Source organism: Python bivittatus, unplaced genomic scaffold, assembly GCF_059951505.1.
Source record: "Python bivittatus isolate LINGU-HERP-01145 unplaced genomic scaffold, Pbiv_v1 ctg000980_np1212, whole genome shotgun sequence".
Lineage (NCBI taxonomy): Eukaryota > Metazoa > Chordata > Lepidosauria > Squamata > Pythonidae > Python > Python bivittatus.
Window position 1 is genome coordinate 26,354,185 of NW_028277125.1, and position 60,948 is coordinate 26,415,132.

Below are 60,948 nucleotides of genomic sequence, written 5' to 3' on the forward strand. Positions count from 1 at the left end.
AATCTAGTTTCTCTCCAAACCATGCTTTTCTCTCTTGAATCCAATATTATTTTCTTGACCTGCCTTTCTCTCATTGAAACAAATGAGCTACTCTCTGTATTCCTTGCTTTGCTCTTCTTGAATTGAACAAAATACTCTTATTTGTCTAGGTTAGTATTAAATAGTATTTGTGCTACATTCTCAGCTGCTTATTATTTGATTGTCCTTATAGTAAACAAATTGTTTGGTTATTAATCATAGTTTCACTTTTGGATATATAGAATGCATAGGCCTGTTTAATAATCTATACTATACAGGGCCAGGCAGAATTAGTTGCAGTTCATAATAACTTATATGAAATGGATTTTTAAATAACATTATGAGGTCTAGTCACTTTTTGCACCAACTGACAAACCAGAGCAAGAAAATTCTGGTTACAGTGGATTTTTCCCATATGTTATCACGCATTTAATTGCATCTGGAAAGAAATTACATTTTACCCCCAAGGACTTGGTCATTGTTATAGCCTGGATTGCAAAAGAAATAGTTAAATATTTGAAGATTATTCCATTCCACTCTAAATAAGTTATATTCCTCTCATGAAATGCAACAGGTTGCAAGAATACAGACAACTGGTTATAGGGATCATTCCCTTCTGCCCCATCCATTATAAATGATTGAAATTTCCTTTGGAAGTGAATGAAAGTGTGATTACATCAACCTGCAGAAGGCACTGGCCTCCTATTGCAAGGCATTCTCCTTCAAGAAGTATGGAAGCTCAGTGCCAGACTGTCTGGTACCTTTGCTTTTGCGTAAGAATTGCTTCAAAAAGTTTCCCACAAGATTTCCTGGATCACCATTGTCAATTTACAAATTAGCAATAATACTATTTCTCTGTTGTGTTGCAAGTCAGAATTACACAAAGTATTACACACTGAGGATGATGCATGTGCACACATGTAGAGAAACGCAGCCTTTAGCATTAAAAAAGTGCTACAAAACCAGATTATGTATTTATGTAAAAAAGTAATATACATTTCCCCTTAAAAATATCAGTAAAATTCTACCATGAAACTCAAATGAATTTCCCAGAAGGAATGTGGTATTGAGTATAATTATTCAAATATGTAGGGAAGAAATTAGATTTTTCTAATTCTGCAATTGAAAACCACTTCCCTGCATAGAGAAAATATATGGTGCATTCCCACTGCAAGAAGACACACAATTTAAGAAGAGAACAATAAAAAGAAAGCATAAGCCACTTTTCCTGGTTAGGGGAACAGTCTCCTGAAAGTGCTTGTTGTAGTCAGGATTAAAGTTATTTTCATTTTGCGAAGTATTGGGCCATTCAATTTAATATTTAATAATCATCCCATTATCAATTATATTATCAATTACAATAATCCAACTGGGCATTAATGACCATCTGAAGGGCTTCCCAATCCAGGAACAGGTACAACTGGCACACCAGACAGAGCTGTGCGGAGACCTTCTTGGCCACAACTGGCATATGCTCTTTGAGCCAGAGCTGTGAGTCCAGGACAACCTCCAGATTTTTCAGTAGCACCTTGAGTGCTACTTGACCTGAGGAGCCTATCCATTTTATATTTTCCATTCATGTGGTTTTCTTAGTTAAAAAGGCAGGACTGGTTTACCATTGCCTTCTCCTGTGCAGTATGAATTGACCATTGTCATTAAAGTGATCATCTGCCTCCAGCATCTTCCTGTATTCCTGCTGTCCAATATAGGTGTCTGTTTGCTTTAGCTGGGCAGCTGGGATGACCTTCATCCTTGGGTGACGCTGCTGGGAATATATACTCCCAAGGTTCTTCACTCATCCCTCCCAGGAACAGCCTACCAACACCACCATGGGGTGGCACAGAAGGACTTGGGGCATGGGGAAATCCGTATTACTTGAGCCATTCAAATGTTCTAATAATAAGTAATAGTTTATTAAATGCATATGCCACCCAACTCCCAGTGATACTGTGTGGTTCTGAAATACACTAGGGTTGTAATCAAACTTCCAATCCTACTAATGTCTGCTGCAGTAAATTCCAGTGAGCTCTGTGAATGATCTTTAGCCCCCAAATAGTCTGCACAGGCTAGTTCTGAAAGCTTCTTGTCAGTTTCCAGATCATAATACAATGTTATATTCTCACTGAAACGGAAAGCTGTTAAGATCCATTAGAAAAGAAGATCTAATAGAGGTGAATATGTATAGCTCAGGGTTGAACTGTGAAGTCCTTGGGGCTCTCTGAGCTTGGTTCTTTTCTTGCAAACGTTTCATTACCCAGCTAGGTAACATCTTCAGTGCTAAAATGGGATGGGGTTTGCTCTCTATTTATATGCTGTGGCCTGCCTTGCCAATGCTGGTAAGGGTGGGGGTTTTGTTTTGCTCCTCTGGTAGTTCCTTGATTAGGATCTGTTTACTGCTTGATTGTGTGCCTGGTGGTAACCTTTGCTTATCTGGGTGATGATTGCTGGTGATTGATTGCTGATGAGGTGATCTTCTGGTCTTTTGTCTCTTTCGAATAGTACAATAGTACGGAGATGCTGTTTATCTCTATGTGTCTGTTAAAAGAGAAGATCCATAAGGGCTATTCTTTGTTCTTATTTCCACTACATTAGCTGGTATTAATTTGGCTATGTCTGTTTTAAATCAAGAAAGTCTACAATCCTAAAGAAATTTATAGAAATGGAATTTCAAAATTACAGGTAGTCCTTGACTTATAACCATTTGCTTAACAATGGTCTGAAGTTACCACAGCACTGAAAAAAGTGACTTACAACCAGTCCTCACACTTATGATCATCGCAGTGTCCCCATGGTCACATGATCAAAATTTGTGCACTTGTCAACCAGCATGAATTTACAACGGTTGCAGCATCCTAGGGTCATATGATCATCATTTGCAACCTTCCCAGGGGGCTTCCAACAAGCTATGTCAATGGGAGAAGTCCAATTTGCTTAACAACTGCTGTGATTCGCTTAACAAGCATGGCAAGAAAGGTCATAAAATCAGGCATGACTCACTCAACAGCTGCATCATTTAGCAATGGAAGTTCCAGTCCCAATTGTGGTCATAAGTCAAGGACTACCTGTAGTTGTGTATTTTTCCATATGTAAATTACTGTGGGCAGACGTGGAAACTTGCCAATGTTTTCAGTAAAAACCAGGAGATCTTTAGATATGTGTGCTTCCTCTACTTGTTTTTGAAACATGGTGATATCACAAAACCACAGATACATTCTTTTTAACAATACAACACTTTGTCACAGAAATCAGCACCTAAAAATCATAGTTCAGTGCCATGTTTTGTGTCAAAATGGAGGGATGAGTTTCAAGTTTGTTATTTTAATGTTCAGGTTTCCCTGGTGCTGCTCCTGCTCCTCAAAGGATGGTTTTGCCTAACAACATAAATAACCCCAGGCACAAAGTCAAGGACTTACCTAGCTTCCCCCAAATTTTCCAATAAATCAGAACCTTAGGATTTCCCACTCTGTAGCCCTCAACATCTATTAAAAAAATGTTTTTCATTGTTTGGGGTTCCTTTTTCTTCAAAAATTGGGGCCCAATGATGGTTGAATAAACAGTTGGCAATTTCTCCTCAGTGCTGTGTTCTGTTCTTCGGAAGTTTCCATGACAGTTATTTCCTCATCTCTATGTAAGTAAATAATTTATTGTTGTAACCATTGGTCATAACATATGGAATGCCATAAAATACAGTAAAATAGTGAAATTATAAAATAAAGTAATAAAAGAAATATTAGATGTGATTTCTGTAATTTCCTCATCTGTATGACATCTGTGCAATAGTGGCACAGTAAATCACTGACTTCATATTTTACCTGCATCTACATGTATGGATCTGTTATCACCTTGAGTTAATCCCTGCATAAATGTAGAGGGATCCAGTTCCATATTTCCTATGGCCTAGATCCATATTTTCCATGATAGTGTCTTCATGAAACACAGGTTCGGTGACTTTATGATTTATTCAGTGATTTTAGATTGGGAATAATACATTGTCAATTGCTCTGAATCATACATAAGCACTAGAAAGACACAGTTAAATAAAAAATACTTGTGTGGATGCTTGAGAATCTATGCAAAGCATCTATATTTTTGGCTTGTGATTATTCCATGAAGTACAGAATGCAATGTTTGTCAGTTTCATTTGTAACCGTGGATTTACAGATTCATTTGGATCTGTGGGTGAGAATTCATGCCACAGATCCATAATTCCATCTGTTGGTTTTGCATTACTGTATATTAGCGCCAATATTTAATAAATCTATGATTTTTATCTCTACCCAGGTTTGACCATGTTTCATGACCAGGTAAAAATCATCCTTGATTATCTGTATCCCAAATCTAAGTTCTTTGTACTATGGTGATGCCAAAAATCCTCATATCTGTGATTATGATGGCTGGCTCAAGGCTAGTATCTGTATTTTTGTAGTGGCTGCAGCTGGATCTCATGCACAAATCAAGCAGATACCTGAAGATTTTTGCCTTGAATTCAAACTTTTGTGGGATCAGAAATGGTTGAATCTAGCCGAACAATGCTCACAGCATGCAGATAAATGTGTTCCATGATATAACAATCATTTCATATAGATCCATTAAAACAAATTTTGATCTGCAGAGGATATGACCTCAAATCATGTTTTTGCATCATAAATGGTTGAATATGTGACTGTAATAGATCATTTCATGTAAGCAAATATGTACTCTGATTTGACAATAGTTTGAAGCACAAGTGACAAGGCTCAAATAATCGTACACATTATGTGAAGACCTATCTTTCTAGAAAAGGCTTTAATGTTGGGAAAGGTAGAAGGAAAGGAAAGAAGAGGATGACCAGCAGAAAGGTGATGGGCTCAGTTACAGTGGTGATGAGTGCACTTTTGAAAGACCTGAAAGACCAAGTTAGGGACAGATCATTATGGAGAAAATCTAGCTATGTAGTTGCTAAGAATCAACACTGACTTGCTGGCACATAATCAATCAATCAATCAAAAATGATAAAGATCCCATACAACAGTTGCATGAAATCAAGAGGATACAACCTTGGATTCAAATTTTTGCACTGGGGAGGGGGGGAAATATCAGACCTGTGATTGCAATGTGCCATGGCATGTAGACAAATGTGTTTTGTGATTTGTTGTTGGCTGGATAAAACTATACAAATCAAGAATATTTGTGTCTTAATCCCCCCCCCCGCCTTTTTTTCCATTATGACAGAGCCAAAATGGTAAGATCTGTAATTGTTAGAGTGTACTCAGTGCTGACAGACATTGTCTGTTATTTGATGGTTTCATATGGATACCATGTAAAAGTCATGAAGTCAGGATGATACATACTTGATCTCAAGGCTCTAACTTTCATCCTTTTCCACTGAAAAATGAAATATTTTAAACTGAAAGGATGTGGTGACTATATACCTTAATGCATCTCATTTTTATTTCTGAAACAGACTGCCTCTAAGTCAATTGGTTTCTATCGTTGCCAATATCTTAACAGGAACTTCCAGAATGTGTAACAAAAAAGTGAGAATATGACTCACGTTTCATTAAGCAAAACTCAATCCTGGACGCTATGGGCAACTAGGTACTCTCATGCATGAAGAAATCAGGGTGTGACAGGAGCATATGCAACCTTCCTTGAATGACAAGTGCCGTGGTCTCAGAATGCCCATGCCCTAATTTTAGACCTAAAGCATTTCCGTCTGTGCAGGGGCACTGGAAGTAGAAGAAAAGGAGGAGCCTCTGCAGGGCACGAAGTTAACCATCCACAGGCGGGCAACGTGCGCGATCGCTCCCCTTCCTGCCTCAGCCGGACCCCAGCGTTTTGTCCTGTTTTTCCTTTCCCTCCCTCTCAGACTCGGTTTGCTGGTCTCGTCCCTTCTTCTGCCCCTCCTTTTCCTTCTTCCGGAAAGACAAAGGCGGACCCAGTCTTTCGGTATAGCGTTTTAAGCTGTAAAGGAGCGAAGCGAAAGCCCAGGCGGAATCACGAAGGTAGGGCAGTGGAGGAAGTGGGTAGAGGCTGGCACTACCTTGCCCTGTGGATCTTTACTCACTTTCGGAGCAATGATAAGATTTCCTCTTTCCTTCTGACTTCCCTGGCATACATCGTCGTTAGCACGTCGAAAGGAAACGGGAAAGTCACTTTCCTGAGCTCGCAGGTCCGGCTTTAGTTAAGCCGGTTTCTTCCTCTAAGATGCGGGTTTGGTTGGGCTGCTCCAGGCGCGGCCGCTTCTTCGGCTCCAGAATGAGGAGACAGAGATAGCGGTTAGTGGTCGTCGTGTTTCCTGCTTTTAGTTCTGTCTAGTAAAACTTTTATTTTCGTTCCCGGAGGCAGGGCCTCTGAAATCAGTGCACTGAAGCGGCCCATCCAGGCACTTTTTCTCCCACCCCGTGTCACAAAAGCGACACGACCGTGTCTTACTCCAGCGATGACGAACAGATAGCCTGTGTTCCTCCAGAGGTGTTAGGGTGGCAGCGTCCGTCAGCCTCAGCGAGTGTCATTGGACGAGGATGATGAGAATTGAACGCAACAGCGCCTGAGAATCGTTGGCTCTTTGACCCTAAGGCTTGGGGGAGTGGGTTCCTATTGGAGTGTGTGCTGTTTTGAGAAGAGAAAGGTTAAACCTGATAATGAATTTCGTGAAGGAAAAAAGAATTGGTCTGTATTTGCACTATTCAGCCTCAGCTCCACCCTTTGCAGTTATCATAAATGCATTAGGGAGTAGATTCTGTTTCTTCGGGGTGGGAGAATGTCCTTTTATGCATCTCAGATTAGTGCAATTCATGGCATAAATTCATCACAAAGTTTTCCCTTGCATTTTTTCTAATGGCATGTGCAGACTAATAGGCTACCCAAATAAGTGACTTCACATTTTGTTTGCTTTATACATGGCACTGGATTATTAGTCTCTATCTTGATTTTCCTTAGAGTTAGAAGTTCTGACTAGGAGATTAAACTGGAGGGGTACCTAGTGCCTTCTGGATGTCTTGGATTACAATTCCTGGAAACCCCAAATCAAGATGAGCCAATGCTCATCTGCCTGGAATTGTAGTGCAAAATATTCAGAAGGTCTTTCTTTTCCCCCAAAAAGTTAAGTGCAGTCCATGATCACCAAAACTTTACTCAACCTTGTACTATTAGAGTAGCTGCTGTAGACTGGAAACCTTTTCACTGTTGTTTTGTTGACTCAGAAGGGAAGTCTTTAAGGAATGTTTCTGCCCTGCTGCTCTGAGTAGCATCTAGTTGCTGGATGGCACTGCCTTTTTAATTTCTCACCATGCCTCTTGTTGTCATAATGTGCTTGTGTATGGTTAGCCAAACCTTGGTTTATTGAATTAACCCAGTTGAACAATGCACTGAACCTCTTACTAGCTGGGCTTATATGATACCTCAGCTGCAAACTAGCTAGCCACATTTAAGCCTTATATGTTCTGCACACCCGCTGTATGAGTTGTTACGGGGAACTTGGTTCATTTCTAACTTGGCTGGGGGTGATAATTCTCGTGCTTCTAGAAGCCTGGGAAAGGAATCTCTGGGAAATCTCTGAGAAATTCTATTAGCAGATGCCTCCTACTTTTTGGAGAATTACTACTCATTCATGACCCATTTGGGGCCCACCAACAGCTTTGTGCCCAAAGTCTATCAGAACTGCCCTTTAATGCTAGACTTATCAGGCAGCAATTCAATTAGTGCTTTAACTCTTACTGGCTTAGTGCAAAGCTTAAATTGAGCATGAAACTGAGCAAACTCAGGGAGGTAGTGAAGGACAGGAAGGCCTGGTGCAATATGGTTCATGGGGTCACAAAGAGTCGGACACGACTTAACGACTGAACAGCAACAACAACAAAAGCTTAAATGGTGAAACTGAGGAGTGGTATGAAAAGGAAATTGGGTAAAAGTGAAACAGAGTTACATTGAAGTGGCAGGATAACCTCTCATTTTCTCTATTGCCTCCTAATGGAGCATGGAGGAGTCTGAGACTGAGCACGTGTTGCTATATAAGGAAAGGAATGGAAATTCTTAAATAATGACACTCCCTTTTTAAAATTTAAAAATAATACTTAACTTGAATTGTGGCAGAATGAGGTCTGAGAGGGCACAAGAAGGAACGTAGAAACATATGTTCAAATCCTGTAGCCGGATACACTCCATTCTTTCTGCAGCATTATGATTAATGGATGTGTTTTCTCCAAGTGGAGAATTCATGCGGAAGTGGCAGAATAGCAAAACTTGGGGAATCAAGGAGTCACTTGGTTTATTACTACATGATGTGCATGCAGACTCAGGATAACACACTTTAGCAGGAGAAGGATCAGCAGTGGAGACACAGTATAATTTTCTGTGGACTCGAGGATACGTGGAGACCACTTGAACTTCCTCGTGATCTTGGGCTATCAGGTGAGCCATACCTGCTGAACTCTATTCTGAACAACCAGTGAAGGTGTTATCTTGCACTGAACTGAGGAAAAATTGAATGCCATTGTGGAATTCAACACAGGACCCAAAAGCAAAATAATCAAGGCTTCACTGCAGTGTTTATTAGACAGTATGTACTGGAGGGGATCCCATCAAGGGATAGTGGGAGACACCCCTGCAGAAAAAAAGAGGTGTTCTGATATTTATACATTTCAGGAAAGAGGAAGGGCAAAGGATGCATATATACATTTTTTATCTATCTATCTATCTATCTATCTATCTATCTATCTATCTATCTATCTATCTATCTATCTATCATATTTATATAGCTGCGCATCTCACACAAGGTAACTCTGGGTGTCGTGCAACAATTAAAAAGAATAAATACATAAAAACAATTACAAATAAAAAAACTGTAAAAACACACAAAATAGGAGAGGATAAAATTAATAAGGGAGTCATTTCAAAATCTCCCTGGTCCCCTGGGAGCCCCAGGCCTGATCACATAGCCAAGTCTTGAGGGACTTGTGGAATGTTCTGAATGCCCTCATGGGGGCACATATAACATCGCTGTTACATGAGCTGCATTGGTTGCCGGTTTGCTTCTGGGTCCAATTCAAGGTGTTATTACCTTTAAAGCCCTTCGTGGCATAGGACCAGGCTATCTGAGGAGCCATCTCGCCCCTGTTATTATCAGCCCACCCCACTCAGTCCAGCAGAAGGGGCATGTTGTGGACCCCACCAGCCAAGGAATTTCAGTTGGTGGGATCTAAGAAGAGGGCCTTTTCTGCAGTGGCCCCAGCTCTGTGGAACAGCCTACCTCCTGAGATGCAGTGTGCCCCCACTCTCATGGCCTTCAGGAAAAGCGTGAAATCCTGGCTATGCCAGAAGGCCTGGCGGCCGGATGGGGGCTTGCATCAATGGAAGTGGCTTGTGGGGTAATTGATTTTGCCCCCCCCCCCCGTCATCTTGAATGTTTTTAGTATTTATGTATAGGGTTTGTTTTACAGTCTGACTTTTGATTGATTAATTAATTTTAATTATTTATGTGGTATTACTTTTAAGTAGCCGCCCAGAGTCCCCTATTGTGGGGGAGATGGGCGGGGAAGAAATCCAATAAATAAATAAAATAAAATAAAATAAATAAATTGTTTTTGGTTTTAAGTGTGAGCTGCCCAGAGTCACCTGTTGGGGGAGATGGGCAGCATACAGATTTAATAAATAAATAAATGTTAAGAGGGATGGAGCTAATCTCACTTCTGGGGCGAAGCATTGAAAATATGTTGATGCAGACATACATAAGTAAGTAATAGATCTCATAAGTAACAGATCTCAAGTTACCTTCTGCCCCTCTGTTATCTGCTATCTACAAGGAAAACAACAGCCTCACTGAGAAGAAGAAACAAATCAGTTCAAGGTGTCAAATGCCAGGAAGAACACCTCCTCCTTCAAGACAGACACCTTGGTTGCTATGGGGATGTGTATGATAAAGTATTTACAACCAGCCTAGTTCTCATCAGATGTGATAAATTCTTTACAACCAGCCTAGTTCACACCAGCTTCAAGGGTGCTGCACATTCTTTTATGTTTCAATTTTATTAAGGCACTCCCATTCATCTGAAGCCTTTAAAAACTTACTTTCTTCACCCAAAGATGTATTTTCCTCATTTTTTTTTTTTAATCTGCGCTCAGTCATTGCTGACCCTGCAGTGACTGCTTGGACGAGTCCTTGCAGTTTTCAAGGCAATTGTTTCAGAAGTGGTTTGCCAGAGCTTCCTTCCTAGGGCAGAGCCCAGCTGGCGAGCGCAGGAGGCGGGGTTTCCGTTGCTTCGCTGGACCCTAGCGCCTTGCACCCAAGGATTTAGTGAGTGAAAACAGAAAAGCAAGCTTCTTATCTCCATCTCCACACACACATTCAGAGGAATTCTTAAAAAGAGCTTATGGCTTCTGGTTACTGCTTGTTTTCTTAATTACTACTAATTGCACCAAAGGACTGTCATTTGGCTCCTCCTTAGCTCTCATGCTTTTCCCAGCGGCTGTTCTGCCTCATCACAATATAGTTAAACATTTAGTAATTGCACTTTTTGGTTTTTATTTTCTCCAAGAATACAAGATGAGTTTTGCATATGTTCCAATAGCAAAACAAGGTAAAATATATTAAACAAAATCAGTAAGAACTGTGTTAGTCAACTCAAAGGCCTATCTTTCTGAACCAATATTCCGTGTCTCTCAGAGGCTTTCTTTATCCCATTTTTATTAAGTATTTTGTTCTTTGATGACTATAAACTGAAGGCAGGCATCTCCCCTTCTGACTGGGTTCACACATCACTCTGAATAATGGCTTGTTTAATTAAGTCAACAATGATCTGAGTTCACAGAGTATGCTGAGCCATAAGCCATGCTTTATAAAATGTAAGTTCACCTGATGTACTAAGCCAAAACCACATTATGGCTTAATGTGACATGTAAATTCAGTCTCTGATTTCATATCTCTGTTTTATTACTAGACTTACATGCTGCTTCAGTCATAGTAAGTAGATTACAGACTTACAGCCAGTAACAAGTTTAAAATAGTATACAACATTGTCAACATAAATTTTCCTAACCTGATGGTCAACATCTGGTGCGAGTCCTCTCTTCCAGATCTTAAATGATGGGAGGAGGCAGTCTAATAGATATGTTATATAGAAAGTCATTCAGATTTTATAAACTATTGCTAGTATTGATACAATTCTGATTTGTGAACTAAGAATAGAGGCTTTCCCACCCCAGTTTTTAGTATCATCTAATGATCCACAATTTCTAGTCAAGCAACACTTTTATTAGGAGCAATTGCTTTTTTGTTTTTTTGGTTTTAAATCAAGAATCTTAATAAAGGTTCTGTCTGATCATAGAATTTGGATTTTCTTCTTAAGATCAACACTTTTTTTTGTTTTGTAATTACAACAAAACAATTGCTTTAATTGTGGTCATAGGTAATATATAGAACTTGCATTTAGTCTGTGAAAAAAAACTCAGGAACTTCTTGACTTGTTTTGAACAGTTGGTAGTTTTGTAGTTTCTTACACTGCTGCTAGAGGCATGTTGAAATACTATGTGAGTTTTGGATCTCTACTAGTTAAGGTGTGCATTTGAAAATATGAAAATATGCTTTTGAGAAGCATGAGTTAATTGAAATTCAAGCACAACTCCACCTTGTGCACACTTATTAAGCTCCTACAGAACATTCATATCAGATGGGTTAGGATCAGTTCATCAAAACCTTCTAAAGAAGGATGCAGAATTAATTAGCATTGAATCAACTTTCATACATAATGTACATCTTGTGCTACTTCCTTATCTTACAGCGGTGGTCTTTTATTGTTGGTATTATACTATGGAGACTAAGCTTAGCTGAATTATGATTAATAACTCAAAACAATTTTAGTGACTATGAGATCTGATGCCTAGAAATTTTTAATTCACAATGCAATCTTCAACTCTTCCGATATTTATATAAAGAAACTAGGAATTCAGTGCCTTTCACCAAGGGAACAACATGCCTGTGGAAAATGATCATAGATCTACCAGCAGTATTCCCACTGATCCAAGAGCCCAGTCTAAGATGCCTTCAGATCAGATGCCTTGGTGAGACCAAACTGAAACTCTCATGGTTAAATCCTCCATTAATTTCATTTGAGAAGGATTTGCAAAATTCTAGGGAAATTCTTCTTCATATAAATTAATGCTGGCTTCTCAACTCCATCCCTTTTCAGAAAGGAATGTTACTAAGTAATTTCTTCAAAAATAAGGTCAGGTGACAATTCAAGGAAAGAAAAAATGGCCACTTAAGACCCAAATTGAATATATTGGTTTGGCTTCAAAGTCTTCCCCCTGGAGAACAAGTTAAAGTAATCCAAATGAGTAGTGATCAAAGCATGAGTTACTGTTGCCAAAGCATTCTGCTAAGCCATGATATTTGACTTTTCTTTGGCTATTTCATTGTCTTAGTTGTTGTGCCACTATGGTTTGAAAATCAATGTGCAAATCTATGTGTACAGTTTTAAAAAATGGGAAAATCATAATGTAGCATGATCCACTCTTGTGGTGGGTAGAAGTCAGTGGGGTATACACTTGGGAAAAATCCAGTGCTTCTTATAATGTGGAAAACGAATTGACATTTTGTTTGTAATTTATAGAGTAAGAGCAACAGTTGAATAATAGGACTGTGCACACTTGAAAATGATTTGGAAGAAGTGAGTTGGAACTTGCACAAGCACAGAATTAAAGCAGCTGCATATTTTTTTTCAGAAGCTTTAAAAAAGTGGCTGCTTTAAGGAGTAGCAGAGCAATGCTGTGTTTGTACAAGTTCAGATGTACTTTGTCCCAATAATTTTTTTAAGAGAGCTCAGTACTCTTAAATAAGATAAGGAACCATTCAACTAGAATCAGCCTTCATTACCAAAGCACTTGTCAAATATGGCACTTGCTTTTTTTTGCTAATGGTTCTTGGGAGCAAAACAGATCAGGTAAAACAAGTAATGGGGGGAAAATGTGGTCATCTTGTAAAATTACTATTTTATTTTTTTCAGAAAGAGTTGAACACATAATCAAGAAAAATGCAATGTGAGTAAAATTTATCAACTTTTACATTTTATTGATTGATTGATTGATTGTGAATCATCTATGTATGTGACCTTCACATTTTTCTGTCTTTTTTTGTCCTTAGCATATGCTACTATAGAGCTCTGGAAAAATCTGTGCAGTATGTACTGCTTAGGATATCATTAAAATCAACAAAATCTCCCTAGTTAAGTCTCCTTAGTTAGGCTATGAATTGTTAACCTCTTCTATGTCAGTGTCACAACATGCAAAATCATGCAGTGTCCATGATTTGGACATAATCCTGAACTAATTGAATAGATTACATGTACCCATCTGCTTCTCACCTGCTATCATTTTCAACTAACCAATAAAAACCAGGAAATGCAATTTCATTTACAGTTTGAAGATATAGTCTATATACTACTAAAACTGTCATTGTGTTTTTCTGTTTGTCTGTTTGTACCCACAAGTTACTGTCAAGTTGCTTTAACATGAAGCTGTGCAAAGGCCCTCCTAGCCACGACAGCCACCTGCTCTTCAAGCAGGAGTTGCAAATCTAGGAGGACCAGCACATTGCACACCAGGTCTATCTGGGGCAGTACCACCCCATCCAGCATCAAACATGATATAGTCTAGAACTGTTGTTGTTGTTTAGTCGTTAAGTCGTGTCCGACTCTTCGTGACCCCATGAACCATATTGCGCCAGGCCTTCCTGTCCTTCACTGCCTCCCTGAGTTTGCTCAGTTTCATGCTCAAGTCTAGAACTGGCAGGACCCAAAACCCAAAGCCACTCAGTCTTCCCAGGGTTCAGTTGAAGCCTGTTGGACCCTATCCAGACCCTTATAGCCCCCAGGAATCAGGATAAGGCATTCACAGCATCACTTAATTTGCCATGGGCAGAGACATATAGTTGGGTATCATTAGCATACTGATGATACCCCACCCCGTGGTGATGGATGAGCTCACCCAGTGGCCTCATGTAGATATTAAATAGGAGAGGGGAGTGCACCAAACCCTGAAGCATCCCACAAAGTAGGGGCCAAGGGCAGGACCTCTCCTTCCCAATTATCACCAACTGGAATTGACTCCGGAGAAAGGAGGCAAACCAGCACAGCACCATGCCACCCACCCCCAGTCCCTGTGCCAATCCAGAAGGATACCATGGTTGATGATATCAAAAGCCATCAAGAGGTCAAGAAGGGCAAGGTTGGATACCTAACCTCCATCCTGCCCATGCCAGAGATCATCCAAAAATGCGACCAATGTTGTTTCTGTATCATACCTGGGTCTGAATTTTGACTGAAAAGGATCCAGATAATCTGCTTCATCCAAGGCCCTCTGAAGCTATTGCACATCCTGTCAACCACCTTTCCCAAAAAAGGGAGGTTAGATATTGGACAAAAATTGTCCAATATGGTGGATCCAGTGATGGCTTCTTGAGAAGGGGGCATACCAAGGCCTCTTTAAGAGATAAAGGAACAACCCCTCTCTCAAAGCATAATTAACCACCTCTAGAGCCCATTCACAACAACACCCCCGGGCCCCTTTCACAAGCCAAGAGGGGCATAGATCTAGAGAGCAGGTGGCTGAGCTTACAGTTTGATGGACCTTGTCCACTTCCTCAGGTCTAACAGGTTCAAACTGTTCCCAGATACTGGGCAAGATTCCACTCCAGGTATCTCCCTGAACCTGCAACAAGACCAGCATGAGATGGAGTCAAGGAACTCAAGCAGGGAGGTTGCTTTGCAGTAGGGAGGCTGGTACAACAGCAACAATCCCAATTGATCCTAGAGCCCAACTTAATGAAGAGAGTCTCACATCTGGGGACCTGTGGGGCAGTGCTCCTAAAAGCTGTAAGGGATTCCTGGATGACAATCACCATACTCCCACCCCTGCCCTGGAGTCTTGGCTGATTCCACACCCCAAACCTACTGGGCAGATCTCAGAAATGGCTACCCCCTTTCTGGACCCAGCCAGGTCTTGATAATATATGTCAAGTCAGTATTACACTACATCAGACGGTTCTGTAGAGAATATTCAGTTAGATATTATTTTAGTGTATGTACTACAGTAACTGCAGTTTTTTTCATTTTTATTATTTATGATTTTTTGCCCATGTAGAAAAATGGAAAACATACATATTTATTAAAAATGACTTTGTCTGAATTAAACCCACTTGCTTTATCATACAGGGAGTCCTTGGGTTAAGAATGCCTAGGTTACAGACAATCCATAGTTAGGAATGGAGCCGATTGGAGCAAAATTCGAGTTAAATACACAATGATTTGAGTTAAATACACAATGGTTTATTACACAGTACTCCTTATACAGTATTATACAATAATACTGTTCTGGCATACATACAAAATCGACTTAAGGACAGACTTTGGGAGCGGAACTTGTTCTTAAACTGGGGACTACCTGTATTAGGAAAAATAAGTAAGAAAAATAAAATCTAAGGTTAAATTAGGCTGGCCAGCAAATGACATTAAGCATTCCATCCATCCATCCATCCATCCATCCATCCATCCATCCATCCATCCATCCATCCATTAGCTTAAATACCTTCCTGTTCTTCTAGCAAATCAACCACCACCTGCAGAAGCACCTCCAGGATACCAAGGCCCAGGTTATCCAGGCCCAGGTTATCCAGCTGTCCAGGTCCAAGCTGGAATTCCTCAGTATGTATCTGGATTTCCTCAATATATGCCTCCATCAACTTTTCCAGGTAGGTTGTTGAGGCATTGGTAGGCTTCCTGGTTCAAAAACTTCCCATTAGGCTTTTGTTTTACAGTTGCCTTGTCTCATTCACAAATTTGGCAAGAAGTTTGGGTTCTTGAACACTGAGGTTTTTGAGCGTGGAAATGAGAGTGGTTTGCCGCTCTGAAGCCTCTTGCTTTCATCACTGCCTTTATTTTTTTAATTAAAAAAAAAAACTTCAAAATTATATGACCAAAAATTGGTCATATTGCGGCTGAATTCAGAAATGGGGGTCTGGAGGACTATGTGAGGCTCACAGGCCACCCACCTCTAGGCTAAGATTACAATGTTCTTAATAAGGCAGAAAAACCCAACATTAAAGCCAAATCTAGACTCTTTCTAGGTTTTCGGCGTTTCAGGAGATATTAAGGCTGTAGGTTAGATTGGGATGTTCAAAACACTTCCTGGAAGGAGGCAAAGGCAAACTGCTTTCCATTATTATCAAGAAAACTAATATAAGTGTCGATGAAATCAGTCAGAGTCAAGCTTGACTAGCAAGAGATTTCTTTACCTCTCTCCCCTCAGTTCAATCCTGCCCCACCATAACTCCATGTTAAAAGCAGGGTTTCTGCTTCTTTCTAAGAACAGAACACATGCAACCTCAGAGAGGTCCTGCCTTTTCTTATATTGGTGAAATTACATTTTATGACATTTTATCTAGTTGTTCTTTCAGAGAACTCAAAGCAGTCTTAATGGTATTACATCATCTGTGAACATCAGGCAGACTGAAAATTGACAACTTGCTGAAGCTTGCTAGCCAAAAATAGAATCCACCGTGTTTGCGTGGATGCAGCAGAGCTGGGCTTTGAATTTAGACATCTCAGACTCAAGTAAATTACCAATTCCTCCCCCCCCCAAAAAAAATTAATAGTACATAAAAGCACTGATTTCTTAAAACATTCCAGGAAAGAATGTATTGAAATAGCTTGCAGGGCAGAACAGGAGCAGGCAAAGTAATGTGATTAGAATATTAATATCTGTTTATTTCTTAGGGTTTTGGGGGAGAGAGGCTTCTTTTAACACACTGGGGGTCAGGAGGATTAAGGTGCGGATGGGGTTCTGAAATCAAAATGGTTTTGAAAACATTATTATTATTAGCAGACACAGTTCTTTTCTATGCAAGAATGTTTTATGCCCTTGCATCATGTCATATCTGTTATAAGGAATAAGATTATATTTCTTATCTGACAGACCAATGCAGATTTTTTTTTTCACTGAAGTCTTGCAAACCCTTATCAAATCCTTGGTTAATGTTCAGTTATTCTTCTCATTTTAGAAAAGACTTTGCTCATGATCTCTTTGTTCTTTTGAAATTTGGCAGTTCAACCTAATGCAGGTTCAGTGGCTCATACAGTAGCTTATGGAGCTTTCCCCGTTTCCAGTGCACCTGCTGCAGCTTTACCTGTGGTTTGGATGCCAACCCCACCAACTCCTCCCAAATGCCCGCCTGGATTAGAATATTTAAGTCAGGTATCTCTTTCTTTTTTCCATGTATCTTTTACCTGATCAATATAGTAGTTGCATGAGATTCTAATTCTGCTTTCCCCTACTTAATAACCCCCAGTTATGCTGGACTATATCTTCCTTAGTCCCTGGCCAGCATAGCTGGAGAGTCTTATCTGGGGAAAGCTCCTTTTGTGGATGCCCAGGGATGTTACTCAGTAGCATCTACTCTTAGCTTGTTAGTGGTTTCATAAATTGCCATATGCTAAAGAAGCAACTAACATTTCGGCTTAAAAGGTGCTTCTTTGACAAAGTCTGAGACTTTCAATATCATCAATCTTTATTACAGTCATTAACTAGGACAGATCTAGACATTTCCAAGAAGCCCATATAATGAAGTATTTATTTCTCTTCCATCCATATAGTCTTAGTGGATTGACATGATTCCAATGAAGAGTGATTAAATAGAAGAATGTCTGTTTCATAGTGAATTAAACAGATTTATTATCAATTATATTAATAATAAATTATTTATTTGTTTATATGTATTTATTATTGATTAAATTATTCTTCTATGTAAAAGTACAATATTTTGCATGTTGGGCTATTTTGTGTGTGTTTGAAGAATAAGGGAACTCACAATGGCTTTCCTTAAGAAAAATGCTATTACAGTTTGCATTATGCCACTGGCACCTGAATATGAAATCTATTCAATACAGAGAACAAAAAATAGAAAGCCATCTTTTCATATACATTATGATAAAACTGTGACTTCTGAAAATGGAATAATTATATCCATTTCATTTTTAATATTGTATTTGTTCTTTTTTACCATTACAACAGATTGATCAGTTGTCAGTTGAACAGCAGATTGAGCTTATGGAAAGTATGTATTCTATTAGCTTTTGGGAAACATTACTGGGTGTTTGGAGATTTTTAAACATGTATTTCCATTTCATAAATTTTAGATGCTGTTATATAAGTTGAAATATTAAACATGTGTTTAGTATTGATAAAATTACAAGTAAATTCCACAATACATTGCTCATTTTCAGCCTTATAAATGAGCTACAAGATTTGTTGTTTACATCTGACATTAATGTACCTATATATTTCTTACACATAACTTTTTCTACTGGAACATGATTAATATAATATGAACAGCATGCAATCCCCCCTGCCCTACCCAGCAGTGTTCACAATGGGTTTTGCGGGGGAGGTTAAAAAGGTAATAAACTACATTTCAGCAATCATTAAAAAAAAAAAATAGACGCTTGCAAGGAAATGTAAATTGTAGCCTTAAGAATAAAATTAAAAAGTCCAGTCATCTTCAATCACTACCAAAAGCCATTTGGGAGAGTCTGGAGTAGCCACTTGTAAAACTACATTCAGTTAAATAGATAAATTTGCTTCAAGTGGAAGAATATTCTAAAGTGACAACATAATGACCATAAAGGTGGGATTGTACTCTAACAATATCTGGAAGTCCAGTTTCCTGCTATAAAGGAAACAAGGCTGCCAGATATTGTTGGACTAAAACCTTTAGCCATCTTTGATCTTGGCTAAAATCCAATCTCTGCTTTAGCACTTCATGCCATAAATGTTAGCAGATATAAGAGAGTGCAGAGGACTATTTAGAAAGAGAAGGTCTCAGAGGAAAAGGTGCTCTAGATATATAATTTAATCAAGAGTAACCATGAGATGATTTCAGCTTTTATATTATTTCCATGGGTTGTTTGGAGAATTCCAAGGGAAAGAAATGAAAATAATATTTTCTTCACAGAAATCTCTGGTTTATTTGACTGTCTTTCATGAACAAAAATAGCTCTCCCTTTTGAGGATAAGCCTGTTTGGCTCCAATTTACTATTTTATATAGGTAGAAGATGACTGCAGAAGAAATCAATATAGGACAATAAAACATCACCACATCACTTAAATGAGTCATTTAATTTAGTGAAGAAAATTGACACAATATTGCAAGTTTCACCCTGAGTGAAAACAGTATCTAGAGTGAAAATGACAGCCAGTCACAAACTCTCATTTATCACAAAATAAACTAGGAAGGTTATGGCCCACCAATTCTTCTCATTCTTCAAAAGATGCATTTATCACCCAATCTTACCTTTGTCTTTTTTTTTTCCTAGGGTACATTTTCAAAGAAAGTATGGACTGTTACCACCTAGCATTTTTATTTTCTAAGAATGCTTTTAGGGTATGTGTGTTCCTAGAGGTCTTATTGTAAAGAAAGTTGATGCTAGGGGCTTCAGGATGCCAGCTTCCTGTTTACTGATTTTTAATTAAAATTACTGATTTTTTTTAAAGATCCAGTAGGAAGGCTGGTGAGTATCAGGGAAGGTTTCTGTAGATATGTGGGTACTCCCACTGGCAGCACATTGTTAGAAGCTTCTCCACATTCTTTTACTTATTTCCCTGATTATGATGAAGTTACTTTCATCTTTTATTGCAGTAATTAGTCAGTCATTGGACACTTCACTGAAAATATTGTAAGCTTCTGCACAACTTTATTTCTTCACATAGTATAAGCTGTTTTCACTGACGTTCTTATCAGTGTTCTGATAAGATTTTATTGCTAAAGATTAGAATTTCAATTTGGTAGCTCATAGTATCATAGAGTTGGAAGGTATTCCAGTACAACTCTGCCTGTCCAATCTGACTTGAAAACCTCCAGTGATGGAGCACTCAGAGCTCTAGAAGGCAGGCTGTTCCATTGCTTAATAGCTTTCATGGTCAGGAAATTCCTCCTCCTTTCAAGTTTGAATTTCTTCTATAAAGCTTCCATCCATTGGTGATTTGTCCTGTTCTCAGATACTGTGGATTAGGACTCACAGCCTCTTTCTTCCCTGTGAGAGTCCTTTAAATATTAGAAGACTACTAACTCTTATCATCATCATCATCATCTTGTATGCTGCCCATCTCTCTTCTCTTCTTTAGGAACATAACCAGTTTCTTTAACCATGCTTCATACTGTTTAGCCTCCAATCTGCTCACCATCTTTGTTGCTTTTCTTTGAACTTTTATAGTTCCTCAGTGTACTTCTTGTATTGTACTAGACCCAGTACTCAAGGTGCAGTCTGACAGTAACATAGAACATATCTACTACTTCATGTTATTTTGACACTATACCATGGTTAATGCAGTCCAAATGTCATCATTGCATCATAATAATTGCTTTATTAAGGTACATGATTTATATGACATTATTAGCTTGCATAAGTTTGAAACAGCTATTGCACTTATCAATGTTCCTTTTTTTTCAGTGATAAGTGGCTATGAAACTTGTAATAGGTATGAAGTAAAAAATGCCATGGGGCAGTGGATATATTTTGCGGTGGAAGAAAATGATGACTACAATCTGAACTGTTACGGGCCTTTGAGATCATTTACCATAAAACTCTTTGACAGTAAAAACCAGCCAGTCATACAATTGTCAAGGGCTTTCCAATGCTCCATTTGCTGCTGTCCTTGTATTTGCTGTCTGCAAGAGGTAAACAACTCAACCCCCCTGCCCATTTCAACTGTTTCTGTTCAATAGTTTTTTTTTTCCCCAGAGTATCAAGAAGGCAGCCTCTTGAGGATACCTTCTAATGCAACCTCATAGAAATTAGCTTTCTATTTTTCCTCAAATGATTTTTATTACTACAGTATTTAATTGTAAGGATTCTTCTTAGAAATACTTATGTTCTATATAGGTATTTTGAGTTTCCCTATGGACCTTCTCCACCAACATGGGGAGATTGGGGGAGGGGGTGATGATACCAGAAACAGGTGACACAATAGCAATTAATGTAAGGTAACTTTCCCCAAGTCATTATCTCCCTCTGGACTCCCTCTATAAGAGCCACTGTGGTATAGCAATTAAATGCTGGACTAGATTAGGGAGACCCAGGCTCATATCCACCCTAGAGGCATCAGATACAAGCAGAAAAAAATGCTTATGACCATTAGATGGAAGCAAAGAGATTTAGAAAACTCAAACTCTCTGCTATCATATAGTGGTCATTCAGACTTTTGCAACCAAGATACGCTAGTGTACATACTTAGGTTCACTTGGTGATTTTGAGCCAGTCATCTTCTTGCTGCCTGTTACTTAATACTAACACAAGAAAAAAAAATGAAGAAAATGCAACCACATAAAATCCAAAACCAATGTATTAAAAATCCTTTTTGCCTCCTGCTGTTTGATCCACAATGCCTTGGTTTTTCTTGTGCTTTCAACCCTAACTATAGTAAAAGTCCCTCTTACACGTGACTCACCATGGGACAAAATGCTGCTCTTCATTCTAATTGTGCTGTGTGTTTTTTTTTTCTTGAAGCTTGAGGTTCAAGCACCTCTAGGGACAGTCATTGGATATATTAAACAGAAGTGGCACCCCTGCTTGCCCAAATTTGTGATCCAGAATGAGGCCAGAGAAAGCATTTTGAAACTGCATGGACCTTGTGTACCATGCCGTTTTTATGAGGATATTCATTTTGAGGTAAGCTGACACTAAAACCTCCCTCCCCACCCACCTTTCAGTGTTGGGATATATTCAGTTTGAACATTGATAAGCCTATGACTTTTCCAATTCATAACAGCAGAAGTAGGAATTGCTGCATACAGTACAGTTCTCTCCATTGTTTCCTTATTCTTCTTTGCAGCCAAAGAGCTTCACGTGTCCTATGTGAAGTCTTGAAAGAAACATGATAATAATTTAGAAGTAATACCGGGGGGACGGGGAGGGGCACAGCTTTATTGTTATTTAAATTGACTTGTGTGTCTTGCATTTCTGCCCAGGGGGCACTTGAAAGTAAACTTTTAAAAACTTTTTAAAACTTACAAAATTATCTCACACTCCAGTACTGAATCTGAAAAAAAAAATATATTTTTTAAAATGAGTACATACTGTAAGTGGAAATATCATTTTTGATCAGTGAATGAATCCATCACAATGAGTGAAGCCACACTCAAACTTTTCTGCTAGGGCACAATTTGTATAACATCACATGTAAGATTATTACATCAATTAGCTAGTAATTAATTCATACCTAGTATATTTTAATACATATTTATATTCTCCATAATATGTTCTGCAGATCCCTGGGTGCGGATGCATATACATCTTAAAATCTTCATAGCAAATGTTTTATGTATTAATAGAATTCAAATTCTAATTTCTCACTAAAGGTGACATGTCACATTGCATTTAGGACTATGGTGTGTTGATAGCATTGTGATCCTTACATGAAATAACAAACTACATCTTATATAAGAAAGATATATATAAGGTTATAAAATTCATGGCTGCATATTGAGTCAGTCTTAGCACTAGGCATTACACTTATGGTGATTTCTTTGAATAATTGTTTCTTACTTGTTTACAATCAGGTGAAATCCTTAGATGAAAGATCAACAATTGGAAAAATCTCTAAGAAATGGACAGGATTGGCAAGGGAAGCTGCCACAGATGCCAGCAACTTCATAATCCAATTCCCAGTGGATCTTGAGATTAAAATGAAAGCCCTTTTGCTTGGAGCTTGCTTCCTATTGGTAAATATCTTTGTAATACTTTACTGATGACCAAACTCATAAGAATCACAAGTTGAAACAATTGTTTGCAGAATCCATTGTGGGCTTCTTAATGTGAGGATTGTAGATCTGACCTCCAGAACTTTAAGGCACTACAGGGTGAATTGATGTGTAGCATTAGATTGCCCTTGGGAAGTTAATAAGGTGAAATTTCTATGATGCTCCAATGTATCTCATAAGGGTAAATAGAAAAGAAGGGAATAGCCTTCTTGGAGCACTACAAGCCAGCAAAGGGTTACCTAGCAAAAATCTAAACAGCTCTCACTGCAGCCTTTTGGCCTTGCTTTACTGTACTAGCTTTGTATATCTCATAATAGGATTTTCCCCTTTATAAAGTTTTGCTTCTTAATAAGGACCAGTCTGCACTGGAGTTCATCTAATTCATGCTTTGTTTTGTTTTTAATAGGATTTCATGTTTTTTGAACGTGTTGCATCAAAGCATGAGAACCAGACATAACCAGATGATGTCTACCCTTGTTCCTGACTTCAGAGAAAATTCTATACTGTTGCTTTTGTTGCTTGACCACCAGTTAGTCTATTGCTTATTGCTCATATATTGCTTATATGAGAGATTTTCATGAAAACAACAGATTGCTGAAAACTGTGGTTATGGCCACTGTGCTCTCACATATGCAGGCAACTAGGCTGTGGGCTCTTATGAGGCAGGGGGTGTTACTCTAGAATATGTGATATATAGCAAAACTCAACTGGCCATGGTGCTTCTAGAGGGACTTCAATGATATCCCCAGATGAGAGATCTTGCAGCTGAATAGGAACCATGGAGGGAATCATGTCCTTTTCTTCTGTGGCTTTATATCAGCATTTTCCACAAAGAAAGAAAAAAAGAGACTGTATTCTATATCTGAAAAAAATATAATGCAAATGTAAAAGATCATTTTGGTTTGGGGCAATTCAAGTAAAAACCTAAATAGTGATCTTACTGTAATATATATTGGCTTCAATATATGTTTGTAAGATTTAATAAAATCTTTCAGCACTTTTCTGTAGCCCGTATGGGTGAATAAAATAAACTGAATATTAATATATTAGAGTTTTATCCTGCTTTTGTGTTTTCACTAAATACTCAAAGATGTTAATAGCAACTAAAATACAAAGTGTAAAGGTTCAAGATTAAAACAATTTTTGAAAGATAATAGTTAAAGCCCATATGAAGTAGATGCATATTGGCGGTTCTTCTAAACCAACTCCTAAAAATTGTGTCTGATATGTCCCCTAGGTGGGCCTCTGAAAGCAATGGGATCTTCAGAAGGGCCTCTCTTTCACATTTTAATACCAGACAGGTAATTATATGAGAGGTCATTATATAAGAGGCAATCCTTGAGACAACTCTTCCCATTTATGACAAAAGATGCTGATCAGTAGGCAAAAATAGGAAGGAACATGAAGATGGCTTTACTTACCATCTTTTATGTCCTTTGCCCAAGCAGATTGTCATGAAGCCTGTTAACAGTTTTACTTGCATCCTTCTGATGACCAGTTCCACCACATTAATCTTTATTTATTTGGCATGTCTGTGGGAAAGATGAGTTTTTATGTTATGTTTTTTTGATGTGAACTCCTGAATTCTCCAGAGTTGTCTTTACAGCTCCTGTGATATTGGATTTCCTGAATGGTAATGCTTTGGGTTGTGGCAAAGCAAAAAGACATTCATTTTGCTACATACAAGGGGCAAATTAATTTTGAAAAAAAAAAGGGCTAATAGGGGTTTGGTGAACAGCTGTAGATTAAAAAGGGGAGGACTTAGGAGAGGTTACTTCCATTTTACCCTATCTGATTCAGCTAATTGCTGCAGTGCCAGATGTAGACTTGGTGAGGCCCTAAGCTACATAAAGCTTGGAGGCCCCTTGTTAAAAAGTTACACCAGAAGGTCTCACAAAGGTATGTACCAAAATAAGACCTTGGATCACCACAAAATAAACAAACAAACAAACAAACATATACATATGCCTGCCTTTTAATTATCTAATAGCAAGGTATTTAAAGTGAAAAATACAAATTATTTTCAAATGAATGCATTTACTGATTACGTATTTATCATTTGGCTGGCTTGATCTCTCTCATAGATTATAATATCTCTCATAGATTGCAGTACACATAAAAACTACATCAAATTCTAAAAGCAAAAAAATGAAAAAACCTTAAATTTTGTGAGGACTTGCAGATTGTGAGGCCCTAAGCTGTAGCTTGTTTAGTTTATGCCTAAATCAGGCACTGTTGCTGGTATTCTTAAGTCTCTCTTCCTCCATGAATTTATTTCTAACATCTGATCAGTGTATGAAAGGAAAAATAAGTTTAATGTAAATGCAATTTAATGCAAACTGAAACTAAAGCCTTTAAACTTTGTGTTCCCATAGAGTAGGTGGTTATGTTTCATTAACATGCATCACTGATTATAGTCTTAAGGGTAGACAATTTAACTATGTTGCACTCAGGTTTAAATTTGGAATATTACTATTCCAGAAATAAAACAATCTATCTTGGCCTGCTCCAGTTTGGTATTATCCAAATGTGTTGGGATGACAAATCCAGATGTGTTGGGAAAGCTGAGAGAGATGACATTTCAACAAATGGCTATTCTGAGGGGTGAAAAAAAAAAGTTCTCATACAGAGCATTTGTGTGCATAACCTTCCATCTATTTCTATATATTCTATCTTCTGTTATAATTTTTCCAACACTCCTACAACTTCAGTAACAATGTTTCTGTTTCACAGCTGATAACAGAGCCTGAAAAATGAACTGCCCAACACATTTCAAAAACCGTTGATCATTTTGTTTCATTTTATTTTGCTCTTTCTACATTAAGCAATCCAGTGCTGCAAAGAAAGGTTCTTATTCCATTCCCCCACTTCATCTTCACAACAACCATGGTATGAATTAGGCTAGGGCCAGCAATTTCCACTCAAGTACCCTGCAAACTTCACGGTTTATTAGGGAATTAAATGTATTTTGTATTCTTCTAACCTCTGAGTTGTCAGAGCATCAGTCAATACCTTTCTGAGTACCCATCAGGCTTTCTGGCACACCTGATGTTTTAAGTCAAAATAAATTGAATAAAATAAACAGATTTTTAATTAAGAGGGAAAAATGGGAAGAGACTATGCTACAATAATGCACCTGAAATTGATTGAATTTCAGGCTATACTTCATTGCTTGTTTCAAGATCCACCATCAACAGAAAAGGCACTGGGGGAGGCTAGACCCAACAGGATGGAGCAAATGCACAACAGTTGTTTTGTCATTAAGCCTTGGCAAAGGGCTCCAAGCCCGTGGACTTTGGCATACTGATTTTACAAAGATGAGTGGGATGGGCTTGGTCCTGTGACGTACGCAGGAGGCCTCTCATTCTGTTCGCAAACAGCCGCGGTCCACAACTCTGCCTTATCTCTCCGTCGTTTTAATTGCTGGCAATTAAGCAATGAGCCGCTCCCGTGTGCAATTAACGGGGACAGCTCCAGGCGTGTGTGACTTCCTTAGTCGAGGAATAGCTTCCCTCGAATACTCTCGGCAGCGCGGCCTCCTTCGCCCCTTCCCACATCTTGCTCCGCTTGCACTTCACTGCCTTCCCCGCCCTATCCTCTCCCCTAGTAGGGCCCCTGGAGCTGGGCGAGAGGAAGCCGGAGAGCGCTCGCGCAAAGGCGACTCCAACGCGCGTATTCTAAAGTAACTCTCTTGCAAGGGGCAAAATGTAAGTCTTCCTCTCCTCTCGGAGCTTAGGGGTGAGGGAGAGAGGGGTTTGCCAGGCGCGGGGTTTACTCTGCTTCTTGCTTTGTCTGGAAATGGCAATACTCTTTCAAAGAAACGGAAATAATAGTAAACAGGAAACGCCCACGGACTTGTTGCTGTCTTCTAAGATACTGAGTTCTTCGAGACCGTTAAGCGGGGCGAGGGACAATTTAAGCCACTCTTGAATTTCCACCCTTGGAAAAGTTGATCTTGTTACCTGCCAATTTCTTCTCTTCTACCCAGTTTTCCCAAGCACTGCCCTGTTTCTTTATCAATAACAAGGGGGCAGTCATAAAGTCCGATTTCTAATATCTGCTGTAGAATCAGAAATGGTAACGCATGGTTGGAGACATCTGGTTGAAGGAGGACACTATTAGAGTTGTTTTGTTGTTATTGCTACTATTATTTTGTGTTCCATTTCTATGCTGATTAATTCCTGAAAAACTGTGTTGAGCACTGAAGCTCCCTCTGTGATATTTTATAGAATTGGGGAAGTTCTCTCATTGAAATTACTTAAAATTCTAAATTAAACACACTGAAAGCATTTCTTTACTAGGGTTAGGAAACTCTGGTTGGTTCTGTATACTGCAACAGATGAATCACGTAGACACAATTTTAAAACATAGGGTAGTATAAAAGACAAATGTTAAGCCTTTGATACGTTAAGTACTATATAGCTGTTTTCAATAGGAATCCCAGTGTAACTATTAAATGTAAAGTGTAAAATCACCTAGCTACTCCACTGGCTTGAAAAAAAAAAAAAGAGTTTTTTTTTTCCAGAGCTAAATCGATTGGGAAATCTCTTCTATACAGTTTGAATTCACACGCGTGGGAAAAATAAAGTATCTGTACAAGCTTTAAAATCATTGTAGCATAAACTTTCTTAGGCTAAGATAAATTCATGCAGTAAGAAAGCAGTCTGTATTTCTATTTAGAAGTAAGTTCAGTTTGTCATGCTCCCAGGTACAAGAATACAGGATCACAGCCTTAATTATTGTGTAGCTGTGTTTTGTCCTGCAGTCTCAGACAAGGAGGGAGAGCAGGAGGATTTGTGCTAAGCTGTACAGTACATTGTCCTATTTATGAATTGTAGTTCTGCTATTTATTGTAATGTGTATTGTATGTTCTAATCTAATTTTACAAAGTTGGGATATAGGCTATTCAAAGCTGGCTGCATCTGGAGTGGTTTATAAACCCAGTTAAGGCAGTAAGTTAAATGAGAAAATTGCACAAAAATGCCTAGACAAAAGAATATTTAAGCCTATTCAGTAAATCAAGTGTAAAAATACCATGCCACAGCAAATATAAACCATGCAAAACATACCTGTAGTGCAGCCCTATGCCATAAAGGACTTTGAAGGTGATAATAGTAGCTGAAACTTGTTCAGGCCAACTCCATTCACTATAAATCTCCAGACTTTTTTTACTCTTGCATACCATCCTTGCTTTTACCACATCCATACATTGCTTCATATATCATATTTTATTCTTTAATCTTCTCATCTCTCTCTTTTTGAAAGATCAACTCTGTCCAACCATCAGTTTTCCTCATGACTTAATCACTCTTGCCTTGTATATTTGTTTAGGATTCAATTTCTGACTGACCAAAATACCTCAAAGTACTTCCTTCATATTGGTCACTCACTCTTGTATTCCATCCATTTCAGTAGTATTCATTCTAACTCTATTTTTTTCTTTTTTACAACACACGTTTCTTGCCTGAGATGCCCAATTCTAATTTCCATATAACAAAGTGGGCAGAAGCACAGCTTCTTTCAACAAACATTCATCTTTGCAACAGACCACATATTATCCACTATGTTTCTACAAGCTTTTGCATACTATAAAATTTCTTCATCTCTTTTCCCAACATTCTACTGAAGTATACAAATTAATCTATTCATTCCAATTTTTCACCATTTATGTATAACTTTCAATTGGCATTCAATTTTCCCTGTGAAACACAATTGTATTGTTCTTAGCTATAAATAAGATAATATTTATCTAATATTAATTATTAGATTTATATTCCTTTTGGCATCATACAATCTTATCTAACACTTGCTGAAAAGCATTCAGGTGTCAGCCAACAATAAGCACTGTCTTTATATGAAAATACATGTATCTTCACATCCTAGCCACCACACCTTTTGTCACCACAAGTTCTTATAACATTCAACTACACATTTATGCAAACATTCCATAACGAAACCCTAGTCACTTTCGAAAATAAGTCAAGAGTTATACAATAAACTTTCTCATGTTTGCAGTGAGCTGCTAAAGAGGAAAAACCTTTTTGCACACCCCGTTTTTTGGAATAGGGCCACACTGTACTTCCCAAATTTTGATCATTGCCACTTTCAAAGCATACCATGTAGAATTTTAGCATTTCTCTAGTTATACCATCTATGCTTGCAACCTTTACCATTTTTCAACAACATTTAGGATTGATTGATTTATGTTGTCATTAGTTTGGTCTTCTTTATATTTAATTTTACCCCCATTTTTTTCATTGTGCTCCTTGACTTTTATTACTACAGCTTGCAGATCCTTTGTCTTTTCAGCTATCAGGATCGTGTTGTCATCATAGCACAGGTTATTGATGTTTCTTCTTCCACTTTTAAAATCATGGTCATCTTTTTCCAATTCAGCTTCCCTTAATATATATTTTTTCAACATATAGGTTGAATAAAGAAGGCAAGAGTATGTAGACTTGTCTCACTCCTTTGCCAATCTGGAGCCAGTCTGTTTCACTATGTTCTGTCTGTACAGTGGCTTCCTGACCTGTATATAAGTTTCACACGAGAACAATAAGATTCTGGAATTCCCATTTTTCTGAGCACATTCCATAGTGTGAGGGGAAAATTATTAGTAGCCTTTTTATATGTTTTAATGTAAGTTTTGAGTGCATTTAATAAGGCCAAGATAACTGAAATATGACCTGTGGGGGCATTTACGGGAAATAAGAGGAACTTACAAAGTGAAGGAAATTACAAATTTGGTGATGAGAACAGTAGGGCTAAGGAAAGGGCACCAACAGGTGTTGGCATCTGTTCTGGGAATGATCTGATCGTCATAATGTGGTTTGTGGTTTAACGGAATAAAAAGGATAGCAACCAGGTAAATGGCACCTCTTGAATGAGCTGTCAGTTTGATGGCTCGGGGAAGCAGGTCGGCATTGCAATGTGTAAGTACCTTGTATGTTGTGATTGCATTTTATTTTTATGCTGAATTTTATTTTCAATAAAGTTTTGGTAGAACTTAGAACTTTGAAGTGACTTGTTTTATGGTGTGTCTGCCTCCCGTGTTTAACGTGGTTTTTTCCCTGACAATAGCTTGATGTAATTGACACAAGTCAAAGGCCTTTCTACAATCAATGAAGTACGGAGTGACTTATTTTTGGTATTCTTTCACTTTCTCAATTATCCAGCATGCATCAGCAATAATATTTTATGTTCCTCAGCCTAAAGCCAACTTGAACATCCGGCATCATGTACATGTAGGGCTCTGCTCTTTGTTAGGTGATCCTAAGCATTATTTTGCTAGCATGTGAAATTAAGGCTATTGTATGACAGTTTGAACATTCGGTGAAGTCTCCTTTTTTTGGTTTTGGACTGTAGATTGACCTCTTCCAATCTGTTGGCCACTGTGTTGTTCTCCAGATTTGCTGGTAGAGCTTGGTTAGAACTTCTACTGATTCTTCTGTAATTGCTTGCCATATTTCAATGGGTATTTGTCAGCCTTTTGAGGTAGACCAGACTAGGTAACCAAAGTTATGAATGCTAATACTACTTTTATTATAGGGGTACAGTAACAGAATCTTGCAAGTCTGAATGCGCTTCCCCACTCCCTGCTTTTATTTTTAAGGAAACTAGAGAGGATCAAGTCTGACATTTTTTCAAATTACATTTCTACTTTGGACTCAGATTTCTTTTATCTAACTGTTGTCTTGGTTGAGGCTCTTCCTCCTGTTCCTCAAGGTTATTTTTACATCTCATTACAGTATTCCATCAGCTTTCCAACTTGGTAGTGACCGGAGTGCTGATCTAAGTTCATCTAGTATTAGAGTTTCTTGTAAGTAGGGAAAATCTTCTAAGGTATCTTGGATGTTGATATCTCTACTGTACAGTATTTCAGTATACTTCTTCCATCTTTGATCTCCTTTGAATCAGTGTCCATTGGTGTCCTTTCCCATACCAGTTTGAGGTTAGAACCTAGTTCTGAGTTCAGAGATCTTTTGAAAGACTTTTCTTGTTTTCCTACCTAACAAAATATTCCTTTCCTCCACCATTGCTTTCATCTAAAATGTTGTACATTTTTTCCAGAATTCATATCTGGTTCTCCCATTATCACTATTCACTGGAATGGAGCATGAGTTGCTACTTTCATATCACACACGTTAACCTAGATGAGACTAGTCCATACTTTCTGACATATATTTAGCCCTTTCATTCATAATTAAGCCTACACTTTCTTTTCCATGCATGTATTAATCAATTCTCCATAAATTTAGACCATCTTCATTTAGATGCGTTACATCTTTCCTCCTCCTCTGAGTTTCACAGGCACAGAGCATACCTATTTTTCTTTCATTAATACATTTCATTCATTAATTATTTCTTGATACCACTTACTTTTCTTATATTTTAAGTTGCAAACTTCCAAATACTCTGCTAACCGTTATGGATTTGATCAAATTGGTTATCTTGTGAATCTTTTTAATAAAATGGAGGTTAGATTACGTTATCAATATTAGTAGTATTTGTGGCATATGTGACATTCTCTATTAATGTTAAGGTCAGAACTAATCTGTGCACATTTTGCCCAGTAAGCCTCATATATGACCAGAACATAGTTTTACACCAAGAGTCACCTTGTGTAAGAAGGGCAGCTATATAAATATGATAAATAAATAAATGTTAATGTTCTCTATGCAATCAAAGACTCCTAATCTAGAGAAATCTTGCAAGCCAACATAGCCTGCAGGTATATGAGTGTACTGATACATACTGATACATACATGCCATGCCCACACTGGGAGATATGGGCTAGCTTTGTTAAATTGGCCCTATCCAGTTCAGCAAATTCATGAATTGTAAGTCCAATTACAAAAACAATTTTCTCAATCCCCTGTGATTTCAACAGTGTGTGAATTGCATAACAACACAAAACAGTTCACTGAGAATATTTTTCTTATTGTGCTTTGGTTCATCTTCTACACTTCCAGGAAAGTTTGTGGTTTCCTCTATTGTTTTCTAGATGGAGTTGAGTTACTGATTGCAACATGTCCCTGATATGCTTGATGAGAATAATTCACATCTTAGTTTCTATTCACTCATATTATGCTTCTGCAGCATTTTCCAGTTCCCTATGAATTTTAGTGCATCTCATTTTCCCCAACAGAACATCTGCATGCATATCTTTTTATATTCACCCACTGCTCCACTTCAGACAAAAAGATAAGACTGAACTTTCTATCAAATAGTACGCTGACCTGTCTAGCTAAATACCATCCATAATGGTCCAAAGCATTTTCTATTGCCGTCTCCCATCCTTCCAATCTGGTTATGCCAGAATTGAATTCGACATCTTCTAGTATAGTATATGGTCTGAGACTGTCCAGAGTCATTTTTATTGTAAACTGTCCAGAGTCACTTCCTTGTGAGATGGGTGATATCTAAATTTGAAATATATATAAATAAAATAAATAAAATCTGTAGCCCTTCAGAATAGGGCTACAGATTTTATCAATATCATATTTAGGAATATTAGAAGTCACCTTATATCAGATTGGTGTAACTATCATACTATTTCTTCAACTCTTCGGAGATTCAGAATGGAAGGGTAAAATGTGATTTGAAGTATGCATGGGCACACATCTAGCATTGTTAGGAATAGCTTGAACAGTCATGTCTCTCCCCAGGATCAAGTGGCAGCCTTCTGTGACTGCCATAGGATCTCAGGAGCAGACACATTTAGCTGAAGGTGATAACGCATACTCACAGAGACTCCAAATTACATTTGGCTTTTCAAATCCAGATCTCTGCATGGCCATAGCAACTACCCTCAAGTACCAGGCAATAATCTCCCATACAGCAGATCACCTGATCCCATTAACTGAAGATATAAGAGATTTAATTTGAAAGTCCCTGAACAGGAAAATAATTTGTGCTCTCATTTAGCCAGTGACTCTCCACAAAGTAGCTTAATAACAAGATAAAACAAAGATAAAATGTATCTAGCAGAAAAACAATAGATAAGAATGAAATTACCCCAGTCAAAATGATCCACCAGTGTTCTATCAAAACAAAACATATGTCAACTGTTTGGGCCAGTAGGAATTCAGAAACAGCCTCTTGCTTCCTGCTTTGCAGACTTGGACCACAAGAGGAGATGGGCTGGAACTCCAGACTGAGTATTACTGGTGAATCAACTTACAGAAAGATTTTCAATTTTTTAAAAAAGTAAAAATCCTTGTGGGAATGGGATGGACAGATGTCCATTGGGATAGACATCTGTTCTATATACTTACTAAATACTTAATCAATTACTTAAAAGCTATTATCAGAAAAATCCTCTAAGTTCTCAACAGAGACACCAGAGGATTTCCCCCCCCAACTTTAAATATATTTTGGACATGTAGCCAACATCTTATAGGACAAAGTGAGAAAGCTATTCTCTCTCACCAACATGCTGAAACTGCTTCATCAACAAGGCAGAAACATGTTCCCCTAAAAGCTCCCAGAGCAGTCAGTCAAGATCCAATCAGTGCTCTGAAGCTGAGCGTAAGCAAGACATAAAAGCCTGTGCAGACACCTTTGCATTTACTTGTGTGTAATCTCTTTTGTAGGCCATGTACATGCAACCCACCCACATGAAGTCTAGCTTCCCAGTGACACTCTTTTTTTTTTAGCAGCACTAACTTAGCTACTAGGCAATAGGCAGTGACATGAAACATGAATGGTCTTATTCTGTCTGGTTATAGTCTCTCTTATTGTCCAGGAATTACCCCCATGTGGCTATATGTAGGCTCAGAACCACTGAACGTTATCTGACTTGGCTCAAGAGGAGGCTGGCTTGCTTGGGCCTGATGTAATGGGAAGAAGGAATAACCTTGAGGAACAGGAGGAAGAGCCACAACCAACACAACAGTCAAATAAAAGAGATCTGAGTCCAGGCCAGAACTATAACCTGAGTAAGCATCTTAGACAAGACTCTAATTCTCATGAAGATAAAGGGAATGAGAGGGGAAGCACATTCAGACTTGCAAGATTCTGTTACTGTAACCTTATAATAAAGGTACTACAGTATTAGCATTCATGACTTTAGTTTCCTAATCTGGTCTACCTTGAAGGGCTGACACACATCAAGGAGAATCCCATATTGGGAGAAGACCTCTGGGGATAGAGCAGTGGCTGAACAGCCCAGGCTCCCTGGTCTGCTTTCATCATCAGGGTCTCTTTCTACTGGAGAGAATTATCAGTAGCAATGCTTCCCTTCATCCTTAGGTCACACATGTTGACAAACATGAATGCTTGCTCATTACCTAAGGGCTCCAGTTAGCGCCTGATTCCAATATGAAGCTGGGCTACTGAGCCTTTGCCATTCTCAGAATATACTGTAGCTTCTCCAAGAGTTTAACCAATTAAGAAAAGAACCAAGGGTAGAACCTGGCTCAGCGTTTAACTGTTTTGTGGCAAACAGGAATGGCTCAGGCACAAATTGAGGAGACAAATGTCCAAGTTCCCTTGGTGGGTCACAAGCATCTAGTTGCTACACAATGGATCAGATTTTAGAATAGGCCAAACATGATCATCTGCTACTCTGGCATAGGCTTCACCTTCACACTCCGGTGAAAATAACAGTCTTATTGCACTCTGTAAGAACATAGGCAGCAGCACTGGGTGTCTTTTGGAATGATTTTTGTGTTGGTTTCATCCAGTCCAAGGCCGTTCTGCAGAATTGGTTGTAGAGCTGATGTTGACAAACTGAGCTGATGATGAGCTCCCATGTTTGCCTGACTTGAATGTGGGAAGGTTTTAATTAGAAATCCATCCATCCATCCATCCATCCATCCATCCATCCATCCATCCATCCCTCCCTCCATCCCTCCATCCAGAAAGAAAGAAAGAAAGAAAGAAAGAAAGAAAGAAAGAAAGAAAGAAAGAAAGAAAGAAAGAAAGAAAGAAAGAACATGGCAACAAATATAGAATTTCTAACAAAGTCAATGCAGTCGGTCTGGCTAATCTCATTTATTACTAGGGATATGCAAAATTGAACCATTTGGAAACAAATTTTTCCAGGGCAATCCATCTTGTTTCAAGTATCTCCCACAAATATTGGTTCAGAGTATTCCAGATGTGGGGTTGCAAAACACCTCTTTTGAATGCTTTGCACAACCCTTATAGAATTCTGGAGCTGAGGTCTACACATTTGGAGGACGCCCAGATTTAGGGAGACTTTAATACATAAAAGTTAAGTGATTCTTCATGACTCTTCCAAAAGAATGAAGCGTTGTAAGATAAGACACATATTTATAAGCATACACAGGAAAGAGTGCATTTTTCAAACTTTTGTCCTTAAATATCTTATGTTCTTTGCTTTCTTTTTTAAATGGAATGTGACTCTGCAGACAGTAATGTTCTCTATATCATATTACACTGAGTGAAAGATATGCCTTTTTAAAATTATGAGCCAAATCTTATCTTGGAAATATATCATTTTTAACAAAATAAAAAAAATCTATTTCTATGCAATTTAGAAGGATTTTTTGAAATACAGGACATCTCAAACACGTTTTAAAACAACAGAGGTTCAAAAATGGGCTTTTATGTGAAAGAACCAATAGTACATTATTGTAGTTTTTTGTTATGCTATAAGATAACTAAGTAGAAAAAGTCCAAATTCAGTAAGAAATAAGAGTATATGATTTTGTTAGATTAGATTATTAGTTTTTTCAGGAAAGATAATTTTGAAGCACTAGCAATGTGGTAATATTCAAAGGAACATGGAATAGGCTATTGGATTTTCTGTGGAAATCTAAAATTTGGAGCCCAGAAGATTGTACTGGAAATGGAGTGTGCCTTCAAATATGTATAGAAACATACTTGAAGAGGAGTGAGCCAGCTTTAGAGAAGGCCGATCCATCTTTGATCAGTGCCTAGTATGCTTAGAAATATGTGTCTTAACTTACAACCCTTTGGAAGATTCATGAAGAGTCACTTAATTTTTATGTACTAAAGTCTCCCTAAATCTGGGTGTCCTCCAGATGTGTAGATCTCAGCTCCATAATTCCTAGCTATAAGGGTTGTGCAAAGAATTCAACATCTCATTGAAAATACTCCCCCCACAACACAACCTCCCTTTATGCTGCTTTCATAGACTTCAAAGCAGCTTTTGATTCCATATGCTGAGCTAAACTATGAGAAAATCTGGAGGTCTCCTCAGTTGACTGATGTTTACTTCATTTAATATGTATGCTTCATGAAGAGACCTCACTCAAAGTAACGTAACCCCCAGGGCCATCTCACCAATGCCATTGGTACCGAGAATGGCATCAAGCAAGGTTGCCTATTGGCCCCGCTCTTATCCAATTTCTATATCAGCTCCATGGTGGGCCATGTCAGCACAAACTCTCACTCTCCAAAACTTGCTGGAAGACATATCTCTGTTCTACTCTATGCAAATGAGGCAGCAATGCTGTCAAGAACACCTGTTGGCCTTTAAAAAGCATGAGAGCATTAACACAGTACTGCAAGAAACACAGTACTGCAAGGAATACTAATGCCAAATACTAACCTTTGTGCCCCCCTACACCCATCAAATGCTCCTACCCCTCCTTTTAGATTCCTTTTTATTATTATTATTATTATTATTATTATTATTATTATTATTATTATTATTATTTTCTATGCTTTATAATTGATTATAGCCCACCCTCCTTATTCTGGTCTTTGACCATAATAAAGATCTGATTTGAAATATATATATGCTTGTCATCTATCTAGTTGTGTTCCAATGTAGTCTTATCCAATTTACTAAAAATATATCACAATATTTTCCAAAGTTCATATTTGATTTACAGGATTAACATCTTATTTGAGTCTTTTGAAAGCCTACATGGAGAGGTCAACCACCTCTCTTTATTTTTATGTATGAACCCAAAAAGCAAGCTGAAGAATCTGAAACAATATGTTCACATTATAAAAGGAATATCTTATTTTTCAGAAAAGACTGAATAAAAGATCATGGATCTGCAACGTGAGTAACATACTTGTGTGTATCTATGTGTGTGTGAGAGAATGTTATTGAAAGTTGAAGGGTGCTCAGCTTTACAAGTGAATATGAACAACAGTTTTATTTCTGCAGTAAAAATGGAGATATTTGCAGATGCACTGCACAGTTTTCAGACTGGAAAAGTAATTTTGTTACCTGAGATGGAACAGAATATGGCGTCTTCTTCTGCCATTCAGCGAACAAACAGATTTTGAATTGATTTTCTTAAAAAAAGGTCCATAAAGGGAAAAACAAACCAGCATCCATTTTCATGTGCATTTCTGCTATTGGTTGAGCTTTTGTATATAACCTTTCCCTAATGTATACAATTTTAATGTAAATTCCCTGAGATATTTTAAGCACCAATTTCCTTGAATTTCTTTGTTCAGTCTTCTTAAAATAAATATTGTTATAGATTTTCTCAACGTAAGCTCTCTTTTTTTGTAGAGAAAAAGAAAGAAAACTACCCCTTTTACATATACAACTTGTAGAAATCATTTCTTTGTTTTATGTTTGTAAGACACATTTCTTATAAACAAGTAAAGTTTATAAAAAAGTTCCACGGTGATATCTGTTTTGCTGGATTCTGATTTTCTCTTGCAAATCATCTGCTCCAACTGAAATCCTTTTCAGACCCTTTTTTCATATCTAACAGATTAAATCCAAAGCCAGGCAAGGTTGAGGCAGAAATCCCACAAATATCTCAGTTCATCTCCAATAATAAAAATACAATAACAAAGGAAATCGCTGTACTTTTATTACAACCAAAACCTGTGGGTTTACTCTGCCTAATGGTAATGCCAACCCATATAGATTCAATGCTACAGATAAATCTTAAGAGAGTAAAGACCTTCTCTGATGTGTTTCTTTTCTCTGACTCCTTGGGCTCTTTTTTTCTTTTTTCTTTTCCTTTTTGGGAATGTGGGAAAAGTAAACTCACATGACTGTAAGGCTTTTAAGATTATCCATAAGATGAGGTTTGCTTTATTTAATAAATTGTGGATCTTGATCTGTTCTCTGCCAGTTTTATAATGTGTCGGATTGCTTGCTCTTTAATAAGCACCTGAGTGCCTGCTCGTGCTTCTCCTCAAAGGAAAAGTTTTTGTTTCCTCCAAGTACCAATTGTAGAGGAGGAATGATAGAACATCTGCCTTTCCCACTTGCATGCATTACAGAAGTATATGGCTTGACCTTTGTGAGAAGTAAATTTTGGAATGAAGACCTTGGTCTGCTTTAGTAAGCTACTCTTATATTTATGCTCATAATCTATTCTTATGCTCTCCAATAGAAGAGAATATCTGTAGCTCAGGGTTGAACTGTGGAGTCCTTGGTGCTCTCTGAGCTTGGTTGTTTGTTTGCAGATGTTTCATTACCCATCTAGGTAACATCATCTTACGCTCTTAAATCCGTTACATTCGAAAATAATAAATGAAGTGTTGGATAAAAAAGCATTAAAGATAGAAACATATATCTTATAGCATCTTAGGAAGAATCCAATTTTTTATGGCATCAGATGTTGTGAATCAAGACTCCGTAAGATATATAAAGTTTTCTAAATTGATATTGAATGTGCAAAACTACAAATAGTTACCGGTCTCGTACTTCACCTAGCTGAGATTTTACTGCTTCATTTCATTCTCCCTTTTTGCAATCATGTGCATATATACTTAGCAATTTATAATAACTTTCTGGCATCTGATGTAACAGATATCTGTGAACATTGCTGTCCTAATAAATGGATGAGTCTTCCAAGATCCACTAAGATTCTATGCAGCCTATATAGAATTTTTGCTACAAGAGACCAATACAACTATCCCTTGGGATCTTTTCTAAGTCATAAGCCTTTTCCAAAAAAATTGTGTTTTAATTCTATGACAATTGGGAATTCTATAGCTAAAATATAAAGGGAGTTTATATTTCCCATTGTTTTGTCATTTCCAAATGGAAATGGTAATTTATTATATTGAACAAATGCTGAACAAATTTATACACCATATTAGCAAATAAAAACACAGTCCATTCTATAGGTAGTCCCTGTTGAACGACCACTTGTTCAGTGACCATTGAAAGTTACGACAGCACTGATGATGGGGACTTATGATGAGTCCTCATAGTTATGGCTGTCACAGCATCCCCATGGTTGCATGATTGCAATTTGGGCACCTGGCAACTGGCTCTCAATTATGATGTTGCAGTGTCCCACGGTCACACGATCACCATTTGCAACTTTCACTGGCAGCTTCCAGTTAGTAAAGTCAATGGGGAAGCTGGCAGGAGGTCACAAATGACAATCACGTGGCTGCGGGATGCTGCAACAGCGCAGGATTCTCCTAACAACAGCAACTGGAACTGCCACAACGGCCACTGTAAGTCAATGCAGTCTTGTAACATCATGCTTTATGAGCGCAACACTTAACAATGGACTTGCCAGTTCCCATTACCATTGTTAAGCGAGGACTACCTGTAATATGAATAATGCAATGAATTAGAATGTTTAAAAGAAGCTATTTATATGTAAGATTTTTCACTGATAAACAGTTGCATTTTAATGTAATGTCCTGTAATATATATGTTTTGATTTCATTTCTATATATACAAGAATGGATTCATAAGAAAAAACCCTTAAAACACTGACAGGATTCAGGCTACTACACATGCACATGTAGGAAGGTAGGGCATATATGTAATTTATGTAGGAGATAAATGTAATAGAGCATATTGGTGTGCCTATCTCTTGTTCCAGCAAAGGAAACTAATCCCACACCACCACCTCCAGAATATTCAGGTCCAGTTTATCCACCTCCGCAAGCCCAATATGGATATCCTCAGTATGGACCTGCTGTTCCAGGTAATAGGAATCTTTATTATGGTCACTGGTCAGAATTCGGTGAGTTAACGAAAATAAAATAACAGATCAGAACAGTTTTCTATTTCAAAACAACATAAAATTATAAGATGTCATTAAGGTGATCAGAGTATTGTCCTGATCTTATTTGTCCTATACTGTCTAATTTTACAGAATTTAATCATATTTCAAAGAAACCAAATTGTACTGGTCTGAGCTATTTCAGGAAGGTAGCTGGGGTTGTATGTTGTCTCATTCTGTTGTAACTGATGTGTATAATCAGGGCATACGGAGTGTAGTTTATATAAAATAAATTTACATTCTGTCTTTCTTCCAAGTTTTTCCCGTCACCATTTTACCCTCATTACAAGCCTTTGAGACTGTAGGCTGAGAGATAATTATTGGTCCAAGGGGACCTAGTTGAATGGATGGTTTTCTTGTTTAGCGATGTCTCCCAGTATTATTGCAGGATTGGGACATTTATTTATTTATTTATTTATTTGTCTGTTTATTTATTTATTTATTTAAATTAATCCTGTCTGATTCTGGGCACAATACTCCACACAATATCAAAACAATATAAGAAGCAACAAACAAACCAAACTAGAACAGATAAAAAAGAAAGAACAACAAGATAGTGAACCCATCAGATACCCTAATACATCCCACCAACATCTAACATCCAGGGGAGGGGTGCTCCAGACACCCGAGCCAGACTCTTGATCTGTTAAGAATTGTAGAAACACTTTTTACCCAATAGATCCATGTTAAGCTACACCTTTAGACTTAAAATAGTGACAGATCTCCACCCCCAGAAAGTATTAAACTTTCTTAATTAAAACTTATAGTCACAAACAGTAGGGGTGCACTGCATTTCAGATCTTCAGAGCAGGGGTGGGCACAGATGTTACAGCTGTAGGGTTCTACTTAAAGAAGCTGTGTCTTTTCCTGGGCTCATGCAATAGCCACCTCCTAGGAAAATGAGAGTTTGAGTTAAGGAGGCCCCAACAGGGATTGACAAGGTACTTCAGAGCAGGCATGGGTCCATGGTAAGAACCTCCTCATCTCAAATGCATTTTCCTGGGATTGGGCAGCTACTGTGTGAACCCAGGAAAAACACAACTACTTTAAGGAAGTGACAAAAGGAATAGTCTGTTTGTCAACCTGCACTTCAAAGAACCTTGTCTCAGGGGCACGATGAATACGCTCATCTGCAACTCTATAAAATAGCTGAATTGTGATCCCAGGAAAAGACATAGTTGCTTTAAGGCATTGCATATAGGTGCTATGTTCACACTCCTACATGCTCCAAAACATCTTTTGGGAATTGAATTCAAAGCATTGCACGGCTCTATTAATTAAACTCCGAGTGACTTTCAAATGTTCCTGCTGGTGCCATTACCTGGCTGACTTCTTCTGGACTTGGAAGCTAAGCAGACTCATGCCTAGATAGTATTTGAATGGGACCCTACATGGGAATATCAGAGTTGCATGCTAGACTAGGAAGGGAAAAGACACAAAGGAAAACTATCACGGGAGAAGGCAATGGCAAACGACTTCCATATTGCTGCCAAGTAAATGTCATGGTTATGTCCATGAAGTCACTAGAAATGAAGCTCAACTTCATGGCATCTGCATTATTTAAATTAAAACCCTAAAGAGTTTGACCTTTTGGAGATCTCCAGTACGCATGACAACAATGAGGTAGCACTCATTGGTGAAAACATTTGTTGCATGAGAAGAGTTATGTTGAATTTTCCTTTCAAACTGCATCAACTAAGTCCTTTGCACCCTCTAGTGGATATTTAGCCCTTTACTGAAATAAAGGTATGTGGTGATTCTTTCTATATACATGTTTTCCCAGTAGTGCACCTACTTTGATTTTATTGTTAACTTGGCATCGACAATGTATAATGTAGAATTATACTGTGCTTCATTGTTTATATTTATGAAATGGCCCTGCCAAAGTACATTTAGAGACCACAGGTCTCTGGGATAGTGCCTTCAACATTCTGAAAATCAAAATAGTTGTCTGAAGTTTATTTTTTCATTCTCTTTAATTTTTCTGAGGTCAAGCAAATCCACCTCCACCTATCATCTGGATGCCACCACAACCTGAGATCCCCAAGTGCCCTCCTGGATTAGAATATTTCAGCCAGGTATATCCCTCTTATTTTCAGTTTATCCTACTACCCTATTTATAGATAAGCATGGGAACCCACAAATATGGCTGCCTTAGTCATCATGGCAAATGTTACATTAATTTTGGCACTAGGTAGCATATTCACTCTGAAAGAGTTCTCTCCATCAAGCATTGCTGCTCTGCTATTTTCACTTTTAAAAAATATTTTTTTCTATAAAATTGCCAAAATACTCCCCTTGAAACATTAAGCCTACCAATCCCAATCCTCTTAAGTTTCAAGCAATATTTTTATAGATACTGATGGATTTTCTGAATATCATATCTGTCCAGACTACAACAAATTTGGGCTTGGCAGATCATGGCATTTCACTTTAAAAGAAATCAGTGATGGATTCATTTTATATTGCTATTTGTTATTTTTGTACCACTGGGCAATATAAATAAATAATATGCCAGGGAATTAATATCCCTATGTGTGTTCAGTTGGACCTTGGAAAACACAAGAGGGGCAGGAGACAAGAAGAATGCTGAAATATTCATGATTTTTTTAACACATGCAACTTTGGCTGAAGAGTCAAGACACTTTCCAGTGTATGGGTTGCCTACTCAGTTGTACAGGCAGTTGTAAAAGAAACAACTAGCAACTTAAACCTATGTGCAAGTGGAAGAGCATCTCCAGTTGAGAGCAGACCTGAGAAAAAATCTCTCATGTACATCTTTTGGCAATGGTCATTGGTAGGTTATCCCTTGGCACAGTAGTTACCCTTTAAATCTCCCACAGTGCACAGAATGACATCTGACTGAGGCACTGTGGAAAATTCAGAGGATAAGTTAAATTATGTTCAGGCCAAGCACTGGAAGTGGGTCCAATCAGGGTACTGAGATCCTACTATTGCCCAGGGATATCAGGTGCTGATAGCAATCCAAGGCAAGTGCTAAATTCCCTCCCGTGAATACATGTAGTTTTGTGTACTTTTGATACGTACCTTCAAGAATTGTTTAAATATAACAAAACATGAAATGGCAACTAGAGACTGGATGGATGGATGGATGGATGGATGGATGGATGGATGGGTGGGTGGGTGGGTGGGTGGGTAGGTAGGTAGGTAGATAGATAGATAGATAGATAGATAGATAGATAGATAGATAGATAGATAGATAGAAAGAGAAAGAAAGAAAGAAAGAAAGAAAGAGAAAGAGAGAAAGAGAGAAAGAGAGAAAGAAAGAAAGAGAGAAAGAAAGAAAGAAAGAAAGAAAGAAAGAGAAAGAAAGAAAGAAAAAGAAAGAGAAAAAGAAAAAGAAAGAAAGAAAGAATAAATGCAGGAAGTAATCAAAAAAGTTGTTTTGACATGGTACATATCATTCTCTTACTCATTTTTGGGAAGAAAGGAACATCAAGCAAAATAGGTAATAATTCTTCCTGGCTATAGCATGTAATCTGAATAAATAACACCAATAAAATGACAAAGTTATTTGTGCTTCTGAAAATATACCTTGTCATAGGATGATCAGTCATTTAATGTATGTAAATATTTCACATGCACTTCAGTTTTAACATTTGTTTGTCTTTTGTTTATTTTTATAATTGCGACAGCTTGAGCAGATATCAGTTGAGCAGCAGATTGAGCTCATGGAAAGTATGTATATCGTTATATTATTTCGATAATTACTGGGCATTAGGGAAAGCTGTAGCTTGCCACTTTGCTTTGTAAATCTGAAGTATTCATTAATTTATAGTATTTATTGGCTGTGCAGTCCTATACATGACTATTCAGACTTAAGTTCCATTGAGGTCAGTGGGATTTACTTCCAGGTAACAATTTATAGGATTGCATCTTAAAACCATTTATTTCTAGCATGTAGGCAACTTGTGATAAAAGAGAAAACAAATCCTCGACAGCAAAAACAGCATGAACAGAAAATTTGCTGCTTAACCAAGAATCAGATACAAGAGTTGGTTTCTGCAAAAAGGAATAAGCAGGAGTAATAATCCAATTGGCAAAGAACATTTAAGTATAATTGGGTTTTTGCTGGGCATCACATGTTAGGTTACCTGTTACAGGTTAATGCAGAATGGGGCAATTTCTGATTCCCCCCTCCCAGTATAGAACATTGATGACTTAAGTGCTGTCAATTTTTACTCAATGGTTGAAAAACACAATAAAACGTGTATGCATCTCAGCATAGGCTTAATATAATTGAAATAGCCAACATAACACAGTGACTAGGATGTTGGACTCAGACTGAGGAGATCCACAATTACAGTGATACCTCGGGATACGAACGCCTCTGCTTGCGAATTTTTCGGGTTACGACCAGCTCTGGCCCCAAAATTTTACCTCGGTTTGCGAACTCCGCCTCGGGGTACGAGCCATTTTCCGCCCGTGCCACGTGGTCCGCGGCCATTTTCTGCCCGTGCCACGTGGTCCACGGCCATTTTTCCGCCCGTGCCACGTGGTCCGCGGCTGTTTTTCCGGCCCTGCCGCGTGGTCCGCGGCCGTTTTCGCGCCGCGCCGGGCTGTTTTCGCGCCGCGCCGCGCCGTTTTCACGCCGGGCCGTTTTCGCGCCGCGCCGCGCCGGGCCGTTTTCGCACCGCGCCGGGCCGTTTTCACGCCGCGCCGCGCTGCACCCGGCCATTTTCGCGCCGCACCACGCCGCGCCCGGCCGCTTTCCGTGTGGTCCGTGGACGCCAGAACGGATTAACGGTAATTACATTGAACCCTATGGGGAAATTTGCCTCGGGGTGCGACCAAATTCAGAGGGCGGAACGGATTAACCGGATTTACATTGAACCCTATGGGGAAATTTCCTTCGGGTTACGACCAACTCGGGATACGCCCAGAGTCACGGAACGGATTAAGTTCGTATCCCGAGGTACCACTGTATACTTAGCCAGCAAAATTCACAGGGTGACTTTGAGCCAGCCCAACCCATCTTAAAATTGTTTGGGGGTAAAATTGGGGAACAATATATGGCAAAACTGTGTTTGTTTGGTCCTGTATGGCATTATTTCTTTAAGGTTATATTGGAGATGGCTTAATAAATGTAGTTTAAAAACATGCTCCCAAAATAATAAATGTAGAGTTCTTATACTGAGTTACTGATTTTTTTTTTCTGGTAGCATAATATTAGGCTATCCCTCACTTACTCAGTAGACCAGTTATTGAAAACTATGAAACCTTTATTTAACAAAAACATTATATGAACACATATTGCAAGTGTAAGTTATTTCTGCACAGAGATACAGGACTTCCTGCTTATTTATAAAATGTTGGTTTCCTTCACAAAGGAAGGAAGGCTTCACAAAGGCCTCTCTCTCTTTTTAATATATACCAATTTTCACCCTTATGTTTTCTTTTCTGTTTCCTCACGGAGCCATCAACCACCTCTCTTCTCCCTTCCCATTCCTTTCTGCAGGTGTTTTGCTCATCTTTTCCTCCTGACTACCTAAGTGTCCACTTAATACTTTTACTTTTCTAGAATACAACTATTTTACTATGTCATCTCAGGGAGTATCAGATACACCACCTTGAGTTGCTCTGGAAAGGTGAGAGATAAATGTAATAAATAAAAACACACATCCCTTCCCCAATAGCACTCCAAAACCTGGAAAAAAATGGATAATGTGTAGTATGACCCTGCCCCCTTTGCATTGTTGCCTGCTCACTCTATTCCTCACTTCTCCCATCTTCCAAATAATGAAGTTTTTCTGTTGACCAACAAAAGATTGGCCATCTTTGATTGACTATATGTGCATAGCGGGTCCCTATGGCTTGTCTACAAATCATTAAAAAAAAAAACACGCTGTTAGTGCTATGTGTGAATGTAAACTCATTAGGTGCTTGGGGAGGAGGTGACAATCCACATGGTAATACTGTGCCATGTGCCACGGAATTGCATATTAGAGGCTGAAGCTGGTTTCTCTTTTTTTTCTCCATTCAAATTACTGATAAACATTTGGATACTGATAAACTTAATTGAGTCACGCTTTTGCTTCTTTTTCAGTGGTGAGCGGCAGTGAAACTTATTAGCTTACATAACTTTGAAACAGCTTTTGAACTTATCAGTGTTCCTTTTTTTTCCAGTGATAAGTGGCTATGAAACTTGTAATAGGTATGAAGTAAAAAATGCCATGGGGCAGTGGATATACTTTGCGGTGGAAGAAAATGATGACTACGCTCTGAATTGTTACGGGCCTTTGAGACCGTTTACCATAAAACTCTTTGACAGTAGAAACCAGCCAGTCATACAATTGTCAAGGGCTTTCCAATGCTCCATTTGCTGCTGTCCTTGTATTTGCTGCCTGCAAGAGGTAAACAGCTTTTCTCTTCTTGCACCCAACTTTTGATTCCTTCTGTTAGATCAGTTTTCCTTACCATTGAGAGAACAGCCATTGTGAATTCCTTCTAGTGCAGCTTCCAACAACTTGGCAAGTTCAGTTGTGTCTTTCCCTATATGGTTTGAATATTTCAAAGGAATAATTTTACAGCTTTCTTTGAACCGGGAAGCTCTTGAACATCTAGATAGACCAAATAAAAATTTACAAAAGTGTTTGCAAGCTTTTGAGTTTCCAGGAACTTATCATTCAGGAAGATGATTAAGGTTTCAGGAAGAAAGACATTGCAGAAGAGAGGGGGAGAAATGTAGCTGATGTTATACTCTTTCATTGAATGTGGGAATAATTGTGAGGCAAGGACATTGCAGAATATCAGGAAAAGAAATACTGTAGTATTCTGTTAATAAGCTATAGTTGCTGCCCCTCTTCATTTTGGGAAGTATTAAATCCAACTATTAATGTCTGCATTAATCCATAGTGAAAAAAACAGATCCTTCTCTTATGTAAGGGCAATGACCTTTCTTTGTCCTGAGGCTACATTATCAGTTTCAGGTGATATTACAGGCTCTCTTCAATTTGTTTCCATCTGAACACAGACTTAACCTTCTCCAAGCAACCATTTTGACTTAAAACACAATTCTCTTATCAACTAATAGGCAAAAGGGTAACTATTGCACCAGGCTACCTATGACATATACAAATAATAACATAACACAGAAAGAATGAAACTAATATTAAAATAAATCTTGTGAAATAATCAAATTCCTTGAGACGTTAATATGTTTTTATGAAATGTGGCATTTAGAATTTGTGAGATCTTAAGAAAAAAAGCCAGACTAAAATGAAGGAAACACTACCCAATGACATAGTACCAATTTCACTGTTACAACAGAGCTGGACCTCTTGGATTTTTAAAGAAATGATAAATAGCTTGCTATTATCTCAGGTTAGACTTTACCTGCTCCGAACAGAAATATTTTTTAATAGTATTTTATTGGAATTTTAAAATTACAAAGTTAAAAATTAGAAATGAAAAAGAAAATTGAAAATACAAATCATAAAGAAAAGGAAAAGAAAAAGTGAGATAAAGTAAAAGAAAAAGAAAAAAGATATGAAAAATAGATAACTTCCAATCTATCTTTGGTATTAGGAATAATAAGAGTATCATAAGTGCTAGTTTTTAATGCATTAGGTAGGAATAATTCTTTGTCAAAACATATCCCATTACATTTATAATCTAATCTTCAAATCCCCATGTAAGCTTCGCCCCGCCTGCATTTTGCAAATAGTCCATCAATGGTTTCCATTCTTTAAGGTAATAATTATTTGAGTTTTCTTTTAATAAGCAAGTCAGTTTATCATTTTCTGCCATTTCCATCAGTTTTAACAACCATTCTTGTATTGTTGGTAGTGTCTGGGTTTTCCAAAACTGTGCATAGAGAAGTCTTGCTGCGATAATCATGTATTGAGTAATTCTAATAAGATGTTTTCCTATTTGAAAATCCATTATCCCCAGCAGGAATAATTCTGGTTTAAATGGAATCTGTATTTGTAGTATGCTCTGCATCAAGGTTTGTATCTGAGTCCAGAATTTCTTTGCAATTTTACATGTCCACCACATATGGTAAAACAACCCTTCTTGTTGGTTGCATTTCCAACAAATGCTGGAAATTGTCCCATACTCCAAAGAGAAATACTTGAGCATCTATCTGACCATTGAAGGGAGTCAGAAGTCCTCTGTGATCTAGAAATGTTTATAAAATGGGTGGGATAAACTTCACCTATAAGTTTTTCTGTATAGACATGACTAATCCACCTGGACACATTGTTCCATATGGGAAATCATATTAAATTGGCCTTTCAGCCTGGCAGTTGTAATTCATGAATGTGGGCTTGAGAGAAAGCAGTTCTAAAGTAGTCAGCTAGCTCCATAGTAACATCCAAACACAATTCCTAAGTACTTGGAACCTAATTTTAGATCATTTGGTACGTATACACTGAGAATTTGTTTTAACATCTCTCTTGCTCCTCTATATGGCACTTACTGTATTACAAGAGCTCTGATGAAAGGCAGCTGTCTTCCTATTGTAGGAAGGCAAGATCTCAGAAATCTTTTGTGGGGTGTGGAAGGAAGGAAGGGAAGATACCTAGAGCTAAGAAGGCGATATGCTTTATTGGATATATTTCTGTTCTCTCTATTTTGTCTATTAATTTTATCATATCAGATCAAGTCTTTTTATTTCAACCCTCAGCATTAGTGTACTTTTGTGCTAGATAAAATCATATGACTACTTTTTGTATTAAATGTGTTTTTCCCCCCCCCCTCTCTCTCTTTTAGCTTGAAGTGCAGGCACCCCTAGGCAACATCATTGGATATGTGAAACAGAAATGGCATCCATACCTACCAAAATTTACTATCCAAAATGAGGCCAGAGAAGATGTTCTTAAAATTACTGGACCTTGTGTGCCATGCCAATGCTTTCAGGATATTAATTTTGAGGTAAAGTCACCCTCCATTTCTTTATTTATTAGTAAGACCTTGGCCTTGAAATATATAACTTCTGATTTTTAATTTTTTTAATCTTTTCTAGATTAACCATTTAAATTGTGATTTCATTTGTGACTTTTCTTATAATAATTATTTCCAGAAGGTGTTTATTCTGAAGACAGATAGACAATTCTGGAGGTTAAAAGGGAGATTACCGATTATTGTTTTTGTGGAATTCCAGACTTATTCTGATTAAGCTCTGTTTTATAAAGTGTCCTTCTAAGTTTTTATCTTTTTTATATCCTTATACCATAAATATCTATGAAGTCCATTGGCCAAACCCTTATCTTTTGAATCTTGTAATTTTTTTTTATTTTACTGTAGGTTTTTTTCCTTTCCAAATAAATTTGTTAGCTATTCTTTGCCCCCCTTCATGGATCACTGCCTTGTCGTGGCGAAGGGGCTTGCGTAACTCAGTGAAGCCATGAGCTATACCGTGCAGGGCCACCCAAGACGGACAGGTCATGACAGAGAGTTCTGACAAAATGTGGTCCACTGGAGAAGGAAATGGCAACCCACTCCAGTATCCTTGCCAAGAAAACCCCATGGACAATGTTAAAAGGCTAAAAGATATGATGCCGGAAGATGAGCCCCTCAGGTCGGAAGGTGTCCAATATGCTACTGGGGAAGAGCGGAGGGCATTTCCAAGTAGCTCCAGAAAGAGTGAAGCGGCTGGGCCAAAGCCGAAAGGACGTTCAGCTGTGGATGTATCTGGAAGCGAAAAGAAGGTCCGATGCTGTAAAGAACAATATTGTATAGGTACCTGGAATGTAAGATCTATGAACCAAGGCAAGCTGGATGTGGTCAAACATGAGATGACAAGATTGAACGTCAACATCTTGGGAATCAGCGAACTGAAATGGACGGGAATGGGTGAATTTAATTCGGGTGACCATTATATCTACTACTGTGGGCAAGAAACCCTTAGAAGAAATGGAGTTGCACTCATAGTGAATAAGAGAGTGGGAAAGGCAGTAATGGGGTACAACCTCAAAAACGACAGAATGATCTCAGTGCGTATCCAAGGCAAACCATTCAATATCACAGTCATCCAAGTCTATGCCCCAACCACTGATGCTGAAGAAGCTAAAGTTGACCGCTTCTATGAAGACCTACAACACCTTCTAGAACTAGCACCAAAAAGATGTCCTTTTCATCATAGGGGATTGGAATGCTAAAGTAGGAAGTCAAGGAGTAATCGGAATAACAGGCAAATTTGGCCTTGGAGTACAAAATGAAGCAGGGCAAAGGCTAATAGAGTTCTGTCAAGAGAACAAGCTAGTCATAGCAAACACTCTTTTCCAACAACACAAGAGACGACTCTACACATGGACATCACCAGATGGTCAATACCGAAACCAGATTGATTATATACTTTGCAGCCAAAGATGGAGAAGCTCTATACAGACAGCAAAAACAAGACCAGGAGCTGACTGTGGCTCAGATCATGAGCTTCTTACTGCAAAATTTAGGCTTAAATTGAAGAATGTAGGGAAAACCACTAGACCACTCAGGTATGACTTAGATCATATTCCTTGTGAGTACACAGTGAAGGTGATGAATAGATTTAGAGGATTAGATTTGGTAGACAGAGTGCCTGAAGAACTATGGACAGAGGTCCGTAACATTGTACAGGAGGCAGCAACTAAAACCATCCCAAAGAAAAAGAAATGCAAGAAAGCAAAATGGCTGTCTGATGAGGCTTTACAAATAGCTGTGGAAAGAAGGAATGCGAAAAGCAAGGGTGAAAGGGAAAGATATAAGCAGCTGAATGCAGATTTCCAGAGAATAGCCAGGAGAGATAAGAAGGCCTTCTTAAATGAACAATGCAAAGAAATTGAGGAAAACAATAGAATGGGGAAGACTAGAGATCTCTTCAAGAAAATTGGAGATATGAAAGGAACGTTTAGTGCAAAGATGGGCATGATAAAGGACAAAAAAGGCAGGGACCTAACAGAAGCAGAAGAGATTAAGAAGAGGTGGCAAGAATACACAGAAGAACTATACAAGAAAGATCTTAATGTCCCTGATGTCCACGCTGGTGTGATCACTGACCTTGAGCCAGACATCCTAGAGAGTGAAGTCAAGTGGGCCTTAGGAAGCATTGCTAACAACAAAGCTAGTGGAGATGACAGGATTCCAGCTGAGTTATTTAAAATACTAAAAGATGATGGTGTTAAAGTGCTGCACTCAATATGCCAGCAAGTTTGGAAAACGCAACAGTGGCCACGGGATTGGAAAAGGTCAGTTTACGTTCCAATTCCAAAGAAGGGCAACGCCAAAGAATGCTCAAACTATCGCACAATTGCACTCATTTCACATGCTAGCAAGGTTATGCTCAAAATCCTACAAGCTAGGCTTCAGCAATATATGAACCGAGAACTACCGGATGTACAAGCTGGGTTTCGAAGAGGCAGAGGAACTAGAGATCAAATCGCCAACATTCGCTGGATCATGGAGAAAGCACGAGAGTTCCAGAAAAATATCTACTTCTGCTTCATTGACTATGCAAAAGCCTTTGATTGTGTGGATCACAACAAACTGTGGCAAATTCTTAAAGAGATGGGAATACCAGACCACCTTACCTGTCTCCTGAGAAATCTGTATGCGGGCCAAGAAGCAACAGTTAGAACCGGTCACGGAACAACCGATTGGTTCAAAATAGGGAAAGGTGTACGACAAGGCTGTATACTGTCACCCTGCTTATTTAACCTATATGCAGAGTACATCATGAGAAATGCCAGGCTGGAAGAATCACAAGCCGGAATTAAGATTGCAGGGAGAATCATCAACAACCTCAGATATGCGGACGATACCACCCTAATGGCAGAAAGTGAAGAAGAACTAAAGAGCCTCTTGATGAGGGTGAAAGAGGAGAGTGCAAAAGCTGGCTTGAAACTCAACATTAAAAAAACTAAGATCATGGCATCTGGACCCATCAATTCCTGGCAAATAGAAGGGGTAGAAATGGAAGCAGTAACAGACTTCATTTATTTGGGCTCCAAGATCACCGCAGACGGAGACTGCAGCCATGAAATTAAAAGACGCTTGCTCCTTGGGAGGAAAGCTATGGCAAGCCTAGATAGCATATTAAAAAGCAGAGACGTCACCTTGCCGACAAAGATCCGCATAGTCAAAGCTATGGTTTTTCCAGTAGTAATGTATGGCTGTGAGAGCTGGACCATAAAAAGGCCGAGCGCCGAAGAATTGATGCCTTTGAACTGTGGTGCTGGAGAAGACTCTTAAGAGTTCCCTGGACTGCTAGGAGGTCAAACCAGTCAATCTTAAAGGAAATCAACCCTGATTGCTCATTGGAAGGATCGATAATGAAGCTCAAGCTCAGATATTTTGGCCACCTAATGCGAAGAGAGATCTCTTTGGAGAAGACCCTGATGCTGGGAAAGATTGAAGGCAAAAGGAGAAGAGGACGGCAGAGGATGAGATGGTTAGATAGCATCACTGAAGCAATGAGCATGAAACTGAGCAAACTCAGGGAGGCAGTGAAGGACAGGAAGGCCTGGCGCAATATGGTTCATGGGGTCACGAAGAGTCGGACACGACTTAACGACTAAACAACATTCTTTGCCCGTTGCGTCCCCCCCCCCCCCAGGACCATTTGAAACAAACTAAAATCTTAGGCAATACATTCATTTTAACAGTCACATATTTTGAGACTGTCTCCTTAAAATGATCAGAAATGCCTTCAATATCTTCAAACAAGTAGTATAGTTTAAAAACAATGACAAAGCAAGGCAGAACTCTTAGAGACCTGATGGAATTTGAAATGCTTATAACACAAAATTCAGAATACCTGTTGGGGCTTATTCATAAGTTGCTACCAAAATATGATTCAGAAACTGAAGAAATAAAAGATAATATGATTGCACAGATACAGAATTTAAACAGAGCTATTGATACGCAACTATGGAATACCAGTGGGAAATAAATATCAAATTTATTGTGAATACTAGACTCTGAGAAAATTGGTATTTATCACTGATATATTACTCCAGTGGTGACTGCCAAAACAGATAATTCATATTTTAAAAAATTCTGGAAATGCAATAACCAGGTTGGATAATTTTTTCAAATGTTTCATAAGCTCAACCATTTTGAAAAGTGATTCACCAGAGAATAAAACAAAAATTAAATGTCAACTTTTCTTGCCAGCCAGCTGGTTTTTGGTTAAGGACTGTGAAGGGTTACGTTCCTGCAAAGTATACAGAGTCAGCTCTAAGGAGAGACTCTCTCAAATGAGATAGACATTCCTATTAATTGTTTATTCCGACTGATTACATTGGCTGCCTTTGCTTATTATTGCTTATTGATTTAATTTCAAGAATAGTTTTAAAGTGCTAAATTTATATAAACCCTTTTATATATAACATTAATCTAATGTTGCTTTGAAAATTCTTAATCTAATTTTATACAGCTTGTAAATCTCTTTTTCTATTTCTTTTTCTTTTTTCTTCTTTCCGACTTTCTTTTTAATAATCTCGGCAGGCAGGCAGGCAGGCAGGCATCAATCCAGTTATTTGCCTGGGAGAAAGTGGGGTAATACTGTAGGTCATCTACTGTTCTGTGGAATGCTGTCATATCAGCTGAAACTTATTCCAGGCAAAAAGGAAAAACAAAAAACCTGCCTTTGGTTCTGATTAGGACTGTGATTTACAAAATGACACAAAACACTATAACATTTGAAATATTAAAGGAGATCTTCAAAGAATTCAGCCAGAAATTAGTATCCACAATATCTACAATATCAGTAGTGATGTCTGCTTCGGGGGATAGACTATGTTTAAAGGATGTTAATGAAGGAATGAGAGATATGAAACAAATTTTGCTTGATGCAGAAATAGTGGAATTAGAAATATTGGACAGGACAGAGAAGGTATTTATAGTGGAAATACAAGTGAAAGCCCAAGGGAATGATCCGGATAAGGACTTTTTACTGGTTCTACAAAAAATGCTGGCTGAAGTTTTAAAAATTAAAGGGGAAATGCAAATGATAAACCAAGAGAATGACCTGGATAATGTTTTTTTATTGGTTTTACAAAAGAGTCTTGTTAAAGCCTCGAAGAAGCCAGTGCAATAGGATAAAGAAGAATTGGAGAGAGATTAAATTCTACAACAATATTTGAATGAACTAAAGATTAAGATTTTCAGAGGTAAAAGGAAGGCAGGCAAAACTGGTTTATTTGATCAAGGTTAAAATGAGACATGTTTTTTATGAAGTTCTGGCAACCTTTCAGACTTCAGACTTTTTGCTATACCAGGATTGAAAAGTTGACGTCTTATGGTTTTGCTTATAGATAAGGGATGGGTTATGGGAAGAAGAGAGATCTGTTTGTAATCTTATAGGGGGTGAAGAGCTACCAAACCTGTTTATACTTCTTGTGATGAGGTTTGCAAGTCACTTTATATATTTCTTTTCTTTTTCTTTATTTCATTCTTTCCTTTTTCTTTTCTTTCATTTCTTTTTTACTTACTTTCTTTGCACTTTTTACTCTTTTTTATTTTCCTTTCTCTTTCTGAGTTTAGTTTGCATTAGTTTTTATTAGTGTAATTAATATAGATATAGATATAGATAGTATAAGGGGTGTTCTGTTCACCTTGAAGTAACATGATGCTTTTCAATGAATGTAGTATTTATTTATATTGAAATTTCTATTTATTAATTGATGGTGGTATTTAAAGTTAATTCAGATACTTTGAGACACTGTCATGCTAGCTGGGATATCAATGTGGAGGCTTTGAATTTTGGGAAGACCAATGTAATAACTACTTAAATACGTTTATATTAAAAAATTTAATAAATTTTATAAATAAGAAAAACTGCTCTTCTTCTTCTAAAATCAGGTGAAAACCCTAGATGGGAAATCTACCATTGGAAACATAATGAGATCATGGACTGGCTTCGCGAGAGAGGCAGCTACTGATGCAAGCATTTTTCAAATCCAGTTTCCAGTGGACCTTGATATTACTATGAAAGCCATCATGACAGGGGCTTGCTTTCTTTTGGTAAGTCCTAAGCCTAAAACATTACAATTCAGTGAATGCTGGGAACTGTGGCAATGGGTTCATGAAACTAGGAAAATGAGCATCAGGCAAATCAACTCCTAGCATGGCACAGAGATGACCTGTCCACTTTCTTTAGTAGCAGTCTCATGGACAGGAGACTAAAACATGGTGTGAGGAAGGTTATGATTTAGACAGAAATCTTGCCTCTGCAAGCTTAGTTCTACCAACTCAGATCAACCATTTGACTTGTACCTGAGGTTTTGCTGTGCAACTGTTACAGCTGGTAGGTAATTGCCTTAATATGCACTGAATGCAGAGATATAGCAGGGAGGATAGTGTGATTAATCTCTTGTGAGATGATGATGAGTTCAAGCCTGTTGGTCTTAAGATAGTGGACAATGTTCTTCATGACATCAGTTCCATCACCTGTGGGTTAGGTTGATTAAAGTTTCCAGGAAGGTGACAGGAAGCTGGGTGAGAATGGTGGTGAATACATCCTTGAAGATGGTAGTACTTCCACCACTGAAAGAGGTGGAAGTGCACCCTATCCTCAAGAAAACATCACTTGATTCAACTCCTTTAGAGAATTATCAACTAGTCTCCAACAACCCCTTCTGGGGGACGAATGTAGAGAAGGCGGTGGCTTTACCATTGTGGAAAACCATGGATGAAATAGATTATCTGGACCCTTTTCAGTCAAGTTGCAGGCTGAGTTGGTACCAAGACTACACTGGTTCCTCTTGTGGATAATCTGTGGTGAGATTGGGATGAGATTGGCCTTCCTGGTCCTACTTGGTCTGTCAGTGGCCTTCTATACCACCAAGCATAGTATTCTCCTGGATCATCTTCAGGGGTTGGTAATGAGGGCACTGTTTGAAGTCGTTTTCCTTCCTCCTCCGGGATGATTCCAGTCAGTGGTGGTCTGGGGGAAATGGTTAAAGCCCAAGGCCTTCTATTGGAGAGTTGTAGATCTCTACCCTGGATCAAACAGAAGATGTAGTCAAGGGCTGTCCCAGGGTCTGGAAGTTATTAGAGTCTGGATAGGGAGAAACAGACTCAGCTTAATCCTAACAAAATGGAATGGTGCCCCCAACTGAGACTTGCTCATGGTCACTCATATTTTGGTCACCCTCTCAGTTGGACTGTTACAATATTTTCTGCTCAGGGCTGTTCTTGAAGACCATCTTTTACCAAGGAATCTGCAGTGCTTACCATTTAGCTTCTGCCTGCAATTCAAAATGTAATTGTCACTTTTAAAGACCTAAATGGCTCTGGACTTGGATCTTTGTGACTACCTGTTCCCAACAGTCTCTGCTAATAAGATCTGGAAAGGAAGGCTGATATTTAGAAAGGCTCTTAAAACTGGGGTCTTCCAGGAAGGCCTAGGGGTGTAATTCAGAGTTGGATATCCCTTGTGTTGTAAATTATGGTTAGTTATTTTGGAATGCTTTTTCCTCAGTGTGGCACAACTGATTTATGTATTTTTACTGATGATACTGTAATAGATTGTATTGTTATATATTAAATTTGTTCCTGGATTAGAGTGCATGCTATTTGGAATCAGTTTAGAAATGAAGCAGCATATAAATCTGTGTAATAAATTATAAATAAAAATCAATAGAGGTGAATTTGTGTAGCTCAGGGTTCACCTGTGGAGTCCTTGGGGTTCTCTGAGCTTGGTTCTTTCCTTGCAAATGTTTCATTACCCGGCTAGATGTTACCTAGCTGGGTAATGAAACATTTGCAAGAAAAGAACCAAGCTCAGAGAACCCCAAGGACTCCACAATAAATAAAAATTAATTAATTGCACACATTATTTGCACACGTACTCAACAGTGTTGAGTATGGAAGGCTTCACGTTGGACGTAATGCTCTTGTAGAGAGCAGTGAAGTCCATGAGTCCACCTCCTCATTTCACTTATTTCTATTGGACATCAAGGACTACTAGAACAGAAAAAATTAATATAGTGGTGATGGTTGGAATTATCCATAATATACTGCTGACATATTTTAAGACTGCCAGCCAGAATACCCTAGGATCACACTTTAATGTGTAAATTCCCACCAGTCCCTTTATTCCAGATATAACAAAAGGCCAGAATGTTGCTTCTTCTCCACTCTGGTAATATCTCAGAATATCTACCATGTCTCCTGTAGCTGTCCTGGGCTGATATGTTTTTTAAAGTGGAACAGTAGTCACAGAAAGTGTGATTGCTCAGTTGCGGGGTACGCTGGGCAACTATAGTAATGACAAGGGTGGTGAAATATTTTGAATTCAATTCCCAAAAGGCGCTTCCTACCATAAAGGGGCACAAATGTATCACCTGTCTTCAACTCTTTAAAGGAGCTATGTCTTTTCCCAGGATCTCATGGTTGCACTTGTAATCCATGCAATCCCAGAATTATTGAATTCATAACTCTACCCAGTGCTTAATAGAGAACTAGCAAACAGAGAGGACTTGTGTGCAGTGCAATCACCTTTCACCTCTTTCCAAGGATGATGTCAGGTCTAATTGTGTGTAAATATAACTGGATTTGTTGGGAGGAAAAAGCTTATCATTTTCTGCTTTGATTAAAAGTTGGAGATGTTCTTAGATATCCCAACAGTCTCATATGTTCAGGAAGTTATAGGTTATTTCAGATGCTGTCTTTGGGTAGCACTTTTAAAACATGAATAAAATAATGTTTGGACTTTAGTCTGAAGTTTTTATAGTTAATGTGTTTCCCATTATTTTACATTTTAGGATTTCATGTTTTTTGAACGCACTGGAAGCAGGAACAGAAGAAACAGTCGTACTGGAGTACATGGTGCTCGTGGGATACATGGTGCTCATAGGATACATGGTGCTCATGGGGTACATGGTGCTCGTAGACGCCACAGACATTAGGCATTAGCTCAAATCAGGGAATATTGTCACACTGAATTAACCTTGCAGGAGGAATTTTATTAATATCTAAAGTTGCTTATTTCTATATTTACAGTCATATAACTATTATATCATTTATGTCTTAATACTCCATATAAATATTAAAATATTGTCATATATATATATATATATATATATATATATATATATATATACACACATACAGTATATACACACATACATACTGTTCATACATACATATACATACATAGATACATACATACATATAGCTCCATATCCAAAAGAGTTTTTCTATGCATATATAATAACAGAGATGTATAATATATAAATTCTGCTAATTTTTAAAGTACCCATTCTCATCAGCAGATAGATATACTTCATTTCCCACTTTTTCTGCTGTTATATATTAAGAATTTTCTTCTAAATATCTTCCATTAGAATAACAGAGTTGTATAATATATAAATTCTGTTAATTTTTAAAGTACCTATTCTCATCAGCAGATAGATACACTCTATTTGCCATTTTTTCTGATGTTATATATTAAGAATTTTCTTCTATATATCTTCCATTTTTTTATTTTCTGTAATTATTGTAACTGTTCTGTGTTACAGTAATAAAAAGAACCACATTGGGCATCTCAGTATTCATACAATTAACAAATTCAATAAAGTATATATTTTTCCCCTTTGAGTCACTTATTTAAGGAATCATTAATAAACTTGCTTCCTATAGAAATAATAATCTACTGAGACGTAACTTTACTGTGCTCTCCTACTGAAACCTTCTGAAAAAGGGCTCTCAGTTTCTCTCATCTTTATTTCCTTAAATTTGGAAGCCAAAGGGATGACAAGGAAATTGATGTTCATGAACCTTCACACATTTCCCTCATTTGTGTTATTGTTGAAAAGACATTGGACAGACATCCTGTCTCCTTAAGTGTCAAGGCCATAAAGATATGGGAGGAAGTGACCCCAATCTGATAGTCTTCAGAACACCCTTCAGCTGCTCTGCCAATACCTCTGCATTCCATGAAACAATATCAGAAGATCAGAGGGGGTGCTCCGAACTTTGACTAGCAACCAATAGGTCATCGGGAAGATAAGTTTCCCCCAATAATGAGGATCCCAGATTTATGCCAATTTTAGGCAATCAATTTGTTAATTGCTGTATCTCTGTGTAAGAAACATGTATAAAGTCATCTTCTTTGGGTGTGATCGGGGTTCTTCTCTGCCTTAAGGGGAGACCCCAGCTGACTCTATTGGCCTGCTTTCAATAAAATTTTAAAATCTCAGCTGGTGTTTTCGTGTCTGATCTTCTGCTGGACTGAATCCTAACTGGGGAGAGTCAGAAACTCTCAAATTTTGCTAACACTACCAGCAATCCAATCCAATATTTTTTTCCTGTTCAATCATCTCCGATTCTCAGAGTCTGCTTGTACAAGTCCCTGCAGTTTTATGCTCATTTTATTTGTTATTATTTATTTTATTATTTACTTACTTTATACTCATTTTATGCAGTTTATGCTCATAGAATAATCTATTTTCCTGAGCCCTCAACCATATTAATGATTGAGTGGCAAAAAGTAGTAAATGTACAAGTCTCTGTTGAGGGCAAGAACTGCTTGAGTCAGATTTATGTTCAATAACTGTTTTAAAGCCCTCCAAAATATCTTATGTAAACCAAAAGCCTCAGTAGCCAAGAAGGAAAAAAGAACAGGAGTCATTTACAACATACAGTGTAAGGAGCATAACAGCCACTACGTAGGACAGACAGGCAGAAGACTAGCAAAGTGCATCCATGAATACCAACTAGCAGTCAGAAGACACAATAAAAATTCTTTAATTTCACAACACATGGACAGACTCAGCCACAATTTCAACTGAGAAACTCAGCATCCTAGACCAAGCCAAATCCAAAAATACTAGGGAATTCCTGGAGGCTTGGCATTCAGACAAATCAACCATCAATAGCCACACAGAAATAAACCATATTTACACAACATTCAAAAGAATACAAAAAGCTAAGAAGAAACAAGACCAGAATGTACCCCCTCCAGCAGCCAATACCCAGATAAGCAGGGATTAACACCAGAAAGCAGAAAACAATACCCTAATCAAGGAACTACCAAGGAGAAAACCACACCCCACTAACACTGGCACTGGCAGGGCAAGCTATTGTATATAAACAGGAAGAAAACCCCACACTCACTAGCACTGATGTTACCTAGTTGGGTAATGAAACGTCTGCAAGCAAACAACCAAGCTTAACATCAAGGACTCCACAGATGTTTTCTTCTCACTAAAAATGTACTTTTGACCATTAAAAAACTTCAGAGCAGCCATATCTTCTACTGGGAGACTTCAACCTGCCTTTGCCTGGTGTGGAATTTGAAGTGGATCTGGAGTCCATGGCCTCCATGACAACCATGAACCTAATCTGAGTTACTGAGGAACTGTCACAGATTGGATCTCTTTGTCTCAGAGCAGTTTCAGTGTGATCTGAAGGTGGGGGAATATCTATCCATGCTCAGATTGCTCTCTGGTTGCCTTGAAATTGTACAGTTTCCTGAGGCTATGATGGGTAGTTTGACCACCTGGTAGTTAGCCACCACCTGGAATGAGCAGGTGATGCCAGCCCTGTATCAAATTGCGCTATTGTGGGTTCTTTTGAAATCACAGTACATCAGATTAACCCAGACTCAGTACAGACACAAGAACACTGGAACTTGGGACTGGAGGCAATTTTTAATTTTACAAAAGAGAATTGTAAATTGCGATTTTCTTCAGGCATTACATATATTACTGCTAGCATATTATTATTTATATCTATGCCTTATTCTTACTGTTCTTATCTAGTAATCCCAATATCCTACAGTATTTCTACATCAATGTTTGTAGTGCTGAACTTGCCTTACCTATTTTCTATAGCCTGTATATCTACACTATATGTTTAAAGTCCCATTTCATCTATCATATTAATCCATTCTACATCTCTACGATATATTTCTCTGTTGCTAACCACTATATTTCTTTGACACTAAACTCCATAGATCTTTGATTCTAGTCTCTATGCGTTCCTATTGCTATTATAGTCTTGTCCTATGGAGTTCAGCCTGTCTTTTATCTAAGTTCCTGTCCTCAAAGTCTTTACCTTTCCTTCAACAGCCAATAGGTGGCAGTCTCACCAATTTTCAGTTTTATTCTGGGAAACCGAACATCTTCTCTCTCCTTGGGTAGAAGAGTGTTTATCTCACTCCAAAACTGAGGGGGGGGGGGTGCTTCTCACCCCCTTCCCAGTTCTCCCAGCTGCTGCCTCCTTTCCTGCTGCCTCCTTTGCAGCAAGCT

The 60,948-nt window shown here is 38.2% G+C and overlaps 2 protein-coding genes across 4 annotated transcripts; both read left to right on the forward strand.

Annotated features, from left to right (window-relative positions):
• The first annotated feature begins 5,768 nt into the window (after positions 1–5,768).
• Positions 5,769–23,851, forward strand: LOC103048889 (phospholipid scramblase 1-like). 3 transcript variants are annotated; one of them, XM_007420794.4, is made up of 9 exons: positions 5,769–6,002; positions 12,999–13,032; positions 15,593–15,739; positions 17,093–17,241; positions 18,058–18,100; positions 20,494–20,720; positions 21,550–21,711; positions 22,602–22,763; positions 23,209–23,851. In XM_007420794.4, the coding sequence occupies exons 2-9, from the start codon at positions 13,026–13,028 to the stop codon at positions 23,257–23,259; spliced, it is 948 nt and encodes a 315-aa protein (XP_007420856.1). In that variant the 5' UTR covers positions 5,769–6,002; positions 12,999–13,025; the 3' UTR covers positions 23,260–23,851. The 3 variants fall into 3 exon arrangements, with proteins under 3 accessions (XP_007420856.1, XP_007420858.1, XP_025023317.1); XM_025167549.2 differs by lacking the exon at positions 5,769–6,002 and adding an exon at positions 6,142–6,275; XM_007420796.4 differs by lacking the exon at positions 15,593–15,739 and having other exon boundaries at positions 5,770–6,002.
• Positions 23,852–26,163: 2,312 nt separating this feature from the next.
• LOC103048734 (phospholipid scramblase 1-like) lies at positions 26,164–58,895 on the forward strand. Its single transcript, XM_088131881.1, has 9 exons — positions 26,164–26,509; positions 36,775–36,807; positions 39,566–39,670; positions 41,738–41,826; positions 43,405–43,447; positions 45,896–46,122; positions 48,485–48,646; positions 54,554–54,715; positions 57,460–58,895. Exons 2-9 carry the CDS (start codon positions 36,795–36,797, stop codon positions 57,601–57,603), a joined length of 945 nt encoding a protein of 314 aa, XP_087988007.1. The 5' UTR covers positions 26,164–26,509; positions 36,775–36,794; the 3' UTR covers positions 57,604–58,895.
• Positions 58,896–60,948: the final 2,053 nt, after the last annotated feature.

What these genes read in the sequence shown, in the direction of transcription:
- LOC103048889 (XM_007420794.4), top strand. An exon ending in GCAGATTGAGCTTATGGAAA is followed by an intron (nt 18,101 to 20,493) that starts GTATGTATTCTA and finishes CTTTTTTTTCAG; the next exon opens with TGATAAGTGGCTATGAAACT. An exon ending in GTATTTGCTGTCTGCAAGAG is followed by an intron (nt 20,721 to 21,549) that starts GTAAACAACTCA and finishes TTTTTCTTGAAG; the next exon opens with CTTGAGGTTCAAGCACCTCT.
- LOC103048734 (XM_088131881.1), top strand. An exon ending in GCAGATTGAGCTCATGGAAA is followed by an intron (nt 43,448 to 45,895) that starts GTATGTATATCG and finishes TTTTTTTTCCAG; the next exon opens with TGATAAGTGGCTATGAAACT. An exon ending in TTCAGGATATTAATTTTGAG is followed by an intron (nt 48,647 to 54,553) that starts GTAAAGTCACCC and finishes TTCTAAAATCAG; the next exon opens with GTGAAAACCCTAGATGGGAA.